Raw genomic sequence first — 72,089 nt, 5'->3', positions numbered from 1 at the left:
CTATGTGTCCGAATACCGTTCGACTTACTCCACGAGTATCTTCTCAATTCCAACCGTAGAACAACCACCATTTGATCCACATGACTACCTCATTAACCCCCCACTGTCAAAAGCCCTCCCGGCAGGCCAAAGAAGAAGCGGATACTATCAATGGGTGAGCATGTGCAACAGATCCACTGTGGAAAGTGTGGCCGCATGGGGAACCACGACAGGAAAACATGCAACGAGCCTATTTAAACCACTCACAAAAGTCAGAACGTTCAATATTACTGTTTTTAATTCCGTACTTGCGTTATGACAGCGCCAAATAAGTACTAATTTGTGTATTTGTTATTTTCGCAAACAATCTCTAGCCATATTTTTTAGGCAATTAAATAAAAAGTGTGCGACGACACACCCTTCGTGCTTATGCAATCTTCAACATACACATTACATAATATGTGTGTTCCCATACTAGTCAGCCATCCAAAATTCACACACTCACACAGTGCCAACCAATTGAACCACTCCCCAATATCGAAACATTGAATCTAAACAAATTTATTTTTTTAGAAAAGCGCGGTGCCACATCCACATAAGTAGTTATTTACGTGTTTGTTACGTTAACGAACACGTAAAACCCACATTACACACTCAATCAACGTTTATTGTACTTATCACACAATAATCATTTAACCCAACAACACAAACCCTCGCGAACAACTCCCCCATGCCTGCTTACAATCCACAACTATCCATCCCATAAATCTCGCTTCAAACTATGCAAATCACTACCCACACATACTTAAACTCCACACTTTCCTAGCTGACATAACTCCAACCTTATACATTTCAACCTACGTAAACCACTACCCCACGCATTCTTACACCCCAGACTTTCCCAGCTAACATAACTCATGCCTCACATATTAAACAATAAACACAATGAAACCCACTACCCCACGCAATCTTACATGCCTAACCCACGTTCCACTAACTCCATACACTATTTGAAACACATCACACACTATCCACACACGTTACCGTCAACAAATCAACCTCCCCCCCCCCCCAAAAAAAAAATACAAACATCCCATCCTCAAAAACTACTATCACACAAACAGTACACATATTTTGAGCCACTTCATTAAATAAACACGTGACAACACACACTGCATACAGTCACACTGTTTCACCATACACGGTACATGTTTTCGTTCCTCCCAACACGTACATGCCACGTTTAACAGACAGTATATATACACACACTCCCCTCAAACAACAACTTAGCAGCCTACATGCTCGACAATGCACTCCTCAAACTATCAACCAATGTTGTGAAACCCGAATCGGACCGACCGGTCAAACCGGGCCTTGTTCCGGTCTGGTCAACCCCCTAGAACCGGAGTAGGAGTAAAACCGGCCTAGAAATGGAAAACCGGGAGAACCGGTGGTTGAACCGGGAAAACCGGTGACCCGAACCGGGTTTGGTGGGTTGGACCGGTGATTTTTTCTTTTTATTTTTTATTTTCTTTCTTTCTTTTCTCTTTCTTTCTTTTTTATATATTTATATATATATATATATATATATTAGAATTTTGACTAAAAATTCTTATTTCAAAAGTCTCCTCTCATAAGGAAGAGTCTCATTGGAAGTTAGAGAAGATTGTGAAAGTCTATTCCTATTTATAGGAAAATATTTTTTAAAAAGAACCTACAAAATTCTATGTGGGATTCAATCAAATTATTTGAAACATATTGATTGGAGGGAGAGTGGAAAATTTCATTTCCCTCCAAAATTAAACCTAACATTCAATCAATTTGTTTGGAGGGAATGTTTAAAAAATTTAATTTCTTTAAAATAAGTGACTTTTTTTTTATTATCAATTATGACTTTATTAAATATTATTAATAAATATTATACAACAATTTTTATTTTTATTAGAGTATTTATATATATTTATTTATTTATTTATAATTTATAATTATATTTTTTAATTATATAATATTAATTATGACGTCACGGTTCGACCGCTTTGACGCAACGGTTGAACCGGTGACCCGTCCACCCGATCCATTTTTCGGTTCGCTCACCAGTCCAATTTTCAAAACATTGCTATCAACGACCACATTCCGAAGCCACCCTAACTACACGACGCACGCCACATACTTCACAATCAACGTTACCCCAAACGTAAACAAAACACAAAAACACTATGACAACCACTAGGCCACGCATGCTTACACTCCACACTTTAACACCTCACACAATCCATGCCTCACGCACGTTCCACTGAATCAATCACTATCCATACCGCAAAACACAATCTCCATAAACGATCCCGCCAATTGCTAACACAACACAACAACACAACGCAAAAAACAAAAAAATCCCACACATACTTACACTCAACATTTTCGCAGCTTCTGTACCACTGCCATACACACGTCCTACAAAAACCATATCAACGTACCCCACACTAACCCAACAACCAAACACGAACCACGCTTACCACGCACAAATCACCCTTCCACACCCCGCCCAAACAAAACAAACTAGTCCTCCCAAACAATTCAACATGCACACAACCAAAACACACACTTATTGCCGTCCCGCCAAAAAAACGCATCCATAAACTCACAACTGTTGTACAATGTCACATTCGACTGTAAATAAAAGGTGACCCCAACTTACAAAAAATTTCAAAATACACATCAACATGTTTTCCATGTTCCAATCACAAAATGAACCACATTAACTGTTAACACAAAGAAGATGAATAAAAAAAAATGCACCACATTAACTGTTACCATTACCCACGTTACTAGAACGTTAAACACATCACAAACAAAACTATGACTACCTCTAAGCCACGCATACTCACACTCTACCCTTTTCCAGCTCACATTATCCATGCCGTACGCATGTTCTTGTGACTCCATGCACTATCCGGACCACGAAACATATTTCCCATGTACATTACCACAAAATGATGACACCACACAATAACACTATGCAAACAACTACCCCACGCATAATTACACTCTATATTCGTCCAACACAAAAAAACCCATGCCATATACACATCCTACAAGAAACACATCAACCTACCCCACCCTAACCCAACAACCATACACGAACCACGCTTACCCTGCACACATCATACCCTATACCCCCCTTCATATACAAAATAAATAAATAAATAAATAAATAATCCCTCCAAACAATTCACCATGAACACAAACAAAACACAAACTAACTGTTGTCCAGCAAACACACCGTATCCATAAACTTAACGCCACAAACCAGCAATGCCAAAATTCATGTGCAAATAAACAGTTTCCCAAAGTTACCAAAAAAAAAAATCAAACGACAAACCAACATGTTTTCCATGTTCTAAAAAAAAAATGAACCACATTAACTGTATGCGCACAAATTTCATTACACTACCCCCAAAAAATACAAAAATACTGTAGTCTTCCACATACTATAATCGCACAGTCTAGCCTGCGAAACCAAACATGTAATTAAAAAAAACAATTATGAAATGATATGGATCCCATTTGTGACACTACTTAGGCAAACTAAATTCTACGTCACTTACGATTCTGCCCATTTCTATGGGTATTCCATGACTGACTCCCCTGGCGTATCCACTTCCTGTGTGCCAATTACGTCGAACACTCCATGAGACGCTAGCGACTCCTGTTGCACTTCGACAAAAACTCTTTTCTGCACAAACACCAAACAAAACAGACACATATTAACCCTCATGCGATTGGGGGAAAACCTAACTTATGTTTACGACACCACTTCGCAAACTCACCAATGTCACGGCTTCATTGGTAGGCGCACCCCCTCCACCATTCCTACTACGCATTGAGTTGTAATGTTTCTAACTACCATCATTCGTGTCGTGCACAACAAGAGTCCAGTGCGATTGGTGACATATGGGAAAATGAAAGTAACGCACGTCTCCTGCGACAGACAGGTTACTCATTACGTATTTCGCCCTAGCCACCTTGTTTTCATTCTTCATCATGCCCCGTTTCACCCAAACCATCAACAATACAAAATGATACAATGTAAGAAACAAACCCATAAACTCATGCACACATAAAACACTCACCAAACATATACTGCTGAAGAAGTACGATTTATCCGGGAATTCGCTCCCTGTATTCAACTTCTCCTGCTCATCTGTAAGTACCTCAGCGTAAGCATCTATCACCTGCAAAAGATAATTACAAACTATGACCAATTACACCCACACTGGGAAAAACATATGCCACCGAAATCTCATTCACCACTATTGTCATATCCAATTACTACACATCGTTACCACAACTTACATTCACTCTCACAGCCCCCTGCCGCACAATAGATCTGACATCGAAAAAGTAAACAGCATTACCATCTAACCGCCCAACCCACATCATCGCCCTGCACATAGGTTCAATAACAACAAATTCATATAAAACAATACACGTCAAACAGAGTACGTCACATATTTACTGACAAATAACAACAAACAACACATTTGCTCACCCATCACCGTATCTGTTATATGTTGTGCGTATGATACCTTTCTCTCACTCAGACATCATCTTCCACACAGTGTTACGGTTGGTTATTCCAAACCCTGAATAATTCTTAGCCATATCACCCACCTCTTCAATGTCAACAACATCATCACACTCACCACGATCCAACCTACACCCAACATTACCTTCCCGCGAGCTTCCCCCTTTGTCGCCCAATTTTCGCTGCCACAAACGCACCTCCAGATATTCCAATTCTAGTAATTTCAGATTTTTCCTAACCTTCCCTTTTATGTTACGCATGAACGAATTCATACCATCATCCAATGGACCACCCTCCCCCATTATAGGACTAATGACAACCACTTCATGCTCTCCGATTTGACCCATATTCGCATGTACTTCCGTCAACCCACTACGACAGATACCAGGAACGTATGCCATTGGCGACGCGTCTAACACAACATCGCTACGGAACAACGTACCACCACTTCCCACTCCTGTTTGACCTCCCACATGGTCCTTAATTGGAATCATTTCACCAACAACACCACCACTGAACCCACTGTAACGTTGTGTTACATTGTGAACAGCCTGATCTGCAAGTTGCTCTTCCAAACACGTTACAGTCTTTTCAATTTCGCATTCTCCGCTGACAGTTTTTTAATTTCTTCGTCTTTTTAACTTTGAAAATGCTCTCGAACCCTCCAACAAGATTCACTGTTTGCATCTCATTCTTCCACTTCAATATTGCAACCTCGTTCCTCAATGTCACCACCATTTTCCCTGTCTCATTCCCACTCACACCGTCAACCACAGATTTCGTCCTACTACAGAGACAACCCCCCATTCCTCCTACTTTCCTTACGTCTGTCCTCGATGTTTCCAATTTCATTGTTGGACATGCGTCCACGTCACCCACTGACTCCCTAACCAACCTACCCACTCCATTAACATTGTCGGTGGTCTGCCTACCATCATCTACATCAGTCCAGCACCCAGTACCATCAACATTAGCGTCATGACACCGTTCACGTAACGCACCTTCCACTGCACCCGTGTCGTCATTAACCACATCAACATCTACATTCGACTATATACAGCCCATTAAGATGGCATGTTCGTGCTCCGCAATCACCAACTTAGCCGATAATACCTACACGCAACAAAAACGCACCAAACCAGTAAGATGCGGGCCGCACTCTAACTCGGAAACAGTAAACTCACGTTCTCATAAAAAACACCACACATTAAAAAAAACCAAACAATACCTCAAACTTTGCTTTCACTGACAGTTTCACCCCTCGTGCACTTGATATTAATTCACCGACATTTCACTTCAAGAATCTGGGAAACATATGCACCGATTTAGTTTTAACTATGGTTGTGTGCTCGCATAACCGAAACTGGGGAAAACAATACAAAACATGTTACATGTAATAAACATGTCAAAAAATACCAAACCAGGAAAAAATAACTACTGAATTTAAAGCAATTACACCAATAGTTATTTCAAACAACACTTATGTAACAACCATTACCCATGATTAACGTTAATTCATGCTTAATATATCTAATAAGTTCTTGAGTTCAAATTCTTAATTAATTACATGTGTGCTGCGTTATTTGTGATTATATCTGTTTAACGTAGAAAGATTTGTTCGTGTCTTCATTTCGGTTTGTGAATTAAAGGCCTTATTAGCATCCGATTCAGAAATTGACTTGACTTATGTGCTAGTTGGAATTTTTAGAATTTTATGTTATGTTTAATTAAAATTCGATTTGGAACGATTGAATTAGTTTAATTTGATGCCCACTTACTTAGCCTTATTTACCTATCATTATGTAAGCCTATATAAGGCTTTTTATGTGCCTTCACTCTTGTTTTTCTTCATTTCATCACATTTTGAGCTCACTCACACACACCAACGTGAAAAAGAGTAAGAGGGAGGTAGACTTGAGTTCAACCAAAAGGAACTTGCTAGAGAATTGAAGAGAACTAAAAAAGATTAGCTTGATCACTCAAGAATTGGTCTACTTGAAACTCAATTGAGAAGTTTAGGTGAGAACTTAAGCTTTTGATAGTATAATTAAGTTAACCAACTCATGAATTCAAAAGAAATCCTATTGGGAAGGAAAAATTAAGCTTAGATAGTTGACTTTGAGAGTGTATCATGCATGCTTGCATGCATAGTTTTCATAATTTGGTAAATTGATTTTCAAAAATCTCCACATGCATGTCTATACTTGGGTTTTGTTCAAGGAACTCAACATGTTTTTGACCCAAACATCTCATTTGCTCATGATTTGAAAACTTGAAGCTCAATCACTCCATGCATGTCATATTCATGTCATGTTTTCATAAGTCAAGTTTAAATTTGCTCAATTGTCAAGCTTATGGGCCTTGATTTCATAAAATGATCTTTAATTCTCAATGTTTTTCAAGTCTAGACAAGTTTCCTCAAATTTTTGGCCCAAAATGATGAGTTTTGAGGTGTTGCGAATTTGGAAAACCCAGAATTTGCACCCTCCGCTCGAGCGACAGAGTCTACACTCAAGCGGCTGCATTTGTTTTTTCATTTCCGCCCAAGCGACCAAAAGTTCGCTCGAGCGTAAAATACATACTCCCAGAAGTTTCAAGTTTTTGCAGACTGCTCGAGCGGCAAGAGTTGCACTCGAGCGAGGACATGAGCCTCACGCTCGAGCGGCCATCGAGCGTCCGTCGAGCGTGAAAATCACATAACTAGTACTTTTTCAAAATTTACAGAGCGCTCGAGCATTGGAAGTTGCGCTTGAGCGTCCTCTCACTTATTGCATGTCCGCTCGAACGGGGAAAGCTACGCTCGAGCAGGGACCCTATTTTCAAAAAATTTGACCAAGTGTTTTTATATGCATTTTTGCATCCTCATTCCATCCTAGGCATTCCTAGGCCATGATTGAGACACCATAATGAGGATAAAGGCTAGAAACACACTAAGAACAATGGAATAAGTTATGTACACTCCAAGCGTGTGTTTCAATGTATGTATTTGTTATGTTATGTAGGTCACGCGCTGCAAGACATCTGACTTGCTTATTCTGTCTATTTACCTTGGAGCCTCTGTTATCAGTGAGTAATAACTTTGTAAGGCTATGTTCAATTTATAAGTATTTTCTGAATGATATAAAATGACCTGTTTTCTGAAATATTATTTTCTGTATGAATGAATGGTTGCCCAATGTTTCTGAAAGGTATTCGTGGTGTTCTTAGCTTCGAATGACATCTATTATCTGTTCTATTACGTCCCAATTATGGGTCAACTGTACGTTTCATGAGCTAACTGTTATGGATCCTTATGTATACGTCCCATTTATGGGCCAACTGTACGTCTCATGAGCCAACTGTACCGTCTCCGTGCACGTGAGTCAACTGTATGTCTTTATGGCTGTCCTTTTATGGGTCAACTGTTTCTGCTAGTGCTAATAGATGTGCCATGTATGGTTAACTGCAAGTTTTAATTATGAATACGACTATGAAACTGTATCTGTTATGTACTATGATTTCTGACGACTATTGAATACTATTTTCTGTAACTGTTATGGACAACATTCATTAAACCTCTTTACTCTGTTATTATTCACTATGCTCCAGCTCACTATTTATATTATGCATGTAGGTGAGCAGGCACGTGACCAGACCCAGAGATGACGGCCTATGTTTCTGTTTTGTCAGCCAACTACCGTGCCTCATGAGGAGGTTCCTTTTGAGAGGATTATTGTCAAGGCTTTAGTTGAGCTTGTTTTGTATATCTGTACTTGGGCTAAGTACCCTTTGACCCTATCTGTGTGATTAAGTGACGTAAGACTAATGTATTTTTGACGTCACATATGTATATATATATATAAGTTTGTTTTGAAATTTTCTGCCCAATGTATATTTGCTTCTGCAGCCCCTATTTTATGTTATTCCGTTCAGAGGCCTTTGGTAATCCCAGGATTACTGGTCGGTTACGACACTAAACCCATAGGGGCGGGTTTGGGTCGTGACAAGCAAGGCGACCACACATCCAGTCACTTTCTCCGGCGTCCTGTGGAAATCCCTAACAGAACACATCAGTGAGCTACATATCACTCCACACCAATCGTACAACTTCATTGCTTTCAAATTTTCAACATATCGGATAAATGTCCAACTAATTGTCTCTCCGGAGTTCATAAAAAACAACTTCCCAAAAATATACAGGCATAACAATTTTGCCGTGTCCTCATGATCGCGTGGGGTGTCTTCCGCTGATGCATCAGTCAACATATCCCTGACAAGTTTTGCAGTAATTCAACTCATTCCTCCACACCTACGCTGCACAAAATTCGACGGCGGCGTCGGTCTTAGCGTCAAATCGAGGAAAACATCCCCACATTGTAATCCAAATAACAACTTGATGTCCTCATCTGTTAGATCAACATTCTGGCCACCAATAACAAACTTCCCATGCCGCATGTTGCACGCTTTTATAATGCTAACCACCAAATCATCTCCCTTTCTAAATTTCGTGTGATCAAGCTTATTTATCAATATCGTTTCATACATCAGCCAGAAGCGGGTTTTCCTCAAATGCACGAGGTGCACGTCTCAAAGCTTCACCGTGTACAATAATTTAATAACACCCGAGATGTTTGACTAAAAATTTAGACGTGTCTTTGGAGGTCTACGTAAACCTCCCGAACAGTCACCACCTTCTTTTTGATTGAACAACACACGCCCTAGCATCTTTATGCGTTTTTCCTGCGTCTACGTCAACCTTAACGCTTCTTGCCGTTGGCGTTCACATGAACGCGTCCACGGGCTAACGCCATTTCCACGCCCTGTAAAATGGATCAACAACGTCACAAACACATAATACACATAAAAAAAAATTACAAAACAGCAAGACCTCCAACAAATCCACACCACCCTAGCATAATTACAAGGAAAGCAAAGTTTAGTGTATGCATGCATATGGATTTTATCATTTTCCCTTACTGTAACAAATGCGGAATGAAAAGTACACTCCAAACAAAACAATACAACCAACCAGGGGTGGATGTCCAACTTGGACTGACAACTCATGCACCCATACCACATCGTGGCTCCCACTACATATCATTGCCAAAAAAAAGAAACTCCCCAAACTCAAACACCTCACATAACCGCACCCACAACGTTCCCAAAAAAAAAAGGACACGTACGCAACCCTAAACATATGCATCCACATGAAATGACGTGTCCCACGTTAAAAACCACAATAACACATTAGCATTTCACTCGTCCCATGAAACACAAATCACACGCATAAAAAAAAAAAAAACAACCCACCCCACAACAAACACCACAGATCTAGTCCTGCAAAACTGCCCAGCCAACCAACATACCCAATTACATACTTGTATGCCACCTAACATAACCTGCTCTATGTGCCCACGATTCGTGCATGTCGCACTAGACCCCATTTCACTAACAATCAGTACCAACCTAATAAACCACATTACTGAACTTTGTAGCTCGTGGACGTATCTAATATTGGGCCTACAAAATGTGACATCGTACCCACATACCCTTACTGTCCACAAACCCCAACCCACTAAAAATGAAACACCCCACATTCACCCTACACTGCTACCCCACACAACAAGGTCCACACAAATAAGACAACACCACCCAGCCTAAAAACATTCGCAATAAAATTGTCCACCCATACCATCATGTCTCACATTAATATAATTCTTTAAGGCTATAAGGGCAACAACAACAACGTATTCAACAACAAATTACCAAAACCACCATGATGTCGGCATCAGATGTTAACCAAACAACAAAAGCACAAATTTACAAATCAAACGTGGCAAACAATTTCATAGACCATTACTAACACTATTAAAAAACAATCTACATAACATATGATACAATAGTGAACAACAATATCTCTCACTCCAACTTACTTTTCGCAGACATTGATGGAACGGAAGAAGACGTCCAAGGTTCCCTCTGAAATAGATCGACCACCCACATAGCCACGCCCACGCTAGGGTTTATTGAACAACAAAATACAACCCTAACCTCACCACCACCCACACAAATTTGACCTACAAATCAATTCGTATACAATCCTTGAAATCACGTTGGTGGGATTCGGCAAGACGTATTTGAATTTCAAAATCTACAGCAATGGCAATTGCGAAATAAGGAAGGGTTTCTGTTAAAAATTACCAATTCGATTACTTTCCATTTGGGGATTATCCCTATTTTGTAGATAGGGTCGGTTTGTCGTAAACGGGCCGAAAATCCAGAACGGTTCACTATGATTGCTTGTTCGTGTTCACGTCATGCGCGACTCACAACATCTCACTATGCGCATCCCACAAAACTACAAAACTCCAGAATGATGCTAGTGCGCTTTTTCAGATCAACGTGGAACCCACACACCCATTCACTTTGCCTACACAACCAATAGCAATACGAGTGGCAAGTAAGTTAACAACCAATTTAAGAGACTATTTCGTCACTATGAAAACATTTAGGACCCTACAGATTACAAGTTCACAAAATGGGATTTACCGGTCAATGCCCTTTTAATTTTTAAACTTTTTTGATAGGTTGCCAAACGAAAGCTGGAAGGACTTGTAAATTTAATTGTCATTTAGCAATAATTTTTTTGCCTAAATAAATACAAAAGACAAAATAGATTAAATAAGTTAATAAAATAAAATGTCACATTTAAATTATAATTATTTTATTTTTTCTCTCACAGTAATCACATTCAAATAATAAAAAAAAATCCTTTTAAATAGAACTAATTTAACTAGATTAAATTACTAAAAAAAATAATCTAAATTAATTCTTCCAAACGAATGCTCAACTCAGGGCTCCGAAAACGACATCAACAAAACCCAAAACAATCAAACTTGAGTGTCTGTATGAGAATAAGAAAAATGCTTGAGAGCACTAAAAAGGGATCATTAAAGGGAGCACTAATGATGTGGTAGTGGGTTCCGCCCACTTTCTATGCCTTATTTTTATTTATTTTTTATTTTTTTTGTCATTCCTAATATATTAATGTTATTAATAATATATTTTTTAGTGGTCTAAATCATTGTTGCGAGAATAATGGAAAAGAAGATATGAGTGATCAAAAAGCAACCCCACCAGAAGACAAAGGCAATTAACAGTGCAGCTGATTGACCTTTGTGGTTGGTGGGCTGTCTGATTCATCATGCTTTGTATCATTCATGTCCAAAAAGTTTGGCTTACCATTTTGTCTAAGGTTTTTATGGCACCGTTTGGGAAGAGTTAAATCAGATTTTTTTGGTTATTTTAATCATAAAAGATAAAATAGATTATTTTAGTCACAAAAAATAAAACATCACATCCAATCTATAATCATTACACTCTTTTCTCACCAAAAAAAATCAAAAAAATAAAAAAGTTAAAAAGTTCATTCCAAACCAAGTTTTTTAGCTCAAGCTAAAATAGTCAAAAAAGCCAAAAAAATCAACCCACTTCCCAAACGACGCCTATATAGTGAGAATTCTCTCAATTTCAAGTTTTATTATATATAAAAGATAAATTAATTTTTTTTCATCAATTACAATTTAAAATATGATAAAAGTATTATTAATTAAATTTTTATTAGCCTCCTCTTTCACCACCTCACATTATTACAATTAGGGTGTGTTTGTTTTGAAGGATTAGGAGGGTGAGATTGGACTATTAGTCCCACTAGACTAATAGTTCATTGTTTGTTTCATTTTTTTTGCTCCAGACTAATAGTTTCCCCGGACTATTAGTCTCACAACTATGGGACTATCCTATCCCATGGAGGAAAGCGGGATAGAAACCATGGGATTGATATCCCATGAGATTATTTTGTGAAATATCCATTTTACCCTCCATGCTATTACTTAGCAAACAATTAGAAAATAATAAAATAGTCTTTTGAACATTTATAAATTATTTTTTTAGTGTTGTTAATTTAAAATTATATATTAAATAAAAAAATTTAATTATAAATTATAAATTATAAATTAAATTTATTTAAAAATAATAAATTATAAATTATGGCCTTATAAATTAATTTTTTTTTAGTGTTGTCAAAAAATTAAATTTACATATTAAATCAAATTGTTTTTTTAGTGTTGTTATTTTAAAATTATATATTAAATAAAAATTATAAATCATAAATTAAATTTATTTAAAAATAATAAATTATAAATTATGGCCTTATAACTTAAATTTTTTTAGTGTTGTTGAAAATTTAATTTATATATTAAATAAAATTATTTTTTATTGTCGTTAATTTAAAATTATATATTAAATAAAAAATATAAATTATAAATTATAAATTATAAATTATAAATTTAATTTAATTTAATTTAATTGATAATAATAAATTAAAATAATTAAAATATTGTGCAAAAAATAAAATAAAACAAATTTTTATTTAATCTACTTAAAAATAATTAAAATATTAAAGCTACGTTTAATATTGCTATTACTAAGTAAATAATTGAAAAGGATAAAATAGTCATTTGAGCATTTATCCTTCTCCATAATATCCCAAACAAACATTGGATAACTAAAAATAATCCAATCCTGACATCTAATCCCATGACTAAACAAACATAGGATACAAATTTAGTCCAACCAAATAGTCTCGGGATAATGTATCCCAAGACTAATAGTCCGATGAATTACAATCCCCCCTTATCCAGTTCGTCCAAACAAACGCACCCTTAATGTTACAATTAGTATCAGTCACTATTGACCATCATTTGTCGGTATCGACCATCTATTAACTGTAATTTTTGGTGACGATAATTTTATGGTGACCATCAATAATTATCGGTGACTGACTATCCAACAATTATTTTTAGGCAAGAATTTATGATAATCATCTTCTTAAAACTCTTCACACCCTTCTCCAATGACTATCTCTTCCAACAATTTAATGCGGCCACAACCTTCGTAAACTCTCCCTCTCATCACACTATTTTAGTGACAGATTTATATTTAAAAAGTCAACAAGATTTTATTATTTGACACACATTTGTACCACTAAATTTGAGATTTTTAACACTCAAATTTAAAATTATTGTCCTTCAATTTTAAATTTTATTTTCTATATAGACTAAAATTTTATTGTTCAAAACAATGAACAAAGAAAAATTCATGTACACAATCATGTAGAAATTATCTTTTAAGTTTACATTAAAACAAATAGAGTACTTAAAACGAAATATATACATATATATATATATATATATATATATGCTTTTGTTAACATATGCCCTAAAGACACATGTTAAGGAATTATTAAATTAGTATAATTACCTCCACTTGTATAGAAGAAAATTATTCAATAATCTCGAAATATCACGTGGCCATACTCCAAACTAATCACCAATTACTTAGCCTCATGTTGTTCCTCATCCCCAACATAAATCGTGAGCTCCTACTCCTCTCTACCAATTAAAACCTTATAGAGCACCACATGTCTATACTCCGAAAATACTGAATAATTACCCTTGTATAGGAAGTTGTGAAAACTTAAATGTGGTCAAAATTAAATAGTTATTTTTTATAATAAGACCAAAACACCCTTATTGTTTTTCTTTTTCATTTTATTTATTTTTTTGGTGTATAAATAATTTATAAAAGTCTGAAAACATTTTTTTCTTTGTATTTATTTTTATTAAATTAATTTTTAAAATTCCAAAATAAATTTTAAAAATTCAACCGAACAAAAATAATTTTCAAGTCTTTCTAATTTGGATTAACTTGGTATAAAAATAATGAAAGATACAATACATAAAATTAAAAATAAAAGAGACAATAAGTGGTAAATAATTGAATAATCATAAAAGCTTATTGGGCTTTCACCTGACAATTTTGGTTTTTTTTTAGCTTTTATTTAATTAATTATTTTTTTAACATTACATCGTAATAGTTAAAAGCTTACCATCAATTTCATATCCAAGAATGGGGTATTTTTGTCCACAATATCGAATTTATTAAGTTTTTAAAAATATTGCTGTTATTAGCACCTCATAAATTATTTTGGACTCTTTCATTTTTAACATTTTTTTATTACAATAATAATCTCAAATAAAATTATTGAAAAGGATATCATTAATTTTGGAACACTCTATCTTACAATTAAACTTATACACCTGTTACATCATAAATTAAGGTTTATGAAAGTACTCACCTCCATCACCACCCATCCATCTTTTCCAAATCCTACCTTCAAAACCTACACACCCTCAGCGGTAATAGTGGCAACCATTTGACTACCTACACTTCTTCAACAATGACAATAAATGAAAGTTTTTCTAGTTACCACAACTCCATAAGACGAAAGGAGTATAACAATAAAACCTTAGAGGAGGTTCGTAGCTTTGATGTTGTTCTTAGTTTGGAGGAGATTGACCCTTTAAGGGTAAGTTTCTCGAAAAAAAAATGACAAAAATAGTAAAATATGTTCGTCATTTTTTCGGGACTAAACTCTGGAACGTATGATCGAAATTCGAGAACATAGCCCGAACATTGTTTATTTGTTCGGGAACCAGTAACCGAACCTTTATTATTTGTTCGAGAATGTAGGTCCGAACATGAAAATTTCTTAACACATTGAACGGTCAAAATTGTTAACGCTTGCAGAAGTTTTCATTTTTTCAAGTTCGGGAATACAGGCCTGAACATTACTTATTTGTTTGAGAAGGCATTCCCGAACAAATAAGTAATGTTCGGGAATGCAGGTCCGAACTTGAAAATTTCTTAACATTAAATGGTCAAAAATTTTAACACTTGTAGAAGTTATCGAAAATAATCCAAATCTATTATCAGGTTCAAAAGTTATTCATTCATCGCGTAGTTTTGATAATATTGCTACGTAGTTCTCTGCTGAACTCTCAATTTTTATAATATCTACCAACAAAACCTACCAAACTAATTAATATAATTTTTTTCCTGCAAGAGAAGAAATTATTACGAGAAAACTAAGAAATTATGCATATATATATATATATATATATAGAGAGAGAGAGAGAGAGAGAGAATATCAACTGTAATAATGGTGGATGAAGCAACAGAGACAGTAATCACATTAACTTTTCTTCTTCTTGTTGGGTTTTGTTAAGATTTTTGGGAAGATGGGTTTTTTTGGGGTGTGGGGGGTGTACATTCAATAAGTAAAATGTTTTCACAAGGATAATTTTAGTATTATGTGGAGGGGAAGAATTTTGAGAGTTTCAAAATTTATAAGTGGGAGCCCAAAGAAATGGGGGATCCAAAATAATTCATGGGGTGTCAATAGTACCACTCTTTTGAAAAACATTAAATTTATGTATTCTTTTTTTCAACATTCCCCATACTAGTGGAAGTAGGTAAAGTTAATTATTGTTTTCTTAACATGAGCCCTCGGGGCACATGTTAAACAAGATCCTCACAAGATCATATATATATATATATAGGGAATTTAGTCAAAATTCCCTCATAATAAAACTTTAATGCATTAAGGATAAGTAAAAAAAGTTTTCCATGAAAAATTCAATACACGATATTATTATCAAAATATCTTTTGCGATAAATTTAATATTTTAAACTTAAAATGATATAACTTTTATCTAGAAGTTGGTTTTTAGTAAAATTAGTCTTTTGTAGAATCCCCTCATCAAGATCTATCAAATAAGATTTAGATTGGCTATGAAATTTTTTTTTTTTAAAAAAATACCTCATAATTTATGTAAAATTTTATTGTGAACTAATTTTACTACGATTTACAATAAAAAAATTTCTGGGAACAAGAGTAAAATTTTATTGTTGATATTAGTTTCAACAGGAAAAAAAGTTATGATTTTTTTTATAAAGAATTTCATAGCCAACATGAATATTGTTTAATAGATCTTAATGAGAGGATTTTAAAACTACTAATTTTATTAAAAACCAATATATATTAAAAATTTTATCATTTTAAAGTTTGAAATATAAAAATATTACTAAAAGTAAAAATTGCTTATAAAAATGAAAACAAATTTGTTTGTTGTTGATGAAAGAGGCGTCTCTTCTTAAGGAAACATACAAATTAAAAAAGTTTGGACTATCCTTTTCACTTTAAAGGGAACCAATGAGAGACTTTTGACGAAATATTCCATATATAAAGAGGGAGAATTCTATAATACACATCACATACCATATGCACCATTAGTTATGACATTTTCTTCTTTAGTTATAACATTATTTTGAGATATTTGGTTATGCCTCAGGTAGTATTTCATTATGACCTTTTTTTTTTTAGTTATAACTCAAAAAATATGAAATTATACTATTTTCTTTTTTAGTTATAAGGTGCATATGATACATATCATTTGAGAGGTATGTATCATAGTCTTTCTCTATAAAGAGAGATTGAGCATAGATATGAGGTCGTTGATTTCAAATCTAAGATCCTTAGTTTTTAATTTGTTTGAACCAGAACAAAATTTTAATGTTTCAAATTTATGCCAAAATCAAAGTAAAATTCTATTATCTGAAATTTTAACTAATTTGCCATGCATTCTATCCCATAAAAATTGATTTTAAGTTAATGTTTACACAAGGTATCAAAATTGAAAAGAGAGAGAGAGAGAGAGAGAGAGAGAGCATCGTGCGTGTGTGAGAAATAGAAATCTGATATTTTGAGACAAATGAGAGAGATGTAGAATATTTATAGGCAAAATGTCCAAAATATGTCTAACCAATTATTTTCACAATAAAAAAAATATAAAATAAAATATTTTAAGCATTAAATTTTTTTGACTTGAACTTTTCACAGGATGTAACTTATTTGAAAGATGTATAGACCTCAACTAAATTACTTAAAATCTTACACACCATATGTGTGAGTCCCATTGGTGTGGAAAATTTCTAGTAATTTTATATGAATAAATAACATTCCTCATCTAATTCTGGATCCTACAAGTCCTCTAAAAAAACAAAAATCTAATACTTGATCCTTTGTATGAATACACAGTATTCATTATCTAATACTAGATCCTACCAGTACTATAAAAAAAATAAGAAAAAAAAAATCTAATACTCCCTTTGTACGAATACATAGCATTCATCATCTAGCACTGGATCCTACAAGTCCAAAAAAAAAAAAACAAAAAAACAAAAATCTAATATTCGATCATACAAGTATAACAAAAACAAAAAACAACACTACTCTAAATTAAAACGAAAACTTTATTCGTTTCTAGTTAAGCTTGAGGGGATGAAATGGTGTGGTGGTTAGGTCGGATATTGAAACATTCCAAACCCAAAGACAGAACAAGAAACAGAATATGAGACCTTTTTTGGGACCTTTTTTGGTTTGTAGAATGGAAAGCCCTTTCTAGTTTGATCAGTTAGGGTGAGCATGGTCTGAATTGATTCAATTTGAGATAAAATCAGAATTATTGTCTACAATTTCATAAAAATTAGAACTAAACCAATTCATTTAAATCATGAAATCAATTCGAAACCAATCCATTTAAGCACAGTTCGGCTCAATTTGGAATTACAGTTTCACATAATTTGTTCATACAGAAAAATCATACTATAACATTTTCATTCCAATATCAGTCTGCTCATAATTTTTCAAAGAATTATGTCAAGGACCCCAAATAATTTGATAGATTGGAGCCTATAGCATTATTCTTTTTCGAAACGTAAGCATGCATATTATTCCACTATTAACTTTAACAAACATTATATCTAGTACATAAATATGTTGTTCAATATGTAGCAAGCATAAAACTCTTATCAAATAAATAATTTGTCAATGACAACAATAATTATAACAGGGTGGGATTATGTATATGGTTTAAGTTACGGACAGTCTGGATCAGTTCCAATCCGGAACCGTGAACTCCAATCCGAAACTGATCCAAGGAAAACAAATTCTCAATTTTTCAATCATGGATTCAAAAAAATCAGTCCAAAGCTATTGGATTATACTGGATTAGTTTGAATCGCAAATTTTTCAGATTCCTTGATCATCTCTATAACCAGTGCAAGGCCATAGCCAAAAAACTATAGAGGAAAATCTGATTTTTGTCAACAGCCCACTCGTTGCCACCATTAGACTCACTATTTTTATTACAACTCCAGCTATTAGTGGGTGACTCATTCTCATTCTCGATTTGAGATTGTATTTCAACTTTACTCCCCTCAGTATTCGAAGAACCCTAAGCAACAGAAGTTTTTGACTGAGGTACATGTTCTACATCTAGGTACTTGACTGTGGGTGTATTTCACAGTGCTGTCTGCGACTGAGAAAATAATTTCGATTTTGTCTCATGTAACTTAGCTCATGGGCATTTCAAGACACTTGAGGGTATTATAGGCATTTCAGTATTTATTTTTGATGGCATTAGCAGCTTCAGTGAGTTGGGTGGACAACAATACAAAAATGAGAGAATCTTGATATTGAATTCAAAGTGGGGGAGACTTCTGTAATTATTAAAATTACAGGAGAGATTTCTGTATTTGTCAAAAATCTCAAGGGAGGTAAGTGTAATTTGCCGAATAAAAAAGAAGAAGAAAATGCAAAGAGGAGAAAAAGGGATGACTGTGAAGTTTCGTAAAGTGAAAATAAGATAAAATATAGGCAGCAGTGCCAATCTTCTTTACATATCAGGTGGCCATTTTATTATTTTGTTTTGTAGTGGGACGACAGGCGTTGTATCGGCAACTATTTGTGAGGGGTGTCAATTTAATTTACCCAGTGAGGGCAAAATTGGAATTGAAAAAAAATTAAATTGTTGAGGGGGGAATCTATAATGAAACTTTAAATTTCATGTAGGGAGATGTAATTTTCAAAAGGTGAGGAGGAAAGTATATTAAATATAAACCTCAGGGGTGTCAGTAATTTACCCTTTTTTTAAAAGCTAAGAAATATATATTTGGCATAAAACTATTGGCATATCTAGCCATATTTCTAATTTAAAATTTTGAAAATCTTTTAAATGGAAAATCCAAAACAAAATTTTATTCATTATTAAACCCCATTCCCCGATAATAAAAAAAAAGTCCCATTTCATCTGAAATTTGAAATTTTGGAATATTTCATTTGAAATTTAGAATGCTATGGTGACCATATTTGATAACATCTGATGTGACGCTTTAAAGATAGTAATTACATGTGTTATGTGATGCCTATCAAATAATGTGATTAATGTCATGTAATGTGTTACAATACATGATATTAAAATCTGATATCAAAATATGTAACGTTCTGAAATAATTACAATGTACCCACCTATTAACAATTGAGAAGTGACAACATATATAAATTGATAAGCTTTCATAAATTAGAGTTTGATATACAAAAAGTAACACAAGCGATATACATTCATAAACAGTACTTCCTGAATCTATAGCATGTGTTACAAGATTGAGAAAAGAAATAAAAGCTGAACAGATAATCATATGCCCTAAAGGCTTACACATTTTCAAGTTAATACTTAGGTACATCAAAAGTGAGTCTTAAGCTTAATACATATAAAGCTCTAGGCTTGTACAAAATTAAATAACAAACAAAAACAACACTAAGCCTTCAGCTCCACAGTCTTCCCAAACTAAATCCTTGGTGAAGACATATCTCCAGTACCTAAAAATGGTTTTTCCCAAATAGAATGAACCAAAGCCTAGTAGAAATAATTTAACACAATATATGAATCTTCACAAAGATATAAAGGTGAAATGCATATGCAATGTCCATGTCAAAACAGTTTACATTTCTTTCTCAAAATCATGCCATGCTTAAATTATATCGCGATTCTCAAATCATGTCCTTTACCATAGGAAACAAGGGGGAAATTCTTGAACCGGTACAACCTTTCAAAGATATTTCGTCTGCGGAAAACCGTCAAACAGAACCTATGTAAATGTAGTCTATACAAGCACTACTATTGCCATTTTACGGATATTTCGTCCGCAGGAATCGGCACCCATGTATACGCGTGTTCTTCGGGACTTTCACTCTGGACACACAGGCCAACTTAATTTGGTGATATACACCTCTTTCCAACATTCACTCATTTTTCTCAAAATCATATATATTTACAATGTATTAAATGAGCAACAATTGTTCGATGCACGTGGATGAAAAATTTGTTTCAATTTACCTAATCCTCATGCAATTTCTACAACAATCATAGTTATCCTCCACCGATAGCCTAAAATAGATATTTCTAACAGATATAAAATCTCTAATATAGATAAACTATCCAAAATTTAAGATGTGAGCAATAATGCATATCCAACTCCACCATCCACATTAATATCCATCTAATTTCACATTTTCATCTTTAATTCTATTTATTTATACAAAATAAATATTCATTTAGGGCAAAATCTCTTTTCTTCTAAAATCCAACCCAAGGGTCAAAATCAACGATTTGCTCACAACTCAACCTCATTTCCACTCCCACAACCATTTTCCATACAACCATTTGAAAACCCTTCCTTTGATTTTAAAGCAAAACCCAAAGTCACAATATTGTTTATGTAAAACAAATAGCTAAGTTAAAAATCATAAAAGAGTGTAAAGAATCCCTACCTCGAGGCTAGAAGACCAAGGAGAGAGTAGGAAAATGTAATAACCCTCACCACTGCTTACCGATAAACACTGATTACCGTTAAACTGAATTGATTATGGCGGATAACTGAACTGATTATGACTGATAACTGAACTGATTAAAGTACCGAACTGACTGACTGAAAAACTGGAACTGAGGCCTCGTTTGGCAAGAGGCTATTTTAGCCAATTAGCCAAAAAGTTACTAAATTAGCCAAAAAGCCAACAACCCATACCAAAAAGTCAAAGATTCTCTTTTCTCTCTACTTTTTGCACATCTTTTCGTAATTAGCCAAAAAGTCATCCCGAACATACAAGTTTTTTTTACCTACCTTTTTAGCCAAATAACTAAAAAATTACTAAATTAGCCTGTTCCCAAACGAGGCCTGAATTGACTGAGTATGGTTGTTAATTTATATTCTATCTGTTTGATTGTTTCTTTGATCTGTTCACGTGTTATGTTTAAACTGCTAATTGAAGGCCTTATCGGCGGCCGAATCCGAAATTGATTAATGTTCTATGATCCTCATAATTAATGTGATTTTCTAGTGTATTTATCTGAAAACTGATTAGGTATGATTAAATGAGATTAAAACGAGTTAATTACATGAATTGGACTTATTTACCAAACTTGCCACTAAGTGGGCCACTACCTCACACACTTAGAGACTTGTATATGCTTGATCAAAAACCATTTCCTCAGCCCTTTTCCTTGTTCTTGCCGACCAAGAGAGGAGATAGGAGAGAATTGAGTTCATTTTGTTGAATTGGCTTGAATTGCTTGGAATTGAAGTGTAAATTGTCAAATTGGACTCCTAAACCTTGAATACAAGACTAAGGTAGGACTTTCATCTTCTTGTTGTTGTCATAGAATTGATTCTTGCATGATTCATGCTTCAATTGTAGAGTTAAGACTTGTTTTAGTTCATACATGTAGGATTAGAACATAATTCATGCATGCATGTTTGAATTGATGAGTTTTGAGTTGAATTCATGGCAAATTGTCACATGCATGTTCATGTCTTGAGTGTAGGCCATGTTTTCATCTTGTTTGTGAATCAATGGGCTCACTAGAGCATGTTTTGAAGCTTTGAATTGATTTGAATTCATGTATGTTTGCATGTTCTTCATGTTCATGAAAATGGTCTGAAATTGGATTTGAATTAAACACCCTTGGGCTTGATTTCTTAAAATTGAGCTTTGAACCATGTCATTCTATATGTTTACAAGTGTTTTCTGGAAATTCAGCCCAAGAGGATCGGTTTTGAATGCTTTTGAATTTGGTTTTTGGCTTGGAGGTGCAATCTGGAATTTCCAGATTTTGCACTTCCGCTCGAGCGGGGGAAGTGCCGCTCGAGCGTGGAATCCAAGCATCCAGCATCTTGCAACTGTTTTACAGTCCGCTCGAGCGGAGGATTGGGCGCTCGAGCGGAATCACGTGTCTCAAGCTCGAGCGGGCGTCGAGCGTCCGTCGAGCGGAGATTCCACCCATCCAGCACTTTTGACTGTTTTTGCAGAACGCTTGAGCGGGTAATTTTACGCTCGAGCGGGTACCTTTGTCTGCATGTCCGCTCGAGCGGAGTGACCTACGCTCGAGCGGGACTCTGTTTTCTAAAAAATCTGAAACTGCTTTTAAAAGTACATCTTTGCATCCTCATCTCATTCTGGGCATTCTTAGACCTAGTTTAAGACATCTTATTGGGGACATAGATGTAGAACACACTGAGGCAAATTAGGGATTAAGTTATTATCTTTCCCAACTGTGTAGCTTAGTGTGTGTTCAACCTGTGAACTGTGTAAGGTTGGCGACTGGGGAGGCACGCTCTAGCATACTGTAGCCCAAACTCTGTGAGTAACAATTGTGTAAAGATATGTTCAATTGAGAACGTTTTCTGACTGTTTAACGAAACTGTTTTCTGAAGTAATTATTGTTAATTGTTTGAATGTATGTCCTATATTCTGAAATGTATTATGGCATCCTTAGCAACTGTTGTATACTGTTACTGCTACTGTTACAGAGATCTCTGTCGGTTCCCTCGTGGAACCACTACTGTTTACTGATTGATGGCCATCATTATTGTTCGGTCTTTAAGACCTACTGTTTACTGTTATGCTAATGGATGTACCACATATGACTGAATAGCTGTTCTGACTAAAAGACTGAAGTATTGTTTAATGAACTGCTTTCATTACTGTAAGGACATTTCATTCTTAACCTCTTTACGCATTATGTTATTCACTGGGCTTTAGCTCACTGTTTGTATATATGTATGTAGGTGCTCAGCCACCAGATCGGAGCTAGGAGCGTGGGTTAGACTCCAGTTTTGTCAAGCCAGCCTTTGTGCCTCACTGCGAGGTTCCGAGTTGCCATGTTATGGCTTGGGGTGCTTTGTTTTTCCCCCCGTCTGTCTCCATACTGTTTGGATTACTGTCTAGACTGTCAGCTACTAACTGTACTGTTATCCAGGGATTAGGTCCCTGTACTGTGTGACTGTAAATTTTGTATAGACTGTACTGTTTGTATGTATGAATGCATGAAAAATCTTTTTGGCACTCAGACTGTCACAGCTCAATGGACATTATTTATTTACTGTATTGGCTTCCGCCAGGCCCTGTACTCTGTTTTACTGTACTACTGTTAAGCAGGCCTTCGGTAATCTCGGATTACTGGCCGGTTACGGTGCTAAACCCATAGGGCCGGGTTTGGGTCGTGACAGAAAACCTCAAGGAAGCCAAAATCCAACTCTATTCGGATGAAAACGAAGCTATAGGTGAGCTCTACCTTTTAAACAAAGGGAGTAGGGTGGAGAAATGGGTAGATTTTAGTGTATATGTAGAGAGAGAGAACAAGTTCTAGAGAGATGAGCTCTAGATTTAGGGTTTTGAAGTGTTTTAGAGAGAGAAAGAGATGAAAAAGTGATGTAAAAACTGACATTTACGAACTGATATATGCACAGTTGTAGACGTCCCTAAACTCCTTGGGAGGATGAGTCCCCTTCTGTTCGTATGGGCTTACTATAGTTCGGACTCTGAAATTGTCACGGTTCTAAATTTGAACCAAAGAGTCCAAATCCGGCAAATCGTTTTGGAAAACTGATTTTTGTAAAGAAGTGCCAAACATGGACTGCTTTGTCAGGTACAGAGTCGCCACCTAAATATTTTATTATTTAATTTATAATTTTTTGCAAACACCAATTTGTACTGAAATCGTCAGTTCGAAGTGACGACTTCGTGTATGTAGACACCCCATTTTTAACCGTCTTCAAGACTTGGATGTTCTTGTAGGTTCATCCAGCAACAAGTTTGATTGCTCGTCTAGTGTTCGACTTTCGCGACGGAATGTTCCAGGTTTGATCGTTGCAAATCCTATTTCCATTCTGTCTCATTTTTGGACCATGTGTTGGTCTTTGCTTTGTGATGTCCTTGATGGCCTGCCGACCAGCATAGAGGGCTGCCGCCCATGGGATCTGCCCTGCCGGCCATCAATAGGCCCTGTCAGCCATCAATGAGGCACTGTCGGCCACCACTGATGGTCGGCCGGCCACCAATGTTTCAACAGATATTTTTGCAGATATTTTGAGCCAGCTGTTTGCAGGATAGCTCATCTGCATGCACGTGGAGGGCTCGATTTGTTTGGAGGCTCCTTGTATCTCCTATATATAGAGGTCTTCTATATGCATGCAAGGGTTACAAAATTTTGAGCTAACTTATTTATCTCTCTCTCTCTCTCTACATTTTAGCCTTGAAAGTGAGTTTTTCTTGCATATTTGCACTAGCATCCTTAACCAAACACCTTGACCTTGGACTAGAGGTTCTTGGAGGCCTTGCTTGGGCTCTTTGGAGTGATTTTGGCTTGGTTTTGGCTCAGAAGCTTGCTGTTTTCTTGCTGTACTACAAGGGTAAGAACCTACCTCTTTTAAGCTTTGTTCTAGTTCATAGCTTTGCCATCTTTGTATGCAAATTTGAAGCTGGTTTTTGTCTCAAAAAAGTTCTATTTTCAAGGCTTAAAAATGTTGGTTTGAGTCTTGTGTGGTTAGGGGGTGACTCCCCTCTTTTGCTCTTTGGCTTGTAAAGCCTCTTGAGCCACCTTTCTAAGCTTTTGTGTTAACCTTTGCTTGGCCTTCTAACCACCGAAACTCAAAGGAATTTCAGTGGTAGAAAGTTGGTCTTGAGGCTTAAAATAGGAGGGGGTCATCCCCTCTCCTTGTGTCTTGTTTGCTTGTGTTGATGGCCTCATACTTGAGCACGTTTTTTTACCATCTCTTGACTTGAGCTAAGTATGTTTTTGTGACCTTTTTAACATGTTTTGGCTCTATTTGTGGCTGGCTTGGCCACTTCTTGCATGCTTCTTACACTTGTAGTGCAAATCTTGCTTACTAACTTAATATGCTTGCTATTTTGGCCTATTATTCTAGCTTATTTTGGCTACACTCCAGCATGTTTTTGCTCATATTTTAGCATGCTTGAACTCTATTTTGAGTTGTCTTAATCATATGAGGCTTGCTTTGTATAGCTATAGTGTTGTCAGTCCTTACTAGCTTTGAGTATTAAGGCCAATAGCATGTTGTGTTTGTGATGTTTGCATGATTTGGCATCATTTAGCATTCGTTTTCAGAGCATATTTCTCCATCACACACTCACACACATCACCCTTTCATTGTGTTTGAAAGTTGTGCCTTATGCCTTGTTTGTGAGCCAATGCATGAAAATGATTTTCTTTGCCTTCCATGCTATCATCTCAGCACATTTTGGCCACTGTTTTGGCATGCATGAGGTCTGTTTAGGTCTAATTTAGTCCATTGAGTATTGTATTGCATGGTTCTAGTGTTGTGTCCTTTACTAATTTTAATGCTTAAGTCTCTTAACATGTTATACATGCGTTGTTTGCATGTTAGAGTCTTGTGTTTCATGTCATATCACGCATTGCATGGCTGCCACCTCCTTCATTTCTTCAGTCTTCAATTTGCTTTGAGGGTTGTTTGGTCTTAAGGTTATGTTTAAACATGAGGTAGGGTTGGTGCCCAAATGGCTTTAACCCTCTTTTGAGGGTTCCTCCTAGTCAAAGGCATCATCCCTCTCATGCCTTCAACTCCCCTTTTGGTTGACCCCTTATCATTAGTGGATTTTCACATTTGGACTTAACCAATTAAAGAATGGTTGGTAATGTTAAATGGTGTAAACAAAATCAATCAAGTAAAACATGTCAAGATTAACATGTTGTTTGCATAGCATGTTGTTTGCATTGCATTGTGTTCAATCGAACGTTATGTTGAACACAAGGTGGATTGGTCCACTTCATACTCAAAGTGATGAAAGTGAGCCAATCCCCTTTCTCTCCATTGCCTTTGATTATCCATGATGAGGTAGTGGATTTAGAGTCTTGTTTGCATGGCATTTATTGAATGTGTAAAAGATTGGATCTTTGGCCATCAAGCATTGCATGCTTGATTGATGGTCTTGGATCCAATGATGCCTCTCCCTTGATGTTTTGAGATGATATGGAGTGGCATAGTACACACATACCCTAGGGAGACCCTTCATTTCCTCTATTTTGCGCTCTGTTGCAGTTTGGTGTCACAGCACACCAGTGGCCGGCAGTGCCACACTAATAGCCGGCACCCTTTCATTGTTGGCCGGCAAAGACCTACCCTTGGCCGGCAGGTGGCCGGCAGCAAACCCCCATGGCCGGTGGGCCACTGGTGCACTCCCCAACATTGGTTTGATAAGTTTCAGCAGCAAGATCTTGAAAACACCCTGCAAATAGAGCCTCTAAAGAACAAACCGGAAGGCTTTTCGGGGCAAGAAACCGAATGCTCGCATCCATGTTCAACTTCTTGGAATAGAGCTGAGGAAGCATAGTTTGATGCTTCATTTGTTAGTTAACATCTCAATTTGTGTATTTAATTAATTTGTTAATTAATTAAGTGTTGTAATAATTAAGTAGCTTAGTTTAGCTATTTCTTTATTGGTTTGTAATAATTAGTCTAATTAGCTTAATTAGATTAGTTGATTAGCTTAGCTTAGATTAGCTTAGCTTATTCATTCGGACCCTCCGTCGAGAGGGCACAATGTTGTAATAAGTGTGTGTGTGTATGTGCATGTCTTCCAACCCCACTTCTTTCTCCCTTTCATTTAACAGCTTTCGATGGTTAGATTAGGGCATTTTTCAATTAGCATACCTTATGCTTTGCATGTTTGCATCATTCATTTGTTTTGTATGCACCGGGTTTGGCGCATCAGTCAAGCTGCATTGTATTTCAATACCTAATTGAATACGTGTTTCGAGAGCATGTTATCAGGTGTTGCATTTGTATGCCATCTTAGATAGCCGAGCCTATTTAATAGCATTCTTGCATGTGTTGCATTAGGCATTGTTAACATAGTTAGGATCATGCATGATTTCTAAGTAGCTTCTTTTTTAGCTTGGAGTACACTGTAAGTGTTTACGCTTTAGCATACTTGCATGAGTGTGAGTGTTTCCATGATAGCATGCTTGCCATGAGGCTATTTGCTTAAGTGCTAAACTGTATGAATGCCTGTGGATGAAGGCTTGATTGCCTGAATTGGAACAACTCGATGATTGTGAGTTTTAAGCCCACTTGAAGTGGCAAAATCATGTTTTTTTTCTAAGCCCACTTGAGGGTGGCAAATTCGCACTCTAGCCTACTTGCGAGTAGCACTTTCAAACCATTTTAAAAAACAAACATGACTTGTTTTGTTCCAATACGTGTCACCGAGTCTATACTTGTATGCTGAGCGCATCACATAGTAAGTTAGCTAATAATCAGAATAAGAACACATGTGTTTTTAAAACAACATATCATGTTTAGTAGAGGCCGATCCTTTGATCGGGCAAGCAGGGGTGCTCATGTTATGACCTCCCCCTCTCGTACCCAAGTTCCCGAGCCAAGGCAACTTTTGTGATGACGGACACGTGGCCTTTGGCACGAGTCAGCGTTTCCTAAATTTTTTAAAAATAAATATTTAAGTGGCGACTCTGTAATCTGGCAAAACAGTCCATGTTTGGCGTTTTTTTGATTCAAAATTGATTTTTCAAAACCAATTGCCATATTTGAACTCTTTGGTGTTTATCAGTCTCACATTGCACTTTGTGAGATTAGATTCAGAACCGTGACAGGAGTCTAAACTGTAGTAGAACGACGACCCAATTCGCGCCTCCCCCTCTCGGAGAGAGTTCTGGCGGTCTATAGTGTATTAAAAAAGCAAGCATCAGAAAACAGTTTACTGTGGCGATGTGACAACTCACTGCATTACTGATTAATTTGACAACTCACTGCTCGAATATAAAGGGATTGCATTGTGAAAAAGACGGCCCACAATTATCATTTTATCTGACAACAACGTCCGTTCATTTTCTTTTTCTAACTTTATGAGATTGTAATTTTGGTCTGCAAGTGCATGTCCAATGCGACTACTAACTGCGACACCAAAACAAGCCATGTTACTTGAGCTTGTCATAGTGGGATAAGGGGAGTCAGAAAAGCAACTATAATGAATTGAATGGCAATTAAGTCTGCCAAAGTGACTGCATCATGGGTACACAAAGTCATAGACAACATATTACTCAGGATTACATGAAATGAATAAGATAAAATAATATTACGGGTATCGCTTCTTCCACAGGGCCCCAACATCTCAATTATCGTCACCATGTCATCTCTTTTGCATGTCTATAAATAGTGCTACCCCAAGTATGATGTTTGTTCAAGTCATAACAATAGGTATATATCTACAATTATTATTCTTTTAGGCCTAAGGATTTTTTTTTTTTTTTTTTAAAGAAAAAACAATGTCTTCAAGAGGTGTGGGGAATTCACGCCGTCAAAGAAATTCAAAAGTGTGGCTACTACCTCCATTTACTTATGACTATAAGAGCGAAAAGTACGTGAGTCCGAAGGATTATTATGCTGGTATCCGAGCAAAATAGGCGTTCAAAGTAACGTAGCAAAAAGGATTGTTTAATGATCTACGTAACTTTGGGGCACCGGTACCTCATCGTTGTTCATTGACCATGGCTAGACGAAATGTGAGTGACTATGAAAAAGTAGTTAGCATAATTAAGAATGAGAATAACAGAATGTTGATGCGGAGATGTCAACATTTCATGCTTCAACTAGCCACCGAAATGGCAGAAGCTAGCAACATAGAATTGACAGTGATTGAGTGAAATAATGTCTTAAACAATGAAAAATATATCTCTGACTAATACATGTTAGATGAAGAATGAGAAATCAAACACCTTTATCTTTCATATATGTTTGTATGTTGTGTTGTATCTTTGTTATTGGGGTGTAAGACAATGTTGTTGTTCATCTAGGTTACGAATGTATTTCAACTATTTGTTATATGAAGCTGAAGTTTATGAAATCACTACATTTATAAGTATACATGTCAAGATTCGTTACGAATTCTCTTCCTATTGATAACTCATGTATAAGCATTGCAAAGCCATTACAACGAATGAAAACGTTTGGTCATACATGCAACCAAATTCATTCAGTATCATCATTATATTCCATTTCAATAATGCATAAAATCATGAAAGCCTAGTTCAATTAGCGTTCTTCAAAATAACACCAGAAAGAAAGCAAAGGTAATTGTTATTTGTAAAATTACAAGAAGTATTCAAAAACTATTGAAATTCTTCCCTTCATTGATAAGTCGTGGATAAGCATTACAAATCCATTATGAGATAAATGGTTTGGTCATTCATCCAAACAATTTCATTCATTATCATCACCATCTGACATCTCAATATTAGATTCTTACATAGCATCCATGCTCTAGGTGAAGTACTGGTATGCATCATCCATTAACCTATCTTCGACACGCTCATTTGCAGTCTTCATTAATTCGGACCTTTGCAAACGTTGGGTCATGCGATTAATTTCGTCGCTGATACGATGCAATGCCCTTTGCAACAACTGTGGAGTGTCAATTGGCATACGCATAGCTAATCGGTGAGAAAATTTAATATTAACTTCACGACATAGCTCAACGAGAATGCTTGCTCGAGTTATGCGAAATTCCCACTCAGCTTTCATGGTATTGACGGCGGCATGTGAGTAACGCAAATTTGGATTTAATGGGTATTAAAATTCATCTCCATCTGCAACCCAATGGCGACCCATCTCTGAATATAGATTAACCACAATATATCTCATGATGATATCGCTCGATATATCTATAAAAATTTTGTTGTGGTATGATGCGATATTTATATCACATATACACAGTTGTTACAACATGCACAAATTCAAAATGAAGATGGACACAAGTATTCATGTCTTGTAAACTCTAAACTCACATGCCGACAATGAAGTACTAATACTTCAGGAAGTTCACCTGGTAGCTGTATGTTTAAAATTATTGTAAAAGAGTTGTCACGTCAACCTTTATGACCTGAACAACTATGCATCAACTTTATAGAAGTTGTCACTTCGACTTTTATTGACTACTCAGTGCGTATCTGAAGGTTTTAAGCAAAGTTCAAATCCACTTAGAAATTTAATTCCACTTTTCGGCTTACAAATATAATTCAATTTATTTTTCCTTGACGATATATTTAATTTCACTTTTCACCTTATATATTTAATTTAATTTAATTGGAGAAATTTAACCAATTTAATTTCAAGTTAACTATGTGTTGATTTAAGTCGGTGTTGTTCTTGTCTGCAAACTAGGCTAACTTTTATCTGTAACACTTTCAAGTTCTATACATCAAAAAACCCATCTATAAGTACTCTACTACAAATTAATCTTCAATACATTCCAACTCTATAATATTCTCTCTTCAAGGTTTATGAATCTATTTCAAGCTGCATAGGGTGGTTTTTTAAACACAAAGGGTCTAATTGTTTTGTTGTTTTATTCTGACACCCCCTCATCCCATTATGAATTGCTGAAGTTCACATGGGCACAGTTGCTATGGTACGACCTCTTGTTTTTTTCATACAGTGAGTAGCCTCGTCAAAGTCGTCGTAGTGATACGTCCAACATTTCTCAGTCATGCAGTGATGCAGTGACTTTAGCAGATGTAATAAATTAAAGGACTCAATGAAATGGTCAAGTTCACATGGCCACAGTAAACAGCAAACGGATGATTAGTCTTCTTTGAAAAAGTGAGTAGTCACCTTCGAGTAACGATTGAAGTACTGATTGTGTGGAGCGTGTTTAGCATTAATTGTTTATTACTCATAAATATGTGGGCTTTTAATGGCATGTGACTTTGTGCAGCGTGACTTAGATGTTTTGTTTTTTCCTCACATTTTAGATTTGAATTATTAATCACATTAATACGACCACATGGCAATAGTGTTGGCAAACAACTATATAAAGGACTGAAGGAGTGATGGTAAACACACAACATTTCCACTCAGTTCTCCTTAGGAAACTATCATTCATTTATTGAGAAAAAATCAAATGGAGTATACATTCATGGAAGGGGGTAGGAATTGCAGAGGTGAGAGAGTTCATGACGAGGAAGAGGAACAGGAAGGGGACTCGCAGGGGGTAGAAACTTCGAAAGAGGTGAGAGTTCACGCCGAGGAAGAGGAATGGGAAGGGGAAGTGGCGATGTTGAAGTTGAAACACCGTTTGCTTTGTTAGATGCCTTTTGTGCTTATCATGATAGGTTTGGGAAGTGACATTTTGTCATGTCCAAGTACTATCGAGATCTATGTGGTTTCGTAGAGTATCCATCTGATAATCAAACAGGATATGGTTTAGCAGACGCTACACTTCTGAAGTGGCCCGCACTATTTATAGAGCGTGTGCAAATGGAAAGATTATGTTGGGAAAATCGACTAAAGGTGCTGAAAACATGTTTAGTTGAGATCCAAAATGAAGATCTAGATAATGTTGATCGACTATGTAAAAGACTTCGATGTGAGATTTCTCAAATGCGTCGTAGGTCAGCCCGCAATATGAAACTATCTATACTTAAGTCGGATGCCAAGAAGAACGGAACAGCACCAAATGGTGAGGCTATCAAGGCTGTCAAGGAGGATCCTGCACTTCTCTCTGACCCTGAGCTCTCAGATTGTTCGGACTCTGAGATTGCCGATTTGAGCGAGGATTAGGGGTCCATCTATCTACTAAATTATATTAGGTTATCCATAATTATGTATTGTGTGTGTTAAAATAACTCTTTCGACAATCAGTTTGTGAAAGGTTTGTCTAATATTTGTTTATGTAACTGTTAAGTATTGTACTCCCCGCTTTATTTTATGTACTGTGTTATGTTGAATGTTTTCACAAATTATTTTTATGGGATACTTATGTTTGAACTAGCTACTTCGTTTTGAAATGTTATAAGTGTTATAGTCATACCTTTATTTTGTTTTCCTGTTCGTAATAGTAATTAGCAAATTAGATACTTTGTCTATGCTACGTGAAATTTTATTTAAATATTTCTTGGCAACAAATATTTAAGGGAATAACAAATATTTAGTTTCGAAAATTCCATGAAAGTAGGCTTAGTTTGGGAAATAAATTAGTGTAAGGGCTTAGTTTGAGAAAAGCCTCGACAAAATCTCTCTGAAACTACGCAAATTGTTCTTTAGAGAGGGTGTGTGTCTCGAGCCCATTATTTTCTTCTTCTTTTTTAATTTTTAATTTTTTATTTGTTGCTTTTATTTTTGTCCATCATCGATCTTTTTTAAATTATATTTGAATTATAAATTTAAATAAAAATTTAAAAAAACAAAATAATAACGTAAATTAAGCAAATATTTAATTTATATGTTTTCATATTCTTTTTTACTTTTACATTTTTAAAGTCATAAGTGGTGATCATTGATTCAATGGTAAAATTTTAGTCTAATAATCTTTGATAATGTTTATGCTTGCTTGTTTGTGGTTTTCTTTTTATTTTTTTATGCAGCATCATTACAGCTTAAATCTGAACTCTAGTTTTAGAGCTCTTAATCACTACTCTTTAGACAATTCATGCTATTTATTTTTAAAAAAAATTATGTATAAATTATTTATGTAAATATCAAATTGATCTGATAATTGTATATATAATTTTACCATTTAAAAAAAATAATAATGGATGAGAAACATAATTTCAAAATTAGATAATTTATTTTTAAATATTTAAAATAATAAAATTTGGTAGCTAAGATTATTTATCAATACGATATTTTATATGAATAATTTATATATAGAGATCTAAAAGATGACTGAGTGAATTATAGAATGTGGATTGAAGAGAAATCAATAATAATAATAATAATAATAATAATAATAATAATAATAATAATAATAAACAATTTTTTACTAATTTCAGGGGCTTTGAAAAGCGTGGTTACGAACCACGCTTTCTTTTGAAAGCAAATTTTCTTTAAAAGCGTGGTTACAAATCACACTTTCTCTTGAAAGCATGTTTCCGAATCGCACTTTCACTTAAAGATGAAAACGCTAATAGGAACAACGTTTTCTTAATTAAAAGCATAATTTGTAACCATGCTTTTATGATTTTATTCATTTTGTGCGCCTGGGCTAGAAACATGCTGAAAGTGTGTTTTATAAACACATTTCAGCTTATTTTGGAAATTTCAGTCAAACTAGACTTAGTTTGAGAAATAACTTAGTAGGTAGGCTTATTTTGAGAAAAGCCTCTAAAGAAAAAGAAAATAAAGGAGATGTTCCTGTTCCACAATATTTTTCAAGGATGGCTCGCAATATGAAGGTACCCCGCGTGTGGGATCACAATTCTTTCTGCTCTTTGCTCAGAGCATCTTAGAGGATAAAAATATAAAATTTTATTCAAAAAAGAAATATAGAGTATCTTATTATTTACTTAAACTTCAACTACAATCACCATTTTCATTTCCTTTCAAAATATTTTTATTAAGAAGTAAATAATTTTTGTCTATTAATAAATATTTAATTTGCAAATTTTTGTTAAATACATTTTTGGATTGTTTGGGAGAAGTTATTCGTTGGTTTTGGTGCACAGTCATGTGGTACTCCAAGTCTGTTTTTATTGGTAGAGAGGGTGGGACTACGATTTTATGTTGAGTGATTGAGAAATATGAAGACATGAGGATTTGTGATTGACCTGAGATGTGATCACGTGGTGTCCTAATATCAATCAATAATTTTTCGTTGTTTGGGATTTACTTATTTTCTACACTTTTTGATTTTTTACAAAAAAAATTATAAAAAATTAAAGAAATGATATAACCTAAATAAGTGTACTTATCAAATAAGTACGCTTATTTAAATCATCCGCAAACAACCTCTTAATATTATGCTATACTCATTTTAAATGTATGATTTCACTTTTTTAATGATATCAATTTTATAAAAATTAAATTTACATATTAAAAGTTATTAAAAATATAAAATGAATAGTTTTATAGAGATTCTCCTCCATTTCTCATACTTTCTCTATATTTGGAGAATCAACCCATCCTCCTCTCAAATGGAGATGATTTTAGAGGATGAGTGGAGGCAAAATTTCTTCATATATGAAGATTGTCACGACCCAAACCCGCCCCTATAGGTTTAGCACCGTAACCGGCCAGTAATCTATGATTACCGAAGGCCTGCTTAACAGTAATAATAGTAATACAGAGTACAGGGACTGACGGAAGCCAAAACAGTAATAAAAGATGTCCAATGAGCTGTGACAGTCGGTATGCAAAAAGGCTTTTCATACATATTCACATTCATAATCAAAACAGTATATACATACATATACAATCATCCAGGACAGGGACCAAATCCTCATTAGAACAATACAATATAGGTACAGTCAGTCTATACAGTATACAAAACAGAGACAAAAGGATGAACTGAGACACCCCCAAAAAGCCTAAGCTTGAACACACTTGAGACCTCGCAGTGAGGCACGTTGGTTGGCTTGACAAAAAGGGAGTTTAACCCAGCGCTCCTACCTCCGATCGGGTGCTTGGACACCTACATATATATGTAAACAGTAAGCTAAAGCCCAGTGAATAACATATGTGTAAAGAGGTTAAGAATGAATGTCCTTTCAGTATTTAAAACAGTCAGTTATAACAGTAAATCAGTCATTCAGAACCCATAACAGTTATATGTGGTACATCCAATAGCAAACAGTACAGTAGGTCTTAACAGACCGAACAGTCAGTTGATGGCCATCATATCAGTAAACAGTAGTGGTTCCAAACATTGGAACCGACAGAGATCTCTGTGACAGTAGCAGTACAGTACAGTAACAGTAAATTGCTATGGATGCCACAAATACAGTTCGCAAATAGGACAAGCATTCATTCAGTAAGAAATATCATTTCAGAAAGCAGTACAGTTGATCATTCAGAAAATATTCATGATTGAATATATCTTTACAATATTGTTACTCACAGAGTTCTGGGTTACAGATAGGCTAGTGAGCGTCCTCGGATGCCAACCCTACACAGTTACAGGATGAACACACACTAAGTTGCACATTTGGGAAACAATAACTTAGTCCCTATCTTGACTCGATGTGGTTCTATAGCATTATCCTCATTAAGATGCCTTAAACAAGGTCTAGGAATGCCTAGGATGAAATGAGCATGCACAGATGTACTTTAAAACACTTTTCAAAATTTTCAGAAAACAAGGGTCTCGCTCGAGTGTAGCTTTCTACGCTCGAGCGAACATGCAGACAAAGGATCTCTGCTCGAGCGTGACTTTCCTGGCTCGAGCGGACTGCCAAAGTACTGGATGCATGAAATTCACGCTCGACGGGCGCTCGACCCCCGCTCGAGTGTGAGACACAAGTCCTCGCTCGAGCGTGCATTCCCTCGCTCGAGCGGACTGTAAACACATGCAAAGTACTGGATACATGCATTTCACGCTCGAGCGTTACTTTACTCCCTCAAGCGAACTGCATGAACTCAGAGTGTACGCTCGAGCATGAAGTTCCTCGCTCGAGTGTGGATCCAAAATCTAAAATTTCCAGATTTGTCTCCAAGCATGAAACTCAACATTTAAAGCATCAAATTCGATCCTTTTGGGCTAATTTTCTGGAAAAACACTTTAAAACTCATAATATGACATGTTTCAAAGATCAATTTGCAAAATCAAAGCCTAAAGGTAGTTCAATTGAACCCATTTCCAAACAAAACTTCAAGAACATGATGAACATGCAACATGCATGAATTTAATCAACTTCAAAGCTTCCAATACATAATCAAATGAGTCAAAACTTCCAAAAACATGATGAATTCATGGACCATAACCCAAATATGGTCATGCATGTGAGAATTCTAAGAAAACAACCTCAAAATACAAGAATGTAAACATGCATGCATGATACAAGCTCACTATTCCACACTTTAAGCCATAACTTGGCTCTAGACTCCAACATCTTCTAAACCATGCAAGAACCTACTCAATTCATAAACAAGAAGGTAAAAGCTCTACCTTAAGTCTTCAAGTTCAAGAAGGGAAGCTCAATTTTTGCAATTATCCTTCAATTCCTCTAAATTTCCAAGCAATTCTTGATGAAACCAAAGCTCTCCTAACTCTCTCTCTCTCTCTCTCTCTCTCTCTCTCTCTCTCTATAGTCGGTTTGGTCTCTCAGAGATGAACAAAAGTGATGCCAACACATGTAAATCAAGACTAAACATTTGGTCTAGCAAAGTCCACTTAATGGAATTTTGGTAAATAAGCCAACTAATGTAATTTAACATTATTTAAACCAATTTAATCATACCAAATTAAATTTCAATTAAATCTACCATAAAATCACATTAATTCTGATTAACACAAAACACTAATCAGTTCTGGGTTCGGCCGCCGATAAGGCCTTCAATTTACAGTTCGAAACTTAAAGCATGAACAGGTAAATCAATGACAAACAGATAGAAATGCATTTAACATAACACATTCATGCAATCAGTTTAGAATTTCATCCTAATCAGTTACTTATCATGCTCAGTCACAGCTTAGCAGTAATCAGTGGTGAGGGTTGTCACAAAGATATATAAGATAGATTGGAGATGCTCTCATATAGACGATGAGAAGTATTGGGTAAATTATATTTTGATCTTTTTATGTTTTTATATTTTGATTTTGAAGTCCATTAAAAATCATTGCATTTATTTTATCTAAAAAAATTGAGTTTTTTTTTTTTTTTTTTTAAAATAAGGTGGGGAGTCAGGGTTTTTGATGAATCTTTAAAATTTATTTTTTTTGTAATAATTTCTAAAGGACTTATAAAAAGTTTGTTCATATAAAAAGATAGGGTAATTTGGTTATTTAGTTGTTTTCATTAACGACATCCGGGCGTGTGTCACATTTTAAAAGTTGAAGGGATTCATGCTACGCTTTTATATATTATGAAGGTAAAGTGATACCTCATAATGGTTTAATGGGATAAAATAATATTTCACAATAATTTAGGGAATAAAATGATATAGGGGTGTGAGACATTTTGGTAATTAAATGTGTTATGTTAACGCCGAAGTTTTACGGGATCAATAATTTAGGGGATTAGTTTATATGATTTTTATTTTTTATTTTTTAAATTCAAGAGGTCAAAGTGATATTTAGCAATAGTTTATGAAAATTTTGTGTAAACTATCCTATATTTAATTTGAATCGACAAATATTTTAAGATACATTACACTTTATGCTTTTATGTATTATAATTTTTTTTTTTAATTTTGACCCTTCATGATTCAATTTTTTTCAAATTTACTTCTAAAATTAATTTTCGTCCAAAAGTAAACAAGAAAAACTACATTAATAATCACATGACTTAAAATATATTATTATATTTAATCTACACGTCTAAGCTAAACTTAAATCTAAATATAATAATTTTTTTTTTACCACATCTTTTCATCAAACACAATAATAATTACTTTTTGAAGATGACACGCCATCCTAGTGTGGCTAACCTTCTCCTCCTATAAAAAATTTGTAAATTTGTAAATCTTTTGTTACAGTATCCTCATTTGGCATGGGATTACCAAATTAAAATAGTCACAAAAAAATAAAATATATTAAAAAATTAATAAGATAAAACGTCATATCAAAATTATAATTATTTTATTATTTTTTTTTTTACAAAATTCAAAAAAATCAAAAAATCCAATCCAATCCAAACAAGACTTTTTAGTCCTATGCTAAAATAATCAAAAAAATTAAAAAACTAATGCACTTTCCAAACGAAGCCGGTGTATTATTCAAATAATTCACCTTTTTAAATATGAAAATATCATTATTGTATGAAATGAATAAAAAAATTATATGCATGGGCTTATGAAAAGACAAAATTATAGAAAAAAAGAAGGAATTCAAAGTAATTTGGATGATATTCTCGGACAACACAAGTAAATTATATGCCTTCTCCAATGATTGATCAACAATTTATTTTTCACTATTTTAATTTTTTTTATATTAAATTATTGAGGTGGAATATAATACAAATGATTGATAGGCTAATAGGTGCCAACCTAGTTGGGATGTATTTGACCTATAGTGATGTAATTGATATACCATCATCAATAATTTACATCTATTTTATTTAATGATATAAACTTTTGTAATATTTTATTTCATTTTGAAAGAAATGTTATTTATTCAACCTATTTAATTTAATGATTGTAATATTCAAAGTTTCATTTTGATACATATAAAATTATTTATTTTAAAAGAAGAAAATTACAAAATTTCATATTTTTTTAGTCATAACAAAAATAAAATAAAATAAAATAAGACATACATAATTAAAGGTAAATACCACCACATAAAATACAATCAAACATTTCATTAATCTTAACTAAAATGCTCTAGTTAAAATTTTCTTTTATTTTTTATCCCTCATAAATAATCTATATATGTAATATATTTATCATTTATTTTTTGCTAAAAAAAGGCAAGGCCCGCAATCCGGGCCAGAGCCCTAGCCTTATGCCCTAATCTAAGTGGGACTGGGATTCAGTTTGAGCCCCACTTTTCAGCTCACAACTGGTCCGAAAAAAGGTAGGAGCCCCGTGTGGCCGAGTAGCGGGCCAGCCTAGCCCAAGCCCGACTGAAATTATACCCCTTTTGTCATATTATTATTCTTATGTTTAATAATTTTTTTATAAAAAAATTATAAAATTAATTAAAATAGTTTAGAAAATCCTAAACGAGCCCTTTAGAAATGTAAATTTGTTTATTATTATTGAGTGTGGTAAAGTTTAATTTACCCAAATAATAACAAATCAATAATATTAAATACTAAAAAAGATCCAAAAAATAAGAAGTGTCAATGATATTCATTTAGAAAGTGCTTCATACAGAACCAAATTTGAAGCTACAGCACATATATTGAGTTGTTTTGAAAAGGTGGTTAAAAAATAATTTTTTAATTTTTTTTAAAAAATATATATAAAATATGAAAAATAATATAATTTAAAGTAAATTAAAAATTAAAAAATAATTTTTAAAAACCATCTCCCTTAAAACAGCCCATTATACTTTTTGAAGATTTTGTGGTGGGCTACATATGTTTTTGTCCATAGCAAAGAGAGAATTGAAATGGATCCCCACACCGGTTTTGCAAGATTCGATAGCGATGGTCAGCTTTATTTATAAATTTATTTATTTAATTGACTTGACTTTTATTACAGTACTCTCATTTGGCATGAATTATCAAATTAAAATAGCTAAAAAAAAAAGATAAAATATGTTAAAAAATTAATAAGATAAAATATAATATTTAAATAATAATTATTTTATTTTTTTCATTACAAAAGTGATAGAAAATCAAAAAATACAATCCAAACAAGGCTTTCTAGTTTGCTCAAAAAAAAAAAAAGACTTTTTAGCCATATGCTAAAATAATCAAAAAATTAACGCACTTCCCAAATAAAGCCGGTGTATGATTCAAATAAATCACCTTTTTAAATATGAAAATATCATTATTGTATGAAATAAATATAAAAATTATAAATAAATGTATATTATTTAATTTTTTGATAAATGATCCATATGTTAAAAAATAAAAAAATAATAAAAAAAAAAAGCAAATGGAATGATTAAGGCCAAGTTTGGGATGTTCCAAAAAAGCTAAAAAGTCAAAAAGTTACTCAAAAAGTTAAAAAGTTAACACTATTAACCAAAAGTCAACAATTACGGCTGCACAACTCCCAATTCAAATTTTTCCCTATAAATCAATTTTTACAATTTTTTATTACACATTTTTCAATAAAAAGTCAAAAAGTTAACCCAAACATCCATATTTTCAACCTCAATTTTTTAGTCTAAAAAGACAAAAAGTATACTTATTTAGTCTTCCCAAACTTGGCCTAAAGGGTAGGAGGGAGGTCAAACAAACTGAAAAGGAAAAAGATTGAGAGTTCTCTGTATAATTTCCCACTGAAAAAGAGGGTAAAATTTGAAAAGATGCGTCACCTTCTTAGTTTCCATCTTTTGTTACAGTATCCTCATTTGGCATGAGATTATCAAATTAAAATAATCATAAAAAAACAAAATATATTAAAAAATTAATAAAATAAAACATCATATCTAAATTATAATTATTTTATTTTTTCTTTCACAAAATTCAAAAAAAATAAAAAAATCTAATCCAAACAAAACTTTTTAGTCCTATGCTAAAATAATCAAAAAACTAAAAAGCTAACGCACTTTCCAAACAAAACCAGTGTATTATTCAAATAATTCACCGTTTTGAATATGAGAATATCATTATTGTATGAAATGAATAAAAAAAGGGAAAATTGGCCTAAGGTCTCTCCTGTATTTTTGATATGAGGGGAGGTCCTTTATAATATGTTTTGATGGCTAAGGTCCCTCAAATTTATTTTAGGTTATAAAGTACCTAAATTACCCTTCCTTTATAACATAAATTTGTTTGAATATTATATGGTTGACTTAACTGATACATTTTGGAAACCGAATTTGAAGTGGAGATTTTGTCGGAATTTTCGTCGAAGATTTCAGTGGAGATTTTATGGTGGAGATTTCGTCGGAGATTTCAGTGGAGTTGACGAGAAAGATTGCTACGATCGTGTAGATTTTGTTGGAGATTTCGTCGGAGATTTCAGTGGTGTGATAGTGTATTGATCGCGTAGATTTTCAGTGGAGTTGAATCAGGTTTGTTTTCGATGGAGATAGCACATGCATTTTGATATTTGTTTTGAATTTTTGGGTAGAGAGAGGCCAGCTTGATAGAGTTGATTTTTATTTTTGGAATTAATTTTTTATTATTTGTTTTTTAATCAATTTGAAAGAGTGTTGACAGTGTGTTGATCGCGTAGGTTTTTGAGTTGAGTTGAATTAGGTTTGTTTTCGATTTAGATTCCAAATGTATTTTGATTTTTGTTTAGAGAGAGGCCAAATTGATAGAGTTGATTTTTATTTTTGGAATTAATTTTTCATTCTTTGTTTTTTGATCAATTTCAGATAGTGTTGACAGTGTAGGTGATTTTGATGTTTAGAGTTCATTTTTGGTGCTCTGTTTTTTATCAACATGCTGATGAATTATAGTTGTGTTCTATGTTTTTTCAAACCAGAGAAATTTCATTTTCTGCACTATTGTTTGTGTAGTCTAGAGGAAATTATAAGTGCATATGGACATATTATTAGAAGTTTGTAATGGAGATAGAATATGAGAAAGTGAATGTAAGTTCATAAATTTCTCTATACTTGTATTTGTAGTTCAGAGAAAATTGTAAGTTTGTTACTCACTTTCAGTTTCTAGTTCAGAGAAAAGTATTTCTCTGGACTTGTATTCTATGTGATTTTTTTTCTATAATTGTGTTTAATTGTTAGCAGTAAATTTCTCTGTGATTCATTAAGTTTCTGTGATTTTGTTTTTTATCATCTTGAAGGTGAATATCAGTTTGTAGATGTCTTTGGAGTTTTATTTTAAGTTTAGAGAAAATTATAATTTATAGAAATTTCTCTGGACATTTATGTTGTTATTGTGAAGTGTTTCTGTGATTTTTTTTGTTGTTTTTTGTTTCAGTTTCAATGGACAGTGCAGTGTTGTTGCTGTGCAAATATGGGAATGATACTATTGTCATTAATGTTTCATGCGAATTGAATTTTGAGGAATTGGTTGGCATTTTGTGTAAAACATGGGAGAATTTGAAACCTGAGACTATGTGTATTTCATATTCTATTTTGGGCCATCCGAATTGTATGGTTCGAAATAATATTGATTTTCTGAATATGTTGAGGGTTGTTTGTGCACGCGGTGTTGATATAGTTGATGTTTCAGTTAGTAGATGTAGTACTTCTGATGAAGAGGATGAAGTGGGGTCTAATTGGGTAGATGTTGTGGATAGTGAGTGTGATAGGCTGGTGGATGTTGAAAGGAATTCACTCTCTAAGTTTTGTTCTCACCAAGAAAAGGTGTTATTGTCGGCTAGTTGGCGGAATAATATTACGAGTGTTGGACAAAAGTTTGAGGGTGGTGTGGTTGAGTTCCGTACTTTTTTATGCAAGTATGCTATTGAGGTTGGTTTTCAGTTTACGTATGTTAAAAATGACAAGCTGAGGGTTACGGCAGAATGTGCATATAAGGAATCAAGGGGATGTATGTGGCGTGTACATGCTTCTGTTGAAAAAACAAATGGGTTCTTCTACATAAGGACTTTGAACAATGAACATACGTGTGGTGTGGCGGTTCGTACGAGTAAACATTCGAGGATGACTTCCAGCTTGGTTTCTGGGCTGATACTTGAAGAAATAAGTGCAAAACCTTTAACTCGTCCAGTGGATGTTGTGAAAGAAATGAAAGACAAGTATGGGGTCTCAATTAGTTATAACTGTGGTTGGTTGAGTGTTGAAAAAGCAAAATGTAGTACATATGGGGATTCTTGTTTGTCATTTGATCAATTGCGGTGGTATTTTGATGAGGCATTGAAGAACAATCCAGGGAGTCGTTTTGAGTTAGATTTTGAAGATAACAAGCGTTTCAAAAGAGTGTTTGTGGCTTTTCATGCATGCATTGCTGGTTTCAAATATTGTCGATCATTGCTTTTTCTTGATGGAACATTTTTGAAAGGACGATACAAAGGAGTTATGCTTGATGCAACGGGGAAAGATGGAAATGAAGGTAATTGTAAATATATCTATTTTTATCTAAGTATGTGAATTTTCTATACCTGTAGGAATTGAGTGAATGTGAATTTTCTCTGGTTTTGGCCACTGTGTGGATTTTCTATTGTTGTGGCCACTGTGAGAATTTTCAATGGATTTTTGTCAGCGTATGAATTTTCTCTGGATGTTGTCATTGTGTGAATTGTATCTGTAGGTGGTCACTAAGTGAATTTTCTCTGTATATTATGATTGTGTGAATTTTCTCTGTAGCTGGTCACTAAGTCAATTTTCTCTGGATGTTGCCAATGTGTGAATTTTCTCTGGATGTTGGCAGTGTCAAACTTCTCTGGTTGTTTTATTTTTCTCTGTTGTTTTGTAGGTGGTCACTAAGTGAATTTTCTCTGTATATTATGATTGTGTGAATTTTCTCTGTAGCTGGTCACTTATTCAATTTTCTCTGGATGTTGCCAATGTCAAACTTCTCTGGTTGTTTATTGTTCTATTTTTCTCTGCATGTGTGTACCTAATATGCTTGTTCCTATTTGTTTTGTAGGTTTTTTTCCTGTAGCTTTTGCTGTTGTTGATGCTGAGAATAAAGACAATTGGTGTTGGTTTCTTGAACATTTATATGGAGTATTAGGATCAGAAAGGGTGATAAGTTTCATATCAGATCGACATTGTGGAATTGTGGAGGGAATTGCTAGGTTTTTCCCTAACTGCTTTCATGGATTTTGTCTGGAACATCTAAAGAGAAATTTGAGGGATAAGTTATCATGTGGAAACACAAATTTGGTTAGGGAGACGATTGTGTCCAAGTTTTCAGAATGTGCATATGCTCCAACAAAGGCATCATTTCATTTCAAGTTAAATGAGTTAAAAAGTGAGGGAGGAGACATTGTGAGTGTTTTCTTGAGAAGTTTACCATATGAAAATTGGAGTGATGCATATTTTGCAGGGAAACGTTATGGTGAGATGTATTCAAATGTTGCTAAGTCATTCAATTCATGGATACGAGAAGCTCGGCACTTGCCAATAACAAATTTGGTGGACATGATACGGTTGCAAATCATGAATATGAGGTCTGATAGGAAGCTGCTCTCTAGTAAATGGAATAAAATTTTGTGTCCTCGTATGGATAGTGTGTTGGAGAAGTCTTTTTTGGACGGGAGGACATGGAATGTGAGTTTATCATCTGATAATGTCTTTGAAGTGCATTGTTTTCCTTCGGTTATGGTTGATCTTGGGTTGAGAACTTGTTCATGTCGAAAATGGGAAATAAATGGGTATCCATGTCAACATGCTGTTGCTGCAATTTTTAGGAGTGGAAAGAATTTGAATTCATTTGTTGAACCATTTTTTCATGCTGATATGTATCGTCAAGCATACTCCTTTTCGATTGGCCCAGTTCCAACTGTTGAAAAACCTGTGTGTAGCATTGAAGATGCTATGATTTTACCTCCATTGAGCAAGAGACCTGCTGGGAGGCCGAAGAAGAACAGAATTGCTTCTACTGGAGAGTTTAAAAGGGTGATTAAGTGTAGTCGTTGTGAGAGTATTGGTCACCATAATAAGAGGACATGCAAGGAACCTTTGTTAAATAGTTGAGGATTATACATTTTATTGATGGAATAATACATTTGATGATTACTTTGTGTATTTTGTTTTGTGAAATTTATTTTTTGGACAGTGTATATAATAATATCAATCAAATTCATCCAGAGAAATTTTTCAATATCAGTTAAAGTGTGTTTGTTGATATATACTATAGGCAGTGGGTTTGTAGTACCTGTCAAATTCATCCAGAGAAATTTTCCTATGGCAGAGAAAATTCTGTGTGTTGTGTTTTGAAGCTTCATATTCATCCACATAAATTTGACAATGGCAGACTAAAGTACTGTGTGGATTGTGTTTTTTCAATTTGATAATTGTTTTGTACTAACACAGTGCATTAGAGATTGAATGATCATATAGGCACCTTCTTTGGTGAGATATGAGTTAAATTTATCTGTAAATTTCTGGTAGCTTCATATCAGTCATTTCAAGAAATGTGCACAGCAGACAGAGCATTCAAAAAATTATTGTACAACCAAGAAACAAAATCAAGCTCTTTTGGAATTTCTCTGAGTTGAGAATTTCTCTGAGTTGAGAATTTGTCTGGACCAGGGAAGAATTTCTCTGGACTCACTTGAACTCAGAAATTTGTCAAAGCCAGAGAAATTTTCATCCAGAGAAATTTTTCACCATCAGAGAAAACTATATGGGCATTGTGTTCTGAAATTTGAAATTCATGCAATGAAATTTTCCAGTGGCAGATAAAATTACTGTGTGCTTTGTGTTTTGTTGAGTTTGATGATTGTTTTGTACCAACACAAAGTTTTACAGATTACATGATCATATAGGCATCCCCTTGGGACGATACAAGTTAAATTTCTCTGTGAATTTCTGGTAGTTTATACCAGAGAAATTTCTGTAGACAATTTTCTCTGGCAGACAATTTTCTCTGGCAGACAATTGTTGAAATTTACATTAGTCGAAATAAAAAAAAAAAATGAAATTTAGATTAGTCAAGAAAGGATATATACATATACGTCAAGGATCATCATTCCTTCAATGTATCAACAAGAAAGGATATATACATATATGTGAGACAATTTTCTCTGTGTGGATATGTACATTGTCTTCCTTTCACTAGTTTCACTATTACATTTGTGGTTCTTCTGGGGGTATTTCAATTGGTTCAGTCCATGACCGGCCAACTTCGGTCACAAATCTCTCTATGAGTTCTGCCCTCATCAACCTTATCTCTTGTGTGGACAATTTGGATTTGATAGGTTCATGCTTGCTATATTGTTTCATTATATAGCAGACAAAGAGGCCACAATCCAGACTGCATACAAATTATAGGTATGGTTAGTTTTAAGAAACATGCAACTGAAATTATCTTATTTATAGATGTATGAAACTTACGAATCGTTTTCTTGTTGTGGAGCATTGTTGACATACTCAAAGTCATAACTTGTGTTTTGTGAGTTAATTAATTTGAAAGAGGGTTGTGATTGAGCGTCTCTTTCAAGACAAGCTTTCAAAAAATTCTCCATGTAATCTTGCTGCAAAAAAATAATTTTTATATAACAGAGAAATTTACGGACAAGTCAATGGGATTCTATGAAAATTATCATCACATAAAGATGATGATGGATCAGAGAAATTTGCACTCGTTACCAATTGTTTTGCATCTTTGACATATTTGTCTTCTGCATCATCCCTCATTGGCCTCAGTGAGTTGTAGAACCTCCATAAATTGTCTTGTTTGTCCAGGACAAGCAAGGTCCAGTGATTTCCATGTGTGGACTTCTCATTACCTCCAGTATTTATTGGGAAATGGAGGAACCTATAGTTCCTCCATGCTGTTTCAATATGCTTGTCAAATAAGGACACTCGAAAACTTTGATTTTCTGTCATGTTGATGAAATTCTGTGCTCAGAGAAAATCAAAAAATGGTTTTGTTAGTGACACAACTGACTTCAAGAAGTATATTAAGAAGAGAAAGTAGAAAGTAAATTCCAGAGAAAATCAAATAAAATAGTAGTAACATACTAAGCACATGGATGTGAAAAAAAATGAGGTTGGTTGTTGTTTCTCTCTGATTTGGTCAGCCAAAAGGATCTCTCCATAGCCATCAATGACCTGAAAAATATGATTTATAATTGTAATATTGTTTTATAAAGGCTGATGGAACATTGCAGAGAAATGTTGATGAAAGGGAAAGACTTACATTGTTGGCAATTTCTTTTTGCTTTATGAGGTTTCCAATGTCTTCAAAGGTAATGATATTCAACTCACTTGTCCAAATTAAAGCTCTACAAGATGACAAAGAAGGGATTGAATTGTTGTTAATGCAACATAAGTTTGTAATTTGTTGTTTGTTATGTTCTATTTTGTTTGTTGTACTTACTCAAGCCCAGACACATTTGATATGTGCTGCAAGATGTCTTTTATATGATCTTTTATCAATCTTGAAATGGGAAGAGTTTGTGGAAAGACCCAAGATTTTGTGATGTTTATAGGTTGAGGCAAGACGTATGCATCAGCATCAAGCACTTCTTTGTCCTTCGTGCTTTGCTCAACTTGTTTTGCAGCTTGTTTTGAAGCTCTAGTCACTTTCGCAACTTTCGGATATTGGAATTCTGGATCATGCTGCTTTTCCTTCCTTTCTTTTGCCTTTAAATTTTTTATCATTGAGGTTGGATCTTTTTTGACTGTAGGCAGTGAAAATATTAGGAAAAGTGAAATTTCTCTGAAGCAATAGATGATATTTCAATATGTAAATTTATTTAATTCAATATTTTGCAGTTACCATAGAGTTTCTTCTTTTGTTTCGGTTGTTGTTTGTGTGGCATTTGCTCTTGTTGGGTTGTTGGTTGTTGTTCCAGTTGCATTCCAACTATACACAGTGAAAATCAAACAAGCCCCAAAAATGGAATAAGAAAATATACAGAGAAATGAAATAAGCAGTAGAAATATAACTAATGTGTTGAGAGAGATATAACTTCCAGAGAAAATTACCAATGACAGAGAAAATTATAATAAATAGAAATTTCTCTGAGTTATGATGGCACAAGGACATAACTTTTTGTGGCTCAAGATTTTCACTGACCTTGTGGTTGAAGTTGTGTTGGTGTTCGGTATGGTTGTGTTGCTAGTTGGACAGATAGTTCTTGAACTTGTTCATGCAATTTGGCATTTTCAGTTTCAAGCTCCGAATTTGAACACCTCAACTGTTGAATTGTTTTTGCATCGTCTGCTTTTTCAACCTCCAACATCCTTAGTTTCATTCGGATTGTGCTTTCTTTTTCTTGAAGTTCTGAGTTATGTGATGTCAGGATTCTTATTGAAATATCCTTTTCAGCAAGTAATTCCATCCAATTTTTGTCTTCTTCTTTTTTAGATTGAGACAGTGCCTTCAGTCTTTGACGTAGATCAGCAATTTGGGCATCCTTTGATTCCTCAAATTCTTCAGTCTGATGCATTGTTGAGCCACAAATGCCATCATGTTGTTGGTCCATCGGCTGATTATTTTCTTCTTCATCACTTTCATCCTTGTTCTCTTCTTCTTGTTCATCTTCATCTTCATCTTCTTGTTCACTGTCTTCTTCTTTCTGTTCATTTTGTTCTTTGTCTTCTGGTTCTATTTCTTCACTTTCTTTGGTGGTTTCTTCTTCTGTGCTGCTTGCTTGATGTTCTTGTCCATTGCTGGCTTCGTATTCTTCTGTGTTGCCTTCTTTTTGTTCATTCCCTCCATCTTCAGATGGATCTTGTAATGTCTCCTTGAATATGACAATTGCCTTTTTTAATTCTTTCTTCGTCTTTTTGCCAAGACAGAACTCCTCAGATGGGTTTTTGACTAGCTGCTTGTTATCAATCTGTAACAGGAGACTCTTTTATTAGAGAAATGTTACAAAATTCACTGAGAGAAAAAATTCAAATAAGGAAAATAAAATTCATCTAAATGATACTAATTGGAAACAAACTTCAGAGAAAATTGTATTGGGCCAGAGAAAATTAGAGACATGGAGTTAATTTTATGGGGCAGAGAAAATTATGAAACAGTGAAATAAACAGTGTTTATAAGTTAATGTTTTACTATATTTGTGTCAGAGAAATTTGAATTCCAGTGAAAATTCATTAGAAGGGTAGAAATAAACAGTGTTTATCAAAGATGCAAGGCACACAAGTTATGGGCAGAGGAAATTACACACAAGGAGATAAAATTTGATGGGCCAGAGAAAATTATGTAACAAAGAACATAATTCAGATATTAGAGAAAATGAATCAGGGCATATAAGTTAATCTGTTACAATTGTGGTCAGAGAAATTTGGATGGTAGAGAAAATTGATTACAATGGCAGAAATAGACCAGTGGTTAACAAAGAAGAAAACAGAAATTGATATTTCAGAGAAAATTAATCTTAATCAATCAATGCACAAGGAGGGAAACAAAGCAGTGGTCAGAGAAATTTTGAAATTTCACTGAGATTTCGGTAGCAATAGGAATCTAACCTGTCGAGGTGCAAGAGAGTGGACTGGTGTCTTCTGCAGCTGTTTTGTCAAGGTTTGAAGGTTCCACTTGGCACATCTTGGGAAGTCTGTTGTGTTACTGTCTTCTGAGTCAATGATAGTTGCATGTTCACATAGCCAATACTGTGATGAAAATGAAAGTAAATAAAATTTTGTAAATGCACAAATTTGTAAGTATGATAACTGCAAATTTGAATGGATATTATACTTACCAGCAATGCAATGACACACCCCGTAACTTTTTCTGGAGTTCTATGCAATGCCATGATAGAATCAATCAATGTTGATGTGATTGCTTCCGGCCAATCATACTGTTTCATTGATTCAAGAGGTTCCACATACTTTATAAAAACCCAACCTATTGAATTCCCACTTGTTGCAAAAAATAGGGTGAGACACAAGTACAATGTAACAATGATTGCTACATCTTTGAAGTCAGTTGGTTGCTTGCCTTTCATTGCTTTGACCAAGGCATTTTTAAGAACAGGACCAGTGAGCCTTGTGTCCTTTTGGAATCTTCTCCTGAGGAATGCAGATTTTGGCTTTTTAGAGTATCTTAATGACATGGCTCCTTTACCTCCTTCCAAACCAAAAATCAAGGTCATGTCATTTGTTGTAAAGGTCAGGTTCTTCTTCCCAACTGTGAATGCTTTTGTTTTTTCATTGTAACATTGGATTATGGCAACTACATCATCATCAAATTTCCTAGATTTCTTTGGATCCATCCTTCCACTGGTTAGAGCTTGGATCAAATACCAGAATGGGGTCTTTTGAAGCTCTAGAAGATGTTTTGAACTGAATTTAAGTGTTTGAAAGAAGGAGACGACAGATGAGAGGTTGGATCGGAATTGAATGCTGTAGTGAGCTCTCTTTCTGTGGAGTTTAACAGGTTTTTTCCCCCTTGAGCTTGAGTCTTTTGAAGTTGGGGTACTCATCTGGATGCTAGTTGCTTCATCAGCTTGGACTTGTGTGTTTTGGGAAGGAGTTTGTGGTGTTTTAGTGCTGGTTTTTGATCTTAGATGATAAGAGGACTGAGAGAGTTGTTCTTGCTTCCTTGGTGTTTCTAGTGTTTTGCTGCTGGTTTTTGATGCTAGTCCATAAGAAGACTGAGACAGTTTCTGTTTTTTGCTTGGTGTTTTCGGTGTTTCGCTGCCTTTACGTTTTGCCATTTCTAGACAATGATTAAAGCATAGAGATGTCAACATTAAATCCCAGAGAAAAATGAAAATGTCAGAGAAAATTACAGATAAGGGAGAAAATTGGAGATGCCAGAGAAAATTACAGATAAGGGAAAATTACAGAAAATTTGACATGTCAGAGAAAATCAACACAGCATCATAAACATGGGAGAGAAATTTTCAATAATTTTTTAAATTACAGATAGAAGTAAACATACCAGAGAAAATGAAAGATAGAAAAAAGTAAACATGGCAAGTGAAAGAAAATTTGCATTCCACAATTAGCAAAGATAAAATAAACAAAGTAATGTAAACATGGCACTGAGAAGTGCACCATATTGAAATCAAGAATTGAACAAAATAAACATACCAGAGAAAAATGCACATTCTGGAGAAAATTACACATTCTTGAGGAAATTTCGATTCCAGAGAAAATTTCAATTCATAATATTAAAATGCAAGAAAAATTTACATACACAAGCAGAGAAAATTAACCATGATAGAGACACTCAATGGAGGAAAGTGGTCCGATGTGGTCAGAGAAAATTATAAATACCAGAGAAACTTAGACAGGGGCAAGAGTGTAATTGACATTGCAGAGAAGGATACATATTCCAGAGAAATTTACAAAGTAGAGAAATTCAGAGACAAAATGACAGAAACATATTCAAGAATAAGATCAAAATTCAGAGAAATAACTTTTTCTCAAAGTACATATGGCAGAGAAAATTCCAAGAAGAAACATTCATTCCAGTCCACAATATTAAAATTCCAGAGAAAATTTAAAATGACAAAGACACAAGGGAGGAAAGTGATGTGATGTGGTCAGAGAAAATTATAAATACCAGAGAAACTTAAGACAGAGGCAAGAGTGTAATTGACATTGCAGAGAATGATACATATTCCAGAGAAATTTACAAAGCAGAGAAATTCAGAGACAAAATGACAGAAACATATTCAAGAATAAGATCAAAATTCAGAGAAATAACTTTTTCTCAAAGTACATATGGCAGAGAAAATTCCAAGAAGAAACATTCATTCCAGTCCACAATATTAAAATTCCAGAGAAAATTTAAAACGACAAAGACACAAGGGAGGAAAGTGATGTGATGTGGTCAGAGAAAATTATAAATACCAGAGAAACTTAAGACAGAGGCAAGAGTGTAATTGACATTGCAGAGAAGGATACATATTCCAGAGAAATTTACAAAGCAGAGAAATTCAGAGACAAAATGACAGAAACATATTCAAGAATAAGATCAAAATTCAGAGAAATAACTTTTTCTCAAAGTACATATGGCAGAGAAAATTCCAAGAAGAAACATTCATTCCAGTCCACAATATTAAAATTTCAGAGAAAATTTAAAATGACAAAGACACAAGGGAGGAAAGTGATGTGATGTGGTCAGAGAAAATTATAAATACCAGAGAAACTTAAGACAGGGGCAAGAAAGCAATAGACATTCTAGATTAAGATAGACATTGCAATTAAAAATACATATTACAGAGAAATTTACGGAGCAGGAAAATTTATAGACAGAATTACAGAAACATGTTCAAGAATAAGATAAAAACACAAAAAATTATTGTGAAAATAAACATGCCAGAGAAAATTGAAAGAAGAAAATTACATTAATCAAAAATTAGAGAAATTCAAATGCCAGAGAAATTTACAGATAAAATCACACAAACATGTTGAAGAATAAGTTCAAAATACATAGAAATAATTTTTTTCAAATTCAGGTAGCTTTTTATTACGAAATTGAAACCCTAATTTATGAAAGGTTATTATAAAATGCTATTAACTGTGTTTCCAGAGAAAATCTAGTTGTATTGTAGAAAAACTGACCAGAGTTAGGATGAAACTTGAATGATGAGCTGATATGGCCCGCAATAAAGATGCGACGTGACGAAGATGGACTGAGATGATGATGAGCAGTGAAAACGAAGCTTTAACCTAGGTCAGAGAAATTTGTGAGGAAGGAATGGGAATGATTTTTGGAGAAGATAACGAAGCTGTAATGTCGATGGTGCAGATGATGTTGAAACTCTAATTCTGCTGTTCTCCTGTTCGTGAAGATGCTGGATGTTTGGAATGTAACTAAGACGTCGGAATGAGTTTGGTTCTGTGTTGATTTTGGCGAGGGTATTTTGGTCCACAAAATAATTAAAAACGCGCGCCAAGTTGTTTCAGGGACGTGAGGCATCACCATCTTTTTGTGTGTCCTTTATCCTCTAAATTGTTATTATTAGGGACCTTAAAAAAAAATCCCCATAAAAAAATTATAAATAAACGTATATTACTTAATTTTTTGATAAATGATCCATATGTTAAAAAGGGGAAAAAAAAAAGAAGCAAACTGAAAAGGAAAAAGATTGAGAGTTCTCTGTATTATTTCCTACTAAAAAAGAGAGTAAAATTTGGAGAGATGCGTCACCTTAATGCTGACACCTTCCCATTTTTTATTTATTACGTTCATCTCTGTCTCTCTCTCGCGCTCATATTTAAATGTTCATACATAAATTACACATCTAGTCTAGTATTAAAAGCAAGAGGACTGATTAAGACCCTTCAAAACTCCCACCTCCACCATCCCCGCACACACGTGGGGGTTGGGGATTGGGGATTGGGAGAAGAAAAAAAAAAAATAAACTAATCAAAAGCAAAGAGGGTCAAGGGAAAAGAAGTCTTAAACATTTTTGTAAAAGCAAAGCTTCTCTCTCTCTCTCACACACACACACACCAACGATTCCAATCTAGTTACCAACCATAGCTATTGAGAGACTCCCTAAAACCCTTACACGGTCCGTTTGCTACGTCCCATTTCTCCTTCGAAACATATCATATCAAATGGGTCCTTCACGTCCCTCCATCTTCTTGCTGTTGTTTTTGTCAGTGGTAGTGTGTGTTGCGGATCGTGGGCACACCAGGGGACACTCACAAGCAAAAACACAAGAGTTTTAACGTGGTTCGGCAAACCGGCCTACGTCCACGGGAGCGATGTTGTTATATATCAACAAATGGAGGAGATTACACACTCTCAACTCACTGTCTCTCTATATAACACACTCACTCACACTCTCTGACAAACAGAAAATAGCTCTCACTAGCTCTCTCTGTTTTGTGCCTTCCTCTCAGCAATGTGTTTTGCCATTTGCCCTTGTCTTCAACTCACCATCACCATTCCATTTTATACACCTTGGAGTAGGTGGGAGTGCCATTGGGTAGCCTCCATGCTTGACTTCGGCAGCCTCCTTCTTTGACATGGTTGGTAGCCTACTTCCTTGTTGACCAACCAAGGTGTGTTCACAAGACAATTTCCCCTTCACATGGGGTGAATTCAACAAATCACCCCCTCAACCCATGTGAGGTGATCCACTGCACACACTGCTGCTAATCTTGTCACGCCCAAATTCAACAAAGTCTGCATCTCTTCACTGAGATGCTTGCACCCCCTTGCCTGGAGTGCCCGGCACCCCCTCACTGGGGTGCCATGCAAAGCTTTACTTTGCAACTCTTTGAGATGGCATCTCTCCCTTCCATCCAGTCTTGGAGAGATCCCAATATGTCTCTAATTCAGGAGCAAAAGAAACTTTCTTTCCTGGGACATGCTTTGCTGTCTTGGTCTCTTTGCTCTGAGCTGTCTTTAGAATTGGCCGCAATGGCTCCGTCTTGTGCACCTCCGAACTGCCTCCATGCGTTCTTGTACACTTTGGTTGCCATGTCTGCTGGGCCCTATGTCTCTTCTGTGCATGTCTTGTACGTCTTGCCCGGTAAGTGACAGTAGCTCCGTCTGTCACAACCTTCTCCACAAGCCTGTACAGATTCCCCTCCAGTCGTCCATGTAGCATCACCGTATCTCCATGGATGACTTTGAGATTTCCTTTGCTAGATGTGAAGCTATAACCTTTCATGTCTAGCATACTTAAGGAAATTAGATTCTTCTTCAGTCTTGGCACGTGTCGGACTCCATCCAACGTGAAAATTTTTCCATCTTCCATTCTCAGCCGTACTGTTCCCATGCCAACAATCTTACTCACAGTGTTGTTAGCCACTCGAACAATACCTCCATCCTTGGCTTGGTAGGTAGAAAAAAGTTTCTTATCCATGCATATATGATATGTGCTTCCGGAATCTAAGATCCAGTCAGGTTTCGTCATACTCGACGAAACTGTAAATGCATACTCATCCTTAGCATTTACTGCAGCAGCGACATTTGATGAGCTCGCCTGTTCCTTTTGTGCTTTGTCCTCCTTGAGCTTTGCACAGTCTTTTATGAGGTGATCCTCCTGATCACAGTAATAACACTTTCTCCTGAAGCCTGACCTTGATTGCGAACGTCCTCTTGATTTGGATCTACCCCGTCTATCATTGGACCTACCTCTGCCTTGCTCATTTTCTGAGGCAACCATGGCATTTCCTTCTGGGTGTTTGCTACTGCTACCTTCCTGTTTCTTCATCGACTCATGAGAAATGAGCGTAGCAATCACCTCATCCAGTCCAAGAGCATCCTTCCCGTACAATAGAGTTGTCCTGAGATGCTCATATGATGCAGGTAGAGAGACCAGCAAGATCATAGCCCTATCTTCCTCCTGGGTCTTGTCTCCAATGGTGTCCAATTCCATTGTGATCCTATTGAACTCGTCTAGATGTTCTGTGAGGTTCGCACCTTCTGGCATTCTAAGTGTATATAGCTGCCTCTTTAGAGATAACCGGTTTGTCAAAGATTTTGACTTGTACCTCATCTCTAACTTTGCCCATAGCTCCGCCGGATCTACTTCACTGATGACTTCCCGGAGTGTGTTGTTCCCGAGATACAACTGAATTGTACTGTTTGCCAATTCCCTCAACTCCTCCCACTTGTCATCCTTTATGTCTTCCGGTTTGTTGGACTTTTTGAGAAGAGCTTTCACCAGACCTTCTCGTGTTAAAATGTTTTTCACCCTTTGCTGCCACAGGGTAAAGTCATTACTACCATTAAAAGGCTCAATCATGAAACTTGCGCCTTTTCCTGCCATTGTAAATTTCTTCCCTTTTTAAAGAAATTCTGATTTAAGAATCTGACCGTACGGATGGGTCCGGAATATTTCAAATAGTTGGAACGCACTATTGGATCGCCAAAAAACGGACTCCGAATGGCCTAGATCTAGCCAAAAGAGTTTGAATGCCTCCGATTCAAAAACTAACCGTACGGATGTGTCCGGAATACTCCAAATAGTTGGAACTCACTATTGGATCGCCAAAAACGGACTCCGAATGGCCTAGATCTAGCCAAAACAGTTTCAACGGTTCAGATTTGCTGAATCTGGTGCGCCTGAGAAGCACCAGATAATTCCTCCGGATTGGCAGGTCAACGGCTCGGTCAACGGCGCAGGGGCGCGGTCAACGGCGGCTCAGCGGCGCGGCTTGGCTGGCTGCGCGGCTCCGGCGCGGCTCGGCCTGGTCAGCGGCGCGGTCAACGGCTCGACGGCTCGGCTCGGCTCGGGATGACGTCAGCCTGACGTCAGCTTCACGCGCGCCCCCACTCGTCTTCTTCCTTCGTCGGCGCGTGGGGCGCGTGTGTGCGAGTGGTCTTCACTCGCGATATTCAGGTGGCGCGTGGCGGCGCGTTACACCTCCGATTGGCCTGTGGTTTGAAGTTTTGGACTCCTCTCCTCCTGGCCTTCCTCCTGGTATGCTCAAAAGTGGATTTCGACCACTTCGAAATCTGGACACTTTCGGAAAAAACTCGATTTTTCTCCACCCGGGCTCTGATACCAATTGTTGCGGATCGTGGGCACACCAGGGGACACTCACAAGCAAAAACACAAGAGTTTTAACGTGGTTCGGCAAACCGGCCTACGTCCACGGGAGCGATGTTGTTATATATCAACAAATGGAGGAGATTACACACTCTCAACTCACTGTCTCTCTATATAACACACTCACTCACACTCTCTGACAAACAGAAAATAGCTCTCACTAGCTCTCTCTGTTTTGTGCCTTCCTCTCAGCAATGTGTTTTGCCATTTGCCCTTGTCTTCAACTCACCATCACCATTCCATTTTATACACCTTGGAGTAGGTGGGAGTGCCATTGGGTAGCCTCCATGCTTGACTTCGGCAGCCTCCTTCTTTGACATGGTTGGTAGCCTACTTCCTTGTTGACCAACCAAGGTGTGTTCACAAGACAATTTCCCCTTCACATGGGGTGAATTCAACAGTGTGTATGTCAGCCTCACTTGGTAGCTCTAGTTCTGATTTGGTTGAATCAGAATTCTTGAAGGTTCCAATTTCAGAGTTTGCAAATTCAGTGAGGTCCACCATCGACGTGGTACAGCAGGTGGCCACCCCCGTCTCCAGATTCGCCGAGTTTACAAATTCAGTGAGGTCCACCATCTAAGTGGTACAACTAGTGTCCTCCCTCGTCTCCAGATTCGCCGAGTTTGCAAATTCAGTGAGGTTGACCATCGAAGTGGTACAACAAGTGGCCTCCCTCGTCTCCAGATTTGCCAAGTTTGCAATTTCAGTGAGGTTGACCATCGAAGTGGTACAACAAGTGGCCTCCCTCGTCTCCAGATTCGCCGGTGCATTCAGTGATTTTCGCCTTTCTAAGGCCATTGCCGACTGCCTTGATCTCCACGATCTCTCCGCTGACAAATTGACCCCTACTCTCTCTGCTTCTCAATCTCCCAATGGTACGTATGGTATTACTCCTTCCCTCTCCCTCATCCCTTTTAACTACTCCTTTCTTTTAAAATTAAGGCAACCATATTTTAACTACTCCTTTCTTTTAAAATTAAGGCAACCATAGAGAAATTAACAGATTCTACTCCCGTTATTGCAATATAATCCTCTGGAATTGAGTAATACAATCGTTCTATACAACTATTATTTATTTATTTATTCATTTGCTTGCTAGCTTCTAATCTCCTCTGTTCTCAGATTTGAACTTTGGGGAGGATAAAAACACGTAACTTTTTTATCTAAAAAAATTATTATAAAATTTTAAATTTTAATTTATATGGAGAATTTAACTAGCTCCATTTTTAACTAGCTCCATTCTTGTTAATTCTCCATTTCCATCTCCTTCAAAAATTTAAAACTACTATTGAATGATGTACATTAAAAATGATTTCAAGACCAATAAGCTAAACAAAAAAGAACGAACCACGTTATGGACTACAAAAATAAATGGGCGAAAATCATGTTGAAGTCTTTTTGGATTCATCGATCCTGTACTTTTTTGGTTGTCCAATGATAAGTTGCATATGTTTTGGTGAATGTTTTTATGGGAATGCTGATACTGATCAACTATATATGTAAAGTTGGATTGTATCTTACCGAATGTTGCAGAACGGTAGGTGGTCCAACCGTCAATGAAACTACAGTTGCCGGATATAACGGTGACGACTATCCACTTTTACGGTAGCCGAGCAGACTCACACGAAAAAGAGTTCATTGACGGTGACGTTGTATTGAACGATTATATTACTCACACGAACGATTATAAATAAATAAAAAAATAGTAGTTGTATTGAACGATTGTATTACTCAATTCGAGAGGATTATATTGCAATACCGGGAGTAGAATCTGTTAATTTCTCTATGGTTGCCTTAATTATGAAAGAAAGAAAGGAGTAGTTAATAGGGATGAGGAAGAGGGAGGGAGTAATACCATACATACCATTGGGAGACTGAGAAGCAGAGAGAGTACGGGTCAATTTGTCAGCGGAGAGATCGAGGAGATCAAGGCAGTCGGCAATGGCCTTAGAAAGGCGAAAATCACTGAATGCACCGGCGAATCTGGAGACGACGGAGGCCACTTGTTGTACCACTTCGATGGTCAACCTCACCGAAATTGCAAACTCGGCGAATCTGGAGACGACGGAGGCCACTTGTTGTACCACTTCGATGGTCAACCTCACTGAATTTGCAAACTCGGCGAATTTGGAGACGAGGGAGGCCACTTGTTGTACCACTTCGATGGTGGACCTCACTGAATTTGCAAACTCGGCGAATCTGGAGACGAGGGTGGCCACCTGCTGTACCACGTCGATGGTGGACCTCACTGAATTTGCAAACTCTGAAATTGGAACTTTCAAGAATTCTGATTCAACCAAATCAGGACTAGAGCTACCAAGTGAGGCTGACATACACACTACCACTGACAAAAACAACAGCAAGAAGATGGAGGGACGTGAAGGACCCATTTGATATGATATGTTTCGAAGGAGAAATGGACGTAGGAAAGGGACCGTGTAAGGGTTTTAGGGAGTCTCTCAATAGCTATGGTTGGCAACTAGATTGAAATCGTTGGTGTGTGTGTGAGAGAGAGAAGCTTTGCTTTTAATACTTAGACTAGATGTGTAATTTATGTATGAACATTTAAATATGAGCGCGAGAGAGAGAGAGACACGGAGAGGAATGTAATAAATAGAAAATGGGAAGGTGTCAGCATTATAGGAAGGTCCTCTTTTTCAGTAGGAAATAGTAGATACTCTCTCAATCTTTTTCCTTTTCAATTCTTCTCTTTGCTATGGACAAAAACATATGTAGCCCACCACAAAATCTTCAAAAAGTATAATGGGCTGTTTTAAGGAAGATGGTTTTTAAAAATTATTTTTTAATTTTTAATTTGTTTTCAATTATATCATTTCTCATATTTTTTATACAACAATGATTCATCCCCCCTTTTTCCCTCACCCCCTTTGACCCCTTCTCTCTCTCATTGGTTGCATTTTCTTTTTCTTTTTCTTTTTTTTCCCGCTCCTCCAATCACCACCCGCCACGTGGCAAAGGGGTGAGGGGGTGACCCCCAAAAGGGGGTCCCAAGCATTATTCTTTTTTATATACTTAAAAAAAATTAAAAAATTAATTTTTAACCATTTTTTCAAAACAACTCAATATATGTGCTGTAGCTTCAAATTTTGTTCTGTATGAAGCACTTTCCAAATGAATATCATTGACACTTTTTATTTTTTGGATCTTTTTAGTATTAATATTCTTGATTTGTTATTATTTGGGTAAATTAAACTTTACCACTCTCAATAATAATAAATAAATTTACATTTCTAAAGGGCTCGTTTAGGATTTTCTAAACAATTTTAATTAATTTTATAATTTTTTTATAAAACAATTATTAAACATAAGAATAATAATATGACAAAAAGGGTATAATTTCAGTCAAGCTTGGGCTAAGCTGGCCTGCTACTCGGCCACATAGGGCTCCAACCTTTTTTTGGACTAGTTGTGGGTTGAAAAGTGGGGCTCAGACTCAATTCCAGACCCACTCATATTAGGGCCTAAGGCCAGGGCTCTGGCCCGAATTGCGGGTCGGGACTTTTTTTAGCAAAAAATAAAAGGGAAATTATCAGGAAGTCTTGTTTGAAAAGCGTGTAGTCTATTTAGTCCTATGATTTTTTGCTTATACCCAAAAGTCCTATAACGTTATCACTCTTCTTCTCTGCCTCTCTTCTTCTTTGTCTCTTTTGCTCTTTGTGTTTTCCGGCGATCGTTGATGGGTAACCATATCTTGCTTCTTCTCTTTCTCTTTCCGATATATAGTCACCGGGGACCGACGATTACCATCGATTGGGATTCACCGGCAACCACCGACCGCCGACTACTTATTTCACTCTCACCAACAATAAAGAAGATATGTTTCTGACAAAGAAGATGAGTAGATTTACATCAGATCTGATGCAGATCTATATTAGATCCGACTAGATCTAAACAAAAAATAGTTGTCGGAACACAATCCTCTCTCTATATTTGCCTCTCTCTTTCGATCTCTTATTTTTTTTACAATCCTCTCTCTATATTTGCCTCTCTCTTTCGATCTCTTATTTTTTTTACATTTTCTCTATTATACACTTCTCTTTTTTCTGTTCTAAAGGAGAAAATTTTTAAGTTTTGAACAAATTATTTTCGAGTTTTAGTTACAGGCGGTGAAAATTGTACAATTTTACAATTTCAAATTTTTATTGGTGCTGTGTAGATTTACATCAGATCTGAGTAGATCTACATCATATTCGACTAGATCTAAACAAAAAATAGTTGCCGGAATACAATCCTCTCTCTATATTCACCTCTCTCCTTTGATCTCTTTTTTTTTTTTTTTTTACATTTTCTTTGTTATACACTTCTCTTTTTTTATTCTAATGGAGAAAATTTTTAAGTTCTGAACAAGTTATTTTCGAGTTGTAGTTACAGGCAGTGAAAATTGTAAAATTTTACAATTTCAAATTTTTTTTGGTGCTGGAATGAATCATGGTATAAAACTGTAAAACTTTACAGTTTCATAACAGTCTTTAGAACTATAAAATTTTACAGTTTCATAACATGTTTTTCAGTTTGATTAATAAGAATAATTACTTAATAGATTTTTGCTTTATTACAGTTTCAAAACTTACTTTTCAGTTTGATCAATATTGGAGATTATTTGCTTAAACCTTACAAAAATTGAAAAATAGCATATGTTTTTCCCATTGTTGTTGTTTTTTGTCGTTCCATTTTTTTTATTTTAGTTTATCATTTTGCTATATTTTTTCACTCTAATTTTTCCATTTTTTTTTCCCGGTGATATTCTGGATATTCCGGTGAATCTCCAATGATGTTCTTAACGTTCCGTGAACGTTCTGAACATTCCGGCGACTTCCATTAACGTTCTTAACACTCCGGTGAATTTCCGGCGATACTCCGGCGACTTTCTGATGATGTTGAATATTCCGACGAGTCTCCGGTGACAGTTTGACGGAAGTTTGACAGTAGTAGAATGTAACAGCATCTGTAAATTGAAAAAAAAAAAAAAGAAGATTTTTTGGTAACAATTAAAAAATATAGGACTAATTGATGTAAGTGTTTTGTTCGGGGATTAGATAGACCTTGAACTTTGTATATGGGACTTATTGGTAAGTTTTTCAAAAATAAATGATAATATATTACATATATAGATTATTTATGAGGGATAAAAAAATAAAAGAAAATTTTTACTAGAGTATTTCAGTTAAGATTAATGAAATGTTTGATTGTATTTTATGTGGTGGTATTTAACTTTAACTATGTATGTCTTATTTTATTTTATTTTTGTTATGACTAAAAAAATATGAAATTTTGTAATTTTCTTCTTTTAAAATAAATAATTTTTTATGTATCAAAATGAAACTTTGAATATTACAATCATTAAATTAAATAGATAACATTTATTGAATGAATAACTTTTCTTTCAAAATGAAATAAAATATTACAAAAATTTATATCATTAAAAAAAATAGATGTTGATTATTGATAATGATATATCAATTACATCACTATAGGTCAAATACATCTCAACTAGGTTGGCACCTACTAGTCTATCAATCATTTGTATTATACTCCACCTTAATAATCTAATACAAAAAACAAAAAACAAATTAAAATAGTAAAAAACAAATTGTTGATCAATCATTGGAGAAGACATACAATTTACTTGCGTTGTCCGAGAATATATCATCCAAATTACTTTAAATTCTTTCTTTCTTACTATAATTTTGTCTTTTCGTAAACGCATGCATATAATTTTTCTTATTCATTTCATACAATAATGATATTTTCATATTTAAAAAGGTGAATTATTTGAATAATACACCGGCTTCGTTTGTAAAGTGCATTAGCTTTTTAATTTTTTTGATTATTTTAGCATAGGATTAAAAAGCCTTGTTTGGATTGAATTTTTTGATTTTTTTGAATTTTGTAAAAGAAAAAATAAAATAATTATGATTTAGATATAACGTTTTATCTTATTAATTTTTTAATATATTATATCTTTTTACTACTATTTTGATTTGTAACCCCATGCCAAATGAGGGTACTGTAACAAAAGATTTACAAATTTACAAATTTTTTTTATAGGAGGAGAAGGTTAGTCACACTGGGATGGCGTGTCATCCCCAAAAAGTAATTATTATTGTGTTTCATGAAACGTTGTCAACTACGCTTGCTTATCATTTTTTAAAAATATTTTTTTAAAAATTTTATTTTTTTATTTTTTTGTATTTTTTTATTTTTATTGAATTTTTTTAATATTTTGAACAATTTTTTTAATTTTTAAACATATCTAAAATTTGGAAAAAAACCTTTTAGGCACCGTTTGGGAAGGGATTTTGCCTGTGTTTGGCAAGGGCTTTTTCAGGCTTTTTTGGCTATTTTAGCCACAAAAAACAAAATAGGCTATTTTAGCCATAACAAACAAAACATCACATCCAACCTATAATCATTACATTCTTCTCTCACAAAAAAAGTCAAAAAAGTCAAAAAGTCAAAAAGCCCTTCCCAAACCAAGCTTTTTAGCCCAGGCTAAAATAGCCAAAAAAGCCAAAATGCCAAAAAGCCAACCCACTTCCCAAACGGAGGCTTTGTGGGCTTTTTTGGCTATTTTGGTCACAAAAAGACAAAATAAGCTCTTTTAGTCACAACAAACAAAACTTCACATCTAATCCATAATCATTACTTATATTTTTCTCTCACAAAAAAAGTCAAAAAAACTAAAAAGCCAAAAAGTCATTTCCAAACCAAACTTTTTAGCCCAGGCTAAAATAGCCAAAAAGGCCAAAAAGCCAAAAAGTCAACCCACTTCATAAAAATTCACTAAATACCAAAAATATATAAAAAAAAATACGAGAATTCAATACATTTTTTGTATTTTTATGTATTTATCAATTTTTAAAAATATGTTTTCACAAATTTTTTACTTTTTAGATACATCTAAGTAAGGTGCATCTAAAAAAATAAAAAAAATGTTTAAAAAATTAAAAATATTCACTAAAAACAAAAAAATACGAAAATCAAAAAATTCAATTTTCAAAAAACTTAATTCAAAAACTCAAACCAAACATATTAAATTTAGATTTAAGTTTAGCTTAGACGTGCAGATTAAATATAATAATATATTTTAAGTCATGTGATTATTAATGTAATATTTTTTGTTTAATTTTGGACAAAATTAATTTTAAAAGTAAATTTGAAAAAACTTGAATTATGAAGGGTCAAAATGAAAAAAAAAAAAAAAAACTTTAAGAGCCAAAATAAAAAAATAAAAAAAAACTTTAAGAGCCAAAATAAAATAAAAAAATTATAAAACATAAAAATGTAAAGTGTAATTTATCTTAAATTATTTGTCAATTCAAATTAAATATAGGATTATTTACACAAAATTCTCATAAACTATTGCCAAGTATCACTTTGACCTCTTGAATTTTTTTTTTTTTAAAAAAAAATCATATAAACTAATCCCCTAAATTATTGATCCCGTAAAACTTCGGAGTTAACATAACACATTTAATTACCAAAATGTTTCACACCCCTATATCATTATATTCCCTAAATTATTACGAAATATCATTTTATCCCGTTAAACTATTATGTGATATCACTTTACTTTCATAATATATAAAAGCGTAGCATAAATCGCTTAAACTATTAAAATGTGACACACGCCAGGATGTCGTTAACGAAAACAACTAAATAACCAAATTACCCTTTCTTTTTATATGCCCAAACTTTTTATAAGTCCATTAGAAATTATTACCGGAAAAAAAAAAATTTAAAGATTCATCAAAGACCCTGACTTTATTGCCCACCTCCCCACCTTATTTCAAAAAAAAAAAAAAAAAAATCAATTTTTTTAAATAAAATAAATTGCAATGATTTTTAAAGGACTTCAAAATCAAAATATAAAAATATAAAAAGATCAAAATATAATTTACCCAATAATTCTCGTCGTCTATATGAGAGCATCTCCAATCTATCTTCTATATCTTCATATATGAAGAAATTTTGCCTCCACTTATCCTCTAAAATCATTTTCATTTGAGAGAAGGATGGGTTGATTCTCCAAATATAGAGAAAGTATGAGAAATGGAGGAGAATCTCTATAAAACTATTCATTTTATATTTTTAATAACTTTTAATATGTAAATTTCATTAAAAAAGTAAAATCATACATTTAAAATGAGTATAGTATAACATTAAGAGGTTGTTTGCGGATAATTTAAATAAATGTACTTATTCGATAATACACTTATTTAGGTTATATCATTTCTCTAATTTTTTTATAATTTTTTTTTGTAAAAAATCAAAAAGTGTAGAAAATAAGTAAATCCCAAACAACGAAAAATTATTGGTTGATATTAGGACACCGCGTGATTACATCTCAGGCCAATCACAAATTTTCATGTCTTCATATTTCTCAATCACTCAACATAAAATCGTAGTCCCACCCTCTCTACCAATAAGAACAGACTTGGAGTACCGCATGGTTGTGCACCAAAACCAATGAATAACTTCTCCCAAACAATCTACAAATGTATTTAACAAAAATTTGGAAATTAAATATTTATTAATGGACAAAAATTATTTACTTTTTAATAAAAATATTTTGAAAGGAAATGAAAATGGTGAATTGTAGTTGAAGTTTAAGTAAATAATACGATACTCTATATTTATTTTTTGAATAAAATTTTATATTTTTATCCTCTAAGATGCTCTGAGCAAAGTGCAGAGAGAATTATGATCCCACACGCGGGACATCTTCATATTGCGAGCCAGCCTTGAAAAATATTGCGGGACATCTTCATATTGCGAGCCAGCCTTGAAAAATATTGCGGAACAGGAACATCTCCTTTATTTTCTTTTTCTTTAAAGGCTTTTCCAAAATACGCCCAGCTAACTAAGCTTAGTTTGGTCGAAATTCTCAAAATAAATTGAAGTATGTTTACAAAATACGCTTTCAACATGTTTCTGGTTCAGGCGTACAAAATGAATAAAATCATAAAAGCGTTGTTACAAAACACGCTTTTAATTAAGAAAACACTGTTCCTATTTGCGTTTTATCTTTAAGTGTAAGCACGATTCGGAAACACGCTTTCAAGAAAAAACGTGATTTGTAACTACGCTTTTAAAGAAAATTTGCTTTCAAAAGAAAGCGTGATTCATAACCACACTTTTAAAAGCCCTTGAAATTAGTTTGTCCAACATCTGAAATTAGTAAAAAACTATTTATTATTATTATTATTATTGTTGTTGTTGTTGTTGTTGTTGTTGTTGTTGTTGATTTCTCTTCAATTCACATTCTATAATTTACTCAATTATCTTTTAGATCTCTATATATAAATTATTCCTATAAAATATCGTATGGATAAACAATCTTAGCTACCAAATTTTATTATTTTAATATTAAAAAATAAATTATCTAATTTTGAAATTATGTTTCTCATCCATTATTTTTTTTTAAATGATAAAATTATACATACGATTATCAGATCAATTTTATATTTACATAAATAATTTATACATAATTTTTTTAAATAAATAAACAGAATGAATTGTCTAAAGAGTAGTGATTAAGAAGTCTAAAACTAGTGTTCTGATTTAAGTTGTAATGATGTGACATAAAAAGATAAAAAAAAAACCACAAACAAGTAAGCGTAAACATCATATCAAAGGTTATTAGACTAAGTTTTTACCATTGAATCAATGATCACCGCTTATGACTTTAAAAATATAAAAGTAAAAAAGAATATAAAAGAATATAAATTAAATATTTGTTTAATTTACCTTATTATTTTGTTTTTTTAAATTTTTATTTAAATTTATAATTCAAATATAATTTAAAAAAGATCGATGATAGGCAAAAATAAAAACAACAAATTAAAAATTAAAAAAGAAGAAGAAAATAATGGGCTCGAAACACGCACCCTCCCCAAAGAACATTTTGCGCAGTTTCAGAGAGATTTTATCGAGACTTTTCCCAAACTAAGCCCCTATACTAATTTATTTTTCAAACTAAGCCTACTTTCGCAAAATTTTCGAAACTAAATATTTGTTGTTACCTTAAATATTTGTTGCCAAGAAATATTTAAATAAAAACTTCTCACAACATGTACAAAGTATTTAATTTGTTAATTACTGCTACGAACATGGAAACAAAATAAAGGTATGGCTATAACACTTATAACACTTCAGAACGACGTAGCTAGTTCAAACATAAGTATCCCACAAAAATAATTTGTAGAAACATTCAACATAACACAGTACATAAAATAAAGCGACGAGTACAATACTTAACAGTTACATAGACAAATATTAGACAAACCTTTCACAACCTCATTGTCGAAAGAGTTATTTTAACACACACAATACATAATTATGGATAACTTAATACAATTTAGTAAATAGAGAGACCCCTAATCCTCGCTCAAATCGACAATCTCAGAGTCCGAACAATTTGAGAGCACAGGGTCAGAGAGAAGTCCAGGATCCGCCTTGACAGCCTTGATAGCCTCACCATTTGGTGTTGTTCCGTTCTTCTTGGAATCTGACTTAAGTATAGATAGTTTCATATCGCGGGCTGATTTACGGCGCATTTGAGAAATCTCACGTCGAAGTCTTTCACATAGTCGACCAACATTATCTGGATCTTTTTTTTGGATCTCAACTGAACGTGCTTTCTGCACCTTCAGTCGATTTTCCCGACATAATCTTTCTATTTGCACGCGCTCTATAAATAATGCGGGCCACTTCAGAAATGTAGCGTCTGTTAAACCATATCTTGTTTGATTATCAGATGGATCCTCCACGAAACCACATGGATCTCAATAGTACTTGGGCATGAAAAAATGCCGCTTCCCAAACTTATCATGATAAGCACAAGAGGCATCTAACAGAGCAAACAATGTTTCAACTTCAGCATCGCCACTTCCCCTTCACGTTCCTCTTCCTCAACGTGAACTCTCACCTCTTTTGAAGTTCCTACCCCCTGCGAGTCCCCTTCCCGTTCCTCTTCCTCGTCGTGAACTCTCACCTCTGTGGTTCCTACCCCCTACTGTGAATGTATACTCCATTTGATTTTTTTCTTAATAAATGAATAATAGTTTCCTAAGGAGAACTAAGTGAAAAGGTTGGGTGTTTACCATTACTCCTTCAGTCCTTTATATAGTTGTTTGTCAACACTATTGCCATGTGGTCGTATAAATGTGATTAATAATTCAAATATGAAATGTGAGGAAAAAACAAAGCATCTAAGTCGCACTACACAAAGTCACATGCTATTAAAAGCCCACATATTTATGAGTAATAAACAATTAATGCTAAACACGCTCCACACAATCAGTACTTCAATCGTCACTCGAAGGTGACTACTCATTTTTTCAAAGAAGACTAATCATCTATACGCTGTTTACTGTGGCCATGTGAATTTGGCCATTTCATTGAGTCCTTTAATTTATTACGTCTATTAAAATCACTGCATCACTGCATGACTGCGAAATGGTGGACGTATCATGCGACGACTTTGATGAGACTACTTACTGGATGAAAAAAGCAAGAGGTTGTACCATAGCTACTGTGCCCATGTGAACTTCAGCAATTCATAATGGGATGAGGGGGTGTCAGAACAAAACAACAAAACAATTAAACCCTTTGTGTTTAAAAAGCCACCCTATGCAGCTTGAAATAAATTCATAAACCTTGAAGAGAAAATATTATAGAGTTGGAATGTATTGACGATTAATTTGTAGTAAAGTACTTATATATGGATTTTTCGATGTATAAAACTTGAAAGTGTTACAGATAAAAGCTAGCCTAGTATGCAGACAAAAACAACACCGACTTAAATCAACACATAGTTAACTTGAAATTAAATTGGTTAAATTTCTCCAATTAAATTAAATTAAATATGTAAGGTGAAAAGTGAAATCAAATATATTGTCAAGGTAAATAAATTGAATTGTATTTGTAAACGGAAAAGTGAAATTAAATTTCTAAGTGGATTTGAATTTTACTTAAAACCTTTTAGATATGCACTGAGTAGTCAATAAAAGTCGAAGTGACAACTCCTATAAAGTTGATGCATAGTTGTTCAGGTCATAAATGTTGACGTGACAACTCTTTTACAATAATTTTAAACATACAGCTACCATGTGAACTTCCTAAAGTATCAATACTTCATCGTCAGCATATGAGTTTAGAGTTTAAAACACATGAATACTTGCGTCCATCTCTATTTTGAATTTGTGCATGTTGCAACAACTGTGTATATGTGGTATAAATATCGCATCATACCACAACAAAAGTTTTATAGATATATTAAGTGATATCATCATGAGATATACAGTGGTTGATCTATATTCAGCAATAGGTCACCATTGGGTTGCAGATGGAGATGAATTTCAATACCCATTAAATCCAAATTTGCGTTACTCACATGCTGCCGTCAATACCTTGAGAGCTGAGTGGGAATTTCGCATAACTCGAGCAAGCATTCTCGTTAAGCTATGTCGTGAAGTTAATATTAAATTTTCTCGCCGGTGTGGACGTGCCCGAACATCCCGGGAGAATCCCGTTTCGTTCATTTGGGCTTACCACAGTTCGGACTCAAATGTCACGGTTCTGAATCTAATCTCACAATGTGCGATGTGAGACTGATAAATCACCAAAGAGTCCAAATCCGGCAAATCATTTTTGAAAAACTGATTTTTAATAAAGAAGTGCCAAACATGGACTGCTTTGCCAGATACAGAGTCGCCACTTAAATATTTTATTTTGGGGGAATTTAGAAAACCCTGACTCGTGCCTAAGGCCACGTGTCCTTCATCACCAAAGTTGTCTCGGCTCGGGAACTTGGGTACGATTGGGGAAGGTCATTTAATGAGCATCCCTGCTCGCCCGATCAAAGATCGGCCTGTACTAAGCATGATATCTTGTTTCTGAAAACACATGTACTCTTATTCCGATTAATTAGCTAATCTTACTATGTGATGCGCACATCAAACAAGTATAGACTAGAGCGCCTAATTTGGAATAAAGCATCGTACATCTGTTTGTTTGAAAAATGGTTTGAAGTTTGCTACTCGCAAGTAGGCTAAAATGCGGATTTCAATGAATTGTTTCAATTCAAGCAACCCAACCTTCATCCACAGGCATTTAAGTAGTTAATCAACTAAGCAGTTAGCCTCATGGTAAGCATGTTTTCATGGCAACATTAACACATATGCAGTATGCTAAAGCGTAAACACTCACAGTGTACTCCGAACCAAAACAAAGAACTAGTTAGAAATCATACATGCTCCTAGTTCATGTTAAGATGGCTAATGCAACACATGTGAAAATGCAACTAAAATAGGCTCGGCTATTCTAGGATGTCATGTGAAATACAACTTGGTACATGTATTCAAATTGGAATTGAAATACAATGCAGTTAGTATGATACACCGAGCCTGGTGCATGCAAGACAGATGAATGGATGCACGCATGCAAAGCATAAGGTATGCTAAATAAAATATGCCCTAAAACTAACCATCGTAAGCAGTTAAGTAAAAAGGAGAAAGAAATGGGGGTTGGAAGACATGCATCACACACACGCACGCTTATTACAACACTTGGCTCTCTCGAGGGAGAGACCGAATAAGAAGCTAACTAGCTAATCTAAGCTAATTAAACTAATTATTACAAAATAAATTAATTAACTAATCCTAGTTAACTAATTATTACAAAACGAATTGAATAGCTAACGCATTAACTAATTAAAGTACAAACCAAGGCATAAGCAAGCTATCTAAGCATGGCAGCTAAGGAAAGCAGTAAAACAGGAGGTTCTCGGAGGGAGAGGAATGCATGCAAGCCTGGTTGCCTCGTTCGGAAATCCAATGCGATGCCCCGATTTGCCTCTATTTTCATCTGTCCCCAGAACCTTGCATCAAGCTCAAGAAAACTGAAACTTCACCTTTGGAGTCTTGTAGGAGGGTGGCCGACCACTTTAGGTCTCTCCAGACACCTGCCGACCACTTTTGGTTGTTGAAAAACCAGAAAAGTGGTCAGCCAGTTGTTACTGCTGAACTGCAATTTGCTGCAACAGAGAGTAAGAAAGGGCATGGCAATGTATTTGCAAGGTATGTGTGCACAACCACCCTCCCTGTCATGTCATGAACTCAAGGGAGTGTAGGTTCTCGACCCTCAGGCCACTAATCGCGTATTTCTATGCATGATGGCCGAGAGGCGAAGTTGTACAATTCAATATGAAATGAATGTACAAGTAAACACATAAAGCTTAAAACTCTATCATGTATGATCAAGAGCGTCGGCGATCGGGAATTAAGGCACGATTTATCACTTTAAGTATGAAACGTCCCTCGTTTTCCGTGTTTGGACTAACACGTATTCCAAACACAATGCAAGCAAGAAACAAGGCATGCACAATGCTATATAATGGAACCTTAGCATGCGAACATGCAACTACATGGCATACTCAATGCAACTAACAACCTAGCATACACAATGAAAGGCATAACATGGCATACACGATGCTAAATGCTAAGAACTAGATGGCATACTCAATGCAAGACAATCATAAGGGTTCTTAACACAATGTAATGCATGCATGCACAATGCAATGCAACAAGGGCAACAATGTGCAATGCACCAAACATGCAACAACATGAAAACCATATACTCAATGGACTTAAACCGAAATGGACAGACCTCAGTCATGCCAAAACAGTGGCCATTGGTGATAAAATTAAGGCACAAAAGGCAAGGTATGCATATACAATGCAATGGCCTATCAAAGAGGCCTAAGAGCACAACTCTCAAGAGTGCTCAAAGAGTGATAAATGTGCAAGTGTGACAACACTAAGTGCACTGAAATGAGGTAAGAAATGATGACAAATCACTTAAACAAAGCAAGTAAAGCATGCAATAGTCCTAAAGCATGAAAGCTAACAATGAGGATTACTCTAGGGACATGCAATACATGGCACAAATGCATGAACTAACCATGGACAGAGCTCAAGTAGGTCAAAACAAGGACCTAAACATGCTGAGATGAGGGCTCAAATACCTAGGCATGCAAGCATACAAGCTAAGGCATAAGCTAGGCAACAATGCATAACACTCAAAGGCACTTAAAGCATGATTGAGATAGGAACATGGCAATGCTAAATGCTCTGAAATGTCATGTTAAGTGATGCCAAATCATGTACACAGCACAAGTGAAGCATGCAATGGTGCTCAAAGCTTGAGGCAAGCAAAAGCATTTGTTCTACAACTATACAAAACATGAAGTATGTGACCAACACAACCTAAAACAGTCTTAGAACATGTTAAAATGACACTAAAACATGCATGGAAGGAAGCCAAAACAAGCTAGCATGAGGGGCATAAGGCATGATGCATACAAAGCAAATAAGGTGGATTACACTACACCTATTAAGACCAAGCATGGAATGACTTACGCAACAAAAATCAGAGTTATATCATGACAAAATAACTCCAAATAAGCACTGAAATGATGGCTCGCAAGCTAAGGCATGAAGGCATACGTAATGGTTCATGTTAAGGCATAAAGGGGCCAACCCTCCAACGCATTGAATGAGTGACAAATGTGAATGCATGGTCATAAAACATGGATTGAAATCACATAATAAATGATACTAAATCATTGAAATAATCCAAGTAATGCATGCTAAAAGACTCAACACACAAAGCTAACAAGTTAGGTTGAACCATAGCTATAAAAAGCAAGCCATGCATGGCCAAGACAACACAAATCAGACCTTAAACATGCTAAAACATGAACAAAGTCTTCTCAGAGCTAAGCTAAAAGCATGCTAAAATGACATGTTAC

General features: G+C 34.9%; 1 protein-coding gene and 1 long non-coding RNA gene across 2 annotated transcripts; one reads left to right on the top strand and one right to left on the bottom strand.

Moving 5' to 3' along the window:
* The first annotated feature begins 41,087 nt into the window (after positions 1-41,087).
* LOC145823250 (uncharacterized) lies at positions 41,088-44,930 on the top strand. The gene is made up of 2 exons (XR_014365520.1): positions 41,088-41,243; positions 43,750-44,930. It is a non-coding gene; the product is annotated as an uncharacterized LOC145823250 (long non-coding RNA).
* A 1,229-nt stretch (positions 44,931-46,159) lies between these two features.
* LOC114296178 (uncharacterized) lies at positions 46,160-50,443 on the bottom strand. Its single transcript, XM_082922834.1, has 9 exons — positions 49,487-50,443; positions 49,257-49,397; positions 47,854-48,619; positions 47,554-47,640; positions 47,152-47,455; positions 46,972-47,056; positions 46,794-46,883; positions 46,419-46,670; positions 46,160-46,303 (listed from the first exon to the last, which is right to left on the bottom strand). The coding sequence occupies exons 1-9, from the start codon at positions 50,441-50,443 to the stop codon at positions 46,160-46,162; spliced, it is 2,826 nt and encodes a 941-aa protein (XP_082778960.1).
* Between the last annotated feature and the right edge of the window lie 21,646 nt (positions 50,444-72,089).

This window comes from Camellia sinensis, chromosome 4 (genome assembly GCF_055761805.1).
Source record: "Camellia sinensis isolate YWXY chromosome 4, ASM5576180v1, whole genome shotgun sequence".
Taxonomy (NCBI): Eukaryota; Viridiplantae; Streptophyta; class Magnoliopsida; order Ericales; family Theaceae; genus Camellia; species Camellia sinensis.
The sequence above is the reverse complement of the archived record's forward strand: the minus strand, read 5'-3'. Positions and strand labels throughout refer to the sequence as shown.

Bases quoted from the DNA above. Each gene is read 5' to 3' on its own strand.
- LOC114296178 (XM_082922834.1), bottom strand. From the start codon at position 50,443: ATGGCAAAACGTAAAGGCAGCGAAACACCGAAAACACCAAGCAAAAAA. The intron at 49,398-49,486 runs GTAAGTATAATA...TTTTCATCACAG, and splicing joins GGTGTGTCATTGCATTGCTG to TATTGGCTATGTGAACATGC. The intron at 47,641-47,853 runs GTCAGTGAAAAT...CACTGTGTATAG, and splicing joins AACACAACTTCAACCACAAG to TTGGAATGCAACTGGAACAA.